General features: G+C 47.9%; 2 long non-coding RNA genes and 1 pseudogene across 37 annotated transcripts; 2 read left to right on the top strand and 1 right to left on the bottom strand.

Moving 5' to 3' along the window:
• The first annotated feature begins 22,053 nt into the window (after window positions 1–22,053).
• Window positions 22,054–59,744, top strand: LOC127922777 (probable E3 ubiquitin-protein ligase makorin-1; annotated as a pseudogene).
• Window positions 51,201–52,592, bottom strand: LOC127922779 (uncharacterized). 34 transcript variants are annotated; one of them, XR_008112339.1, is made up of 8 exons: window positions 52,306–52,592; window positions 52,161–52,268; window positions 52,047–52,122; window positions 51,927–51,970; window positions 51,851–51,888; window positions 51,585–51,812; window positions 51,357–51,546; window positions 51,235–51,320 (listed from the first exon to the last, which is right to left on the bottom strand). It is a non-coding gene; the product is annotated as an uncharacterized LOC127922779 (long non-coding RNA). The 34 variants fall into 34 exon arrangements; XR_008112340.1 differs by having other exon boundaries at window positions 51,927–51,964; window positions 52,041–52,122; XR_008112344.1 differs by lacking the exon at window positions 51,851–51,888 and having other exon boundaries at window positions 51,585–51,774; window positions 51,889–52,002; window positions 52,079–52,116; window positions 52,193–52,268.
• On the top strand, window positions 54,885–56,530 carry LOC127922778 (uncharacterized). 3 transcript variants are annotated; one of them, XR_008112314.1, is made up of 5 exons: window positions 54,885–54,946; window positions 55,219–55,666; window positions 55,966–56,133; window positions 56,190–56,301; window positions 56,414–56,530. It is a non-coding gene; the product is annotated as an uncharacterized LOC127922778 (long non-coding RNA). The 3 variants fall into 3 exon arrangements; XR_008112313.1 differs by lacking the exons at window positions 55,966–56,133; window positions 56,414–56,530 and having other exon boundaries at window positions 54,888–54,946; window positions 55,219–55,610; window positions 56,190–56,407; XR_008112312.1 differs by lacking the exons at window positions 55,966–56,133; window positions 56,414–56,530 and having other exon boundaries at window positions 54,889–54,946; window positions 55,219–55,638; window positions 56,190–56,407.
• Window positions 59,745–69,760: the final 10,016 nt, after the last annotated feature.

The following is a 69,760-nucleotide window of genomic DNA, read 5'->3' on the forward strand; positions in this document are numbered from 1 at the left end:
TCTCTCTCTCTCTCTCTCTCTCTCTCTCTCTCTCTCTCTCTCTCTCCTCTCTCTCTCTCTGTCTCTCTCTCTCTCTCTCTCTCTCTCTCTCTCTCTCTCTCTCTCTCTCTCTCTCTCTCTCTCTCTGTCCTCTCTCTGTCTCTCTGTCTCTGGATCTCCTCTGTCTCTCTCTCTCTAATCTCCCCTCTCTCTCTCTCTCTCTCTCTCTCTCTCTCTCTGTAGGGAGATCTCCCTCTCTCTCTGCACTCTCCTCAATCCTCTCTCTCTCACTGTCTCAGGAACAGGCCCTCTACTCTCTCTCTGGATTCTCTTTAGAAAATCTATCTCTCTCTCTCTTTCTGTAGCTCTCTAGTTATTCAACGATGGAGCTTTTGTTTCCACCAGCCTTATTAGCCTTTTAAACTGTAATTACGTATGAGAATACATGACATATATCATAAGGTCTTTCTTTGAGGGTCTCATTATACCCTAACACAATGGTGTATGGAAACTCCTGGTTTCAGGCACATCAGGCCCAAGTCACATTATTCTGGCTTGCAAAGGATGCTTAATCACTATTGGAATCTAGTCAGAGTTAGGATATCCAATAAGTGGAACCCTTCACCTGCATTCAGAATAACTGCCAGCGTAGGGGGAGATTGAATACTGAGACTACCTCGATCCTTTAAACTGGAACAACCGTCTCAGGAACAGGCCCAACTACTAACAGATTGATTAGTTTAGAAAAATGTATGCTATTTATCTTTGTGTAGCATTAAAATAATGAATGAATCAATGTACATTCAAAAACACAGATATAAAAAAAAATTAAAATCATAAAATCACCATGCAACACAGCATGCTGGGAAATATGATATATGGTTCAATGTAGAACCCTTTCTTGTATTCCAATGAACCTTTCTTGTATTCCAATGAACCTTTCTTGCATTCCAATGAACCCTTCTTGCATTCCAATGAACCTTTTCATTCTAATATTGAACCCTTCTTGGCATTACACCTGAATTCTTCCAGTTTCCAAGGGTGGCAGTGTGTGTTTGGTCTCCAAGCAATTCTTCTTGCATTCTAATGAACCCTTCTTGCCATTCTTGTATTGAGGTGGTGACAGGTGACGGGCAGGGAGTGCCAAGGGATCAATGTTGCATTCAATTCTGTTCTCATTCAGTCAACTTATTTTGACATTATAAAATGAAGTCATGCAGGATTCTCATTCCTTTATGATGCAGGATTCTCATTCCTTTATGATGCAGGATTCTCATTCCTTTACAATGCAGGATTCTCATTCCTTTATGATTCAATTCCTTTATGAATTCTCATTCCTTTACGATGAGGATTCTCATTCCTTTTAATGCAGGATTCTTTATGATGCATTCCTTTATGATGCAGGATTCTCATTCCTTTACGATGCAGGATTCTCATTCCTTTACGATGCAGGATTCTCATTCCTTTATGATGCAGGATTCTCATTCCACGATGCACGATTCTCATTCCTTTACAATGAAGGATTCTCATTCCTTCTTGCACGATGAAGGATTCTCATTCCTTTATGATGCAGGATTCTCATTCCTTTACGATGCAGGATTCTCATTCCTTTACAATGCAGGATTCTCATTCCTTTAGGATGCAGGATTCTCATTCCTTTACGATGCAGGATTCTCATTCCTTTACGATGCAGGATTCTCATTCCTTTATTTGCAAGGATTCTCATTCCTTTATGATGCAGGATTCTCATTCCTTTACGATGCAGGATTCTCATTCCTTTAATGCAGGATTCTCATTCCTTTAATGCAGGATTCTCATTCCTTTACGATGCAGGATTCTCATTCCTTTACGATGCAGGATTCTCATTCCTTTCCATTCCTTTAGGATTCTCATTCCGATGCAGGATTCTCATTCCGATGCAGGATTCTCATTCCTTTATCATGCAGGATTCTCATTCCTTTTACAATGCAGGATTCTCATTCTCTTTTTCGATGCAGGATTCTCATTCCTTTTACGATGCAGGATTCTCATTCCTTTACGATGCAGGATTCTCATTCCTTTACGATGCAGGATTCTCATCCTCAGTGATAGCAAGTTGTTTGCTTCTCCAACATGGTCCTGTTGGTGTTTAAAATGGGGCTTGTTTATAGACCTCTTTCTGAAACACTACAGGTGAGAGAGGGAATATTTTCCTTCTCTCTCTCTGTGTCTTTTAGGGGTGTTCTCTGTTCTGATCTGCGCTGAGACCTCATAATGAAGACAAATCAACCATCCATTTAAACCTAATGAACCACTCCTGTCCCTGGCAGGATAAAGGTGTTTATAAAACATATTTGGGTTGCTGTCTGCTGCACTGCACAGGCTGCGTCTCCACCAACACGCCTCTTCTTCTGTCCTTGTTTGCTGCTCAAAAGCAGTACAACATATTTCATTCATTCATTAACTTCACCTTTATTTAACCAGGTAGGCTAGTTGAGAACAAGTTCTCATTTACAACTGCGTACCTGGCCAAGATAAAGACAAAGCAGTTAGACACAAACAACGTTTACACATGGAATAAACAAACATACAGTCAATAATACTAGTAGGAAAATCTATATACAGCATGTGCAAATGAGGTACGATGCAGGATTCTCATTCCTTTATGATGTAGGATTCTCATTCCTTTATGATGCCGGATTCTCATTCCTTTATGATGCAGTATTCTCATTCCTTTATGATGCAGGATTCTCATTCCTTTATGATGTAAGATTCTCATTCCTTTATGATGCAGGATTCTCATTCCTTTATGATGTAGGATTCTCATTCCTTTACGATGCAGGATTCTCATTCCTTTACGATGCAGGATTCTCATTCCTTTACGATGCAGGATTCTCATTCCTTTACGATGCAGGATTCTCATTCCTTCATGATGCAGGATTCTCATTCCTTACGATGCAGGATTCTCATTCCTTTAGGGATGCAGGATTCTCATTCCTTTATGATGCAGGATTCTCATTCCTTTACGATGCAGGATTCTCATTCCTTTATGATGCAGGATTCTCATTCCTTTACGATGCAGGATTCTCAGGATTCTCATTCCTTTACGATGCAGGATTCCCATTCCTTTATGATGCAGGATTCCATTCCTTTATGATGCAGGATTCTCATTCCTTTATGATGCAGGATTCTCTTTCCTTTATGATGCAGGATTCTCAGATACATGGTCTCCACATTTCCTTTGTTTCAGGTGCAGGATTTTAACATGGTCTTCGCGTCTTCCTTTGTTTCAGACAGCATCAGATAACATGGTCTCCATTCCTTTGTTTCAGACAGCATCAGATAACATATGCCCCACGTTTCCTTTGTTTCAGACATGCATCAGATAACATGGTCTCTCACGTTTCCTTTACGCATCAGATAAGGATTCTCATTCCTTTGTTTCACAGCATCAGGTCTGCGTTTCTCATTCCTTCACTTTGTTTCAGACAGCATGCATGGTCTCCTCATTCCTTTGTTTCAGACAGCATTCTCATGGATTCCTTTATGATTCAGGACAGCATTCTTTATAACATGGTTCCACATTCCTTTTTTGATGACAGGATAACATGGTCTCCACGTCTTCCTTTTTTTCAGACAGGATTCTCATTCCTTTGTGATGCAGGATTCTCAGATAAAGATAAATGGTCTCCTCATTCCTTTGTTTTAGACAGCATCCAGATAACATTATCCACGTTTCCTTTGTTTGATCAGATTTGGTCTCTTTGTACAGCATCAATGGTCTCCACGTTTCCTTTGTTTCAGACAGCATCAGATATTCTTTCCCTTGTTTCAGACAGCATCAGATAACATTCTTTTACGTGCTTTGTTTTAGACAGCATCAGATAACATGGGCTCCACGTTTCCTTTATCAGATGCAGTTTCCTTTGTTTCAGACAGCATCAGATACATGGTCTCTACGTTTCCTTTGTTTCAGACAGCATCAGTTTACATGGGCTACAAGTTCTCATTTGTTTCAGACAGCATCAGATAACATTCTCAAGTTTCCTTTGTTTCAGACAGCATCAGATCATGGTCTCCACGTTTCCTTTGTTTCAGACAGCATCAGATAACATGGATTCTCAAGTTTCCTTTGTTTCAGATTCAGCATCAGATAACAGGATTCTCCACGTTTCCTTTGTTGCAGGACAGCATCAGATGCATGGTCTCACGTTTCCTTTGTTTCAGACAGCATCAGATAACATGGTCTCCAGGATTCTCTTTGTTTCAGACAGCATCAGATAACATGGTCTCCACGTTTCCTTTGTTTTAGACAGCATCAGATACATGGATTCCACGTTTCCTTTGTTTTAGACAGCATCAGATAACATGGGGATTTTCCTTCGCTACGTGAGGATTTCTCTGGTGAGATTCAGCCACTTGCGAATGATCTCCTAAATGATGAAATTCACAGAGAGACTAAAGAGAACATATTTAATAATTGTTATTTTTTTATTGATCAAATTTTTTTTGGGGGAAGCTTGGCTTCCCTTTAGCATCCACAGGCTTGCTGTTCCAAGACCTCTTCCATCAATAACACTGATTCGTAAGTCTACACAGTTACCTCTGACTGTCTGATTACGTTCATTCTTCCCCTAGAGAACAATAAATACAGAAATAGGGCTGAATAGTGAAGCAATTAAAGGCTTTACATGCAGAGCAAAGAGGAAAGAAACGGTTGCCTCTTGTGATCTTCACAAGTATTTTCCCTACCGAATATAACCATCTCTATATCTCCTCCGGTGAGATCATATCAAGGAGGGTTTGTTTGAAAGCTTCAACACGTTTTCCATTTTTTGTTAAAAAAAATTAGCCTGTTGTTTTTGTTTTTGTTTGGTTGGGTGACATCATTCATTGTGTGTGGTATTCTCACCTTTATCATGCCCTTCTCAACACTTTTTGCTGTCAATTCTCGTGTTCCAGCCTGGTATTCATTCATGACTTCATTCCTTTATAGAGGAGTTAACCAGGTAGGCTACACACACACACACATTCTCATACAACACACACTGACCACACACACAGATAAAGACAAAGCTACACACACACACACAGATTTACACACACACATAACACACAACACACACACACACATGAACATGGAAACACACGGTTTACAGTATAGAATGTCTCTCCAAGGTGACTGAGCCTCGGGATCAGTGGTCTTGATGAGGGTGACTTTGTGTTGACAGACACGTTAATGTCCTGAGGTCTGTGAGAATTTCTCCAAGCTGTATAAAGCCTTACAGAATCATGGTGCCACCACCTTTTATCAAAGGACTGTTAAAGGGGATGTGCGGCTGATTTGGGGATTTATAAAGACTTTCCTTCAGATACTGATTCTCATTCGTCTCCAGGTCTGCTTATGTCGCTATTCAACAACATCCATGATCGACACCTGTCGTCGCTCTTCGTTTGAGTTCAGGAAGTGCAGATCCTGGAAAATGGCGAGACAATTCCCTGCACCCCAGCAGAAAGCATGGATTCTCATTCCTTTATGATGATCTCCTTTGTTTCTACCTCCTAGATACCTAACCTCTCACCTGTTTCCTTTGTTTTGACAGCAACCAGATAACAAAGTGGGACCTGAAGTTTCCTTTGTTTCAAAGGCATTCAGATAACATTCCCTAACCACGTTTCCTTTGTTCCCCTAACCTATTCCAGATAACCTATTCTCCACCTAACCTTTGTTTCAACAGCATTCAGATAACCATTCTCCTAACACGTTTCCTATTCCCCTAACCTATTCAGATAACCTATTCCCCTAACCTATTCCCCCCCGTTTCTCAACCATTCAGATAACATTCTTAACGTTTCCTTTGTTAACCCCCAACAGCATTCAGATAACTTATTCTCCACGTTTCCTTTGTTTCCCTAACTAATTTGAACCTATTCTCCCTAATTTCCAGACTATTCAGATAACATGGTCTATTCCCCTTTGTATTCTCCTAATTTATCCCTCCTTTATTCCCCTAACTTATTCTCCCTAACTTATTCTTTTAATTTATCCCCCTAACTTATCTTCCTAATTGTTATTATTCCCCCTAACTTATTTTTTAACTTATTCTCCCTAATTTATCTCCGTTTCCTTTATTCCCTAACTTATTCCCCTAACCTATTGTCTCCTAACGTATTCCTAACTTATTCATCTAACTAACATTCTCCCTAACCTATTAATTGTTTCTGTCATGAGAACAGATAAATACTACCATTGTTTCTGGGGCCATTATTTATTAAACCTTTCCCCTTTGTTTTAGAGGCTCAGATAACCTATTTAACCGTCTGACCTATTGTTTCCAGACAGCATATTTGCATCAACGTTTCCTTTGTTTCCGGAAACCATGGAAACCCCTCTGTTTGATGTATCGAGATAACATATTCCACTTTGTTTCCAGCTCTTAACACGTTTCCCCATCCTAAACCCACCTGAGATAACCTATTTTCATAACATATAACAATTAAACAAAATGGTGAACCCATTGACCGCTTTCTCCCCTTTTCCTTTGTTTCTGCTCACAACAACTGTGTTCCTGTTCAGCCAATCATGATAACAGCTCAACCTTTCTCCACCTAATATATCTCCTACCTAGTTCAGCATAAATTCTGATGTTAAAGACTCTGCCTAAAACTGGACCCAGAATACATTTCTGCCATACTCTTGCTGTTCTCCACCCATTTCCATCAATAACACTTCTGCCTAATCCTGACATCCCAGAATACAGTTCTGAACATATGCTAAATTCTCCTAACCTATTCTCCCTAATTCCCTGAACCCAATGAGGAAGTTCTGCGGTTTACTCCTACCTATCCCTAAGTTCCCCAACCCCTAACCTATGAGACAAGACCAAACTGACCTATTCCCCCTAACCTGTTTGACAGCCTGTTGTTTTTGTTTTGTTTGGTCTTTGACTATCTGCTGTTTGAGGCCAAAATTAGGTTAGAACAAAATGTTGACCTGGTTCTCGGTGACAAACCTGTTAACTAACCTAGTTCGCTAAATGTACCTAAATTCAGTGGCATTCCCACCAGACTTTAGTAAGATAACTGTAGGAGACACAGGGCTGGCTACATGATTAGGAGAGACAGGGCTGGCTCTATGTGTAGAGGAGAAGGGCTGGCCCTGGACAGTGGGAGACAATTCCCCTAGAGCTGTGGAGACAGGACACGTATTCCTGAGGTCTGGCTCTCCCTATTATAACCTACAGAACATGTTGCCACCACCTGTCTAAAGGACTGTTAAAGGGGATGAGCTATTTGGGGATTTAGACAGGGCTTTCCTTCAGCTAGACAGGTCTGGCTGTATGAGCTAGGAGAGACCTCAATCTAACCTGGCTGTGCTCTGAGGGAGAGACCTATGGCCCTAACCTATTCCCCTAACTATTCTCCCTAACCTATTCCCAGAAAGCATAACCTGATTCTCCTAACGTAGGAACCTATTCCCCTAACCTCTATGAGTAGGAGAGACCTATTATGTAACCTATTCCCAGGGCTGGCTGTGTGACTAGGACCTATTCCCCTAACCTGGCTTCCCCTAACCTATTCCCCTAACTATTCCTATTCCCTAACCTATTCCCCTAACCTATTCCCCTAAGACTAACCTATTCCCCTAACCTATTCAGAGGAGACAGGGCTGGCTCCCTAATATTCCCCTAACCTATTCCCTAACCTATTCCCCTAATGATTAGGAACCAGGGCCCCTAACCTATTAACCTATTCCCTAACTAGATTCTCCTAACCTATTCCCTAAGGAGACTACCTATTGCCCTAACCTATTCCCTAACATTCCCTGGCCTATTCCCCCTAACCTAGGCTGGCTAATTCTAACCTATTCTCCCTAACTTATTCTCCTAACCTATTCCCCTAACCTATTCTCCCTAACTATTCCCCTAACCTAGGGCTGGCCTATTCCCTAACCTATTCCCCTAACCTGGCTAACCTATTAGAGGAGACCTATTCCCCTAACCTATTCCCCCTAACATATTCCCCTAACTCATTCTCCTAACCTATTCTTCTGTCAACCTATTCCCCTAGAGGATTCAGGGCTAACCTATTGTAGAGGAGACAATTCTGGCTAACCTATGGTAGAGGAGACAGGGCTGGCTTATAAGTAGGATTCCCCAGGGCTGGCTGTAAACTAGAGTATTCCCCAGGGCTGGATTATGTGTACCTAACCTAGGAGACTAACCTATTCTCCCTAACCTATTCTAGAGGAGACTAGGGCCCCCTGTACCTGTGTCCCTACCTAGACAGGGCTGGCTGTATGGTAGAGGAACCTGTTCCTGTGTACCTAACCTAGACCAGGTAACAGCTGGCTATTGTAGATTCTCCCTAACCTCAGGGCTGTTCTCCCCAACCTGTATCTCCTAACCTAGAACCCAGGGCTGGCTATTCCCTGCTATTCCCTAACCTGGACCCAGGGCTAACCTATTCTGTATGGTATTCTCCCTAACCAGTTCCCCTGTACTGTTCTACCAGGAGACCAGTTCCCCTACTCCTACTATTCCCAGAGGAGACAGTTCTCCCTACCCCTATTCAACAATTCTCCCAACCTATTCTAACCTAACCTATTCCCTAACATTCTTTGCTAACCTATTCTGTATGTATTCCCCTAACTAACAGGGACTGGCTATTGTCCCTACCTGTTCTCCTAAGACTATTCTCCTAAACTAACCTCTCCCTAACACTATTCTGGCCCTAACTAGAGGATTCAGGGCTGGCCTATTCTCCTAGACAGGGCTGGCTGTATGTGTAAGGAGACCCCTAACCTATTCCTAGAGGAGACAGGGCTGGCTATTCCCCTAACAGGGCTGGCTGTCCCCTAACCTATTCCCCTCTAACCAGGAGACAGGGCCTGTTCCCCTAACCTAGACAGGGCTGGCCTATTAGAGGAGACAGGGCTCCTGTACCTATTCCCCTAGACAGGGCTATTCTCCCTAACCTATTCCCTAGGAGATTCTCCCTAACCTATTCCCCCCTAACCTGGCTTACCCCTAACCTATTCCCCTAACCTATTCTCCCTAAGACTAGGGCTGGCTAACCTATTCTCCTAACTAATTATCCCTAAGAGACAGGGCTAACCTATGTTCCCCCTAACCTGGCTGTCTCCCCTAAGACTGATTCTGGCTATTATCCTAACCTATTCCCCTAACACAGGGCTGGCCTATTGTAAGGAGAGATTCTCTAACCTAACCTAATGTCTGTAACCTATTCCCTAACCTAATTCTCCCTAACTAGGGCTGGCTGTAACCTAGACCCCTAACCTATTCTAAGGAGACAGGGCTGGCCTATTCCTAGAGGAGACCCTGGCCTATTGTAGAGGAGACCTATTATCCCTAACCTAGACAGGGCTGGCCTATTCCCCTAACCTATTCTCCTAAGGAGACAGGGCTAACCTGTATCCCCTAAGATTCTCCCTAATCTATTCAGGGCTGGCCTATTCCCCTACCTAGGAGACAGGGCTGGCTGTATGTAGATTCTCCCTAAGGGCTAATTCTCTCTAACCTATTCCCTAAGGAGACTAAATTCTCCCTAAGACTATTCTGGCTAATAATTCTCTCTAGACCTGGCTTCCCTAGGGCTGCTGAGGGGAGACAGGGCTGGCTGTATTGTGGGGAGACAGGGCTGGCTGTATGAACTAAGACAGGGCTGGCTAATTCTCCCTAACAGGGCTGGCTATTCCCCTAGACTAACAGGGCTGGCTGTATGAGTCCCTAGACATTCCCCTAACTTCCCAGAATACAGTTCTGAGACCCTAACTGCCATAGACTACAGGGCTGGCTGTATTGAGTAGGAGGAGACAGGGCTGTCTGTATGAGTAGGAGACACAGGAATTCAGGGCTGGCTGTATTCCAGTTCCCTACTCCTGACCTATTCAGGGCTGTCTGTATGAGTAGGAAGACTAATTCTCCCTAACTAATTAGAATACAGTTCTGCCTATTCTGACTCCCAGAATACACCTGGCTCCTGTGACCCCTAACCTATTCTCCTAGACATTCTCTGTATGCTGTTTGAGGTAGGAGATAGACAGGGCTGGCTGTATGAGTAGGAGAGACAGGGCTGGCTGTATGAGTAGGAGAGACAGGGCTGGCTGTATGAGTAGGAGAGACAGGGCTGGCTGTATGAGTAGGAGAGACAGGGCTGGCTGTATGAGTAGGAGAGACAGGGCTGGCTGTATGAGTAGAGGAGACAGGGCTGGCTGTATGAGTAGGAGAGACAGGGCTGGCTGTATGACAGGGCTGTAGGTGAGACAGGGCTGGCTGTATGTGTAGGAGAGACAGGGCTGGCTGTATGAGTAGGAGAGACAGGGCTGGCTGTATGACCTAGGAGAGACAGGGCTGGCTGTATGAGTAGGAGAGACAGGGCTGGCTGTATGAGTAGGAGAGACAGGGCTGGCTGTATGTCTGTATGGAGGAGACAGGGCTGGCTGTATGACTAGGAGAGACAGGGCTGGCTGTATGACTAGGAGAGACAGGGCTGGCTGTATGACTAGGAGAGACAGGGCTGGCTGTATGACTAGGAGAGACAGGGCTGGCTGTATGAGTAGGAGAGACAGGGCTGGCTGTATGAGTAGGAGAGACAGGGCTGGCTGTAGGAAGAGTAGGAGAGACAGGGCTGGCTGTATGAGTAGGAGAGACAGGGCTGGCTGTATGTGTAGGAGAGACAGGGCTGGCTGTATGAGTAGGAGAGACAGGGCTGGCTGTATGAGTAGGAGAGACAGGGCTGGCTGTATGAGTAGGGCTGGTGGGAGAGACAGGGCTGGCTGTATGAGTAGGAGAGACAGGGCTGGGTGTATGAGTAGGAGAGACAGGGCTGGCTGTATGAGTAGGAGAGACAGGGCTGGCTGTATGAGTAGGAGAGACAGGGCTGGCTGTATGTGTAGGGAGAGACAGGGCTGGCTGTATGAGTAGGAGAGACAGGGCTGGCTGTATGAGTAGGAGAGACAGGGCTGGCTGTATGAGTAGGAGAGACAGGGCTGGCTGTATGAGTAGGAGACAGGGCTGGCTGTATGAGTAGGAGAGACAGGGCTGGCTGTATGGTGTAGGAGGAGACAGGGCTGGCTGTAGGTGTAGAGGAGACAGGGCTGGCTGTATGTGTAGGAGGAGACAGGGCTGGCTGTAGGTGTAGGAGAGAAAGGGCTGGCTGTATGAGAGAGAGACAGGGCTGGCTGTAGGTGTAGGAGAGACAGGGCTGGCTGTATTCTAGGAGAGACAGGGCTGGCTGTATGAGTAGGGGAGAGACAGGGCTGGCTGTATGAGTAGGAGAGACAGGGCTGGCTGTATGAGTAGGAGAGACAGGGCTGGCTGTATGAGTAGGAGAGACAGGGCTGGCTGTATGACTAGGAGAGACAGGGCTGGCTGTATGAGTAGGAGAGACAGGGCTGGCTGTATGAGTAGGAGAGACAGGGCTGGCTGTATGAGTAGGAGAGACAGGGCTGGCTGTATGAGTAGGAGAGACAGGGCTGGCTAGGTGAGTAGGAGAGACAGGGCTGGCTGTAGGTGTAGAGGAGACAGGGCTGGCTGTATGCTGTAGGAGAGACAGGGCTGGCTGTATGAGTAGGAGAGACAGGGCTGGCTGTATGAGTAGGAGAGACAGGGCTGGCTGTATGAGTAGGAGAGACAGGGGCTGGCTGTATGAGTAGGAGAGACAGGGCTGGCTGTATGAGTAGGAGTTGACAGGGCTGGGTGTATGAGTAGGAGAGACAGGGCTGGCTGTCTGAGTAGGAGAGACAGGGCTGGCTGTATGAGTAGGGAGAGACAGGGCTGGCTGTATGAGTAGGAGAGACAGGGCTGGCTGTATGGTAGGAGAGACAGGGCTGGCTGTATGTATGTGTAGGAGAGACAGGGCTGGCTGTATGAGTAGGAGCAGAGGAGACAGGGCTGGCTGTATGCTGTAGGAGAGACAGGGCTGGCTGTATGAGTAGGAGAGACAGGGCTGGCTGTATGAGTAAGAGAGACAGGGCTGGCTGTATGAGTAGAAGAGACAGGGCTGGCTGTATGTGTAGGAGAGACAGGGCTGGCTGTATGAGTAGGGAGAGAGACAGGGCTGGCTGTATGATGAGTAGAGGAGGCAGGGCAGGGCTATACAGGAGAGACAGGGCTGGCTGTATGAGTAGGAGAGACAGGGCTGGCTGTATGAGTAGGAGAGACAGGGCTGGCTGTATGAGTAGGAGAGACAGGGCTGGGTGTATGAGTAGGAGAGAGACAGGGCTGGCTGTATGAGTAGAGGAGAGACAGGGCTGGCTGTATGAGTAGAGGAGAGACAGGGCTGGGTGTATGAGTAGGAGAGACAGGGCTGGCTGTATGAGTAGGAGAGACAGGGCTGGCTGTATGAGTAGGAGAGACAGGGCTGGCTGTATGAGTAGGAGAGACAGGGCTGGCTGTATGAGTAGGAGAGACAGGGCTGGCTGTATGAGTAGGAGAGACAGGGCTGGCTGTATGAGTAGGAGAGACAGGGCTGGCTGTATGAGTAGGAGAGACAGGGCTGGCTGTATGAGTAGGAGAGACAGGGCTGGCTGTATGAGTAGGAGAGACAGGGCTGGCTGTATGAGTAGGAGAGACAGGGCTGGCTGTATGAGTAGAGGAGACAGGGCTGGGTGTATGAGTAGAGGAGACAGGGCTCTCTGTATGAGTGTAGGAGAGACAGGGCTGGCTGTATGAGTAGGAGAGACAGGGCTGGCTGTATGAGTAGGAGAGACAGGGCTGGCTAAAGAGAGACAGGGCTGTCTGTATGAGTAGGAGAGACAGGGCTGGGTGTATGAGTAGGAGAGACAGGGCTGGCTGTATGAGTAGGAGAGACAGGGCTGGCTGTATGAGTAGGAGAGACAGGGCTGGCTGTATGAGTAGGAGAGACAGGGCTGGGTGTATGAGTAGGAGAGACAGGGCTGGCTGTATGAGTAGGAGAGACAGGGCTGGCTGTATGAGTAGGAGGGACAGGGCTGGCTGTCAATAGGCAGACAGGGCTGGCTGCCTGCCTTGAGAGACAGTGTTTGTGTTTGTGCGTGTGTCAGTGTTTGTGTTTGTGCGTGTGTGTGCGTGTGTGCGTGCTGGTTGGTGGCTCAGGCTCAGCTTGAAATCATGCTAATCATAGCTAATCATAGCTAATCAAGGAAGACAGTGATAGCCTCTCTAGGAGGGACAGGGCTGTTCTGTATCTGGTAGGACTAACGAGGTGTCTGTGTCAGAACGGGCATCTGTAAGTGGCACAGACAGAGCTGTCTGTACATACAGGCACAGGGTAGGCATGAGTGGGAGACAGGGATGTGGGTGCAGACACAGGGACACACACACATTCACCTATAAAGGGCTGTCTAAATAAAAACACAGGGTTTTAGTGCCCTCTAGTGGTGTAAGTTTACTCCCACCCACACAACAGGTGTTCTGTCTCACTGAATATGCATGTTGTTCTGTCTCTCTCACTGAATATGCTCTCTCTCTCTCTCTCTCTCTCTCTCTCTGAATATGCATGTTGTTCTGTCTCTGTCCCTCCAGGAGAGACTCTCTCTCACTGAATATGCATGTTGTTCTCTCTCTCTCTCACTGAATATGCATGTTGTTCTGTCTCTCTCACTGAATATGCATCCCTCTCTCTCCACTGAATATACATGTTGTTCTGTCTCTCTCTGGCTGAATATGCATGTTGTTCTGTCTCTCTCTCTCTGGTTCTCTCTCACTGAATATGCAGGGCTGGCTCTGTCCTCTCACTGAATATGCATGTTGTTCTGTCTCTCTCACTGAATATGCATGTTGTTCTGTCTCTCTCTCACTGAATACATGTTGTTCTGTCTCAGACTGAGACAGGGCTGTTGTTGAATATGCATGTTGTTTCTGTCTCTCTCACTGAATAGCATGTTGTTCTGTCTCTCTCACTGAATATGCATGCTGTTCTGTCTCTCTCACTGAATATGCAGGGCTGGTTGAATATGCATGTTTTCTGTCTCTCTCTCACTGAATAGAGGAGACAGGGCTGGTGTTATGTCTCTCTCACTGAATATGCAGGTTCTCTCTCTCTCACTGAATATGCAGGGCTGGCTGTTCTGTCTCTCTCACTGAGATATGCATGTTTTGTCTCTCTCTCTCTACTGAATATGCAGGAGACAGTTCTGTCTCTCTCACTGAATATGCATGTTGTTCTGTCTCTCTCACTGAATATGCATGTTGTTCTGTTCTCTCTCTCTCACTGAATATGCATGTTGTTCTCTCTCTCTCTCTCACTGAATATGCATGTTGTTCTGTCTCTCTCACTGAATATGCATGTTGTTCTGTCTCTCTGACTGAATATGCATGTTGCATGTTGTCTGTCTGTCCCTCTCTGAATATGCATGTTGTTCTCTCTCTGCTCTCTCACTGAATATGCATGTTGTTCTGTCTCTCTCACTGAATATGCATGTTGTTCTGTCCTCTGAATATGCATGTTGTTTCTGTCTCTCTCTCTCTCACTGAATATGCATGTTGTTCTGTCTCTCTCACTGCATGTTGTTCTGTTCTCTCTCTCACTGAATATGCATGTTGTTATGTCTCTCTCACTGAATATGCATGTTGTTCTGTCTCTCTCACTGAATATGCTGTCTGTATCTGTCTCTCTCACTGAATATGGACATGTTGTTCTGTCTCACTGAATATGCATGTTGTTCAAAGTCTTCTCACTGAATATGCATGTTGTTCTGTCTCTCTCACTGAATATGCATGTTGTTCTGTCTCTCTCACTGAATATGCATGTTGTTCTGTCTCTCTCACTGAATATGCATGCTTGTTCTGTAATCTAGCTCATGAATATGCATGTTGTTCTGCCTCTCTCAGGGCTGTTCTAATTATCTCACTGAATATGCATGTTGTTCTGTCTCTCTCACTGAATATGCATGTTGTTCTGTCTCTCTCACTGAATATGCATGTTGTGCAGACACACACACACACACACACACATTCTGTCTCTCTCTCACTGAATATGCATGTTGTTCTGTCTCTCTCACTGAATATGCATGTTGTTCTGTCTCTCTCACTGAATATATGTTGTTCTGTCCACTCACTGAATATGCATGTTGTTCTGTCTCTCTCACTGAATATGCATGTTGTTCTGTTGTTCTGTCTCTCTCACTGAATATGCATGTTGTTCTGTCTCTCTCTCTCTCTCTCACTGAATATGCATGTTGTTCTGTCTCTCTCACTGAATATGCATGTTGTTATGTCTCTCTCACTGAATATGCATGTTGTTCTGTCCCTCTCACTGAATATGCATGTTGTTCTGTCTCTCTCACTGAATATGCATGTTGTTCTGTCCTCTCTCACTGAATACATGTTGAATATGCATGTTGTTCTGTCTCTCTCACTGAATATGCATGTTGTTCTGTCTCTCTCACTGAATATGCATGTTGTTATGTCTCTCTCACTGAATATGCATGTTGTTCTGTCTCTCTCTGAATATGCATGTTGTTCTGTCTCTCTCACTGAATATGCATGTTGTTCTGTCTCTCTCACTGAATATGCATGTCTCTCTCACTGAATTCTGTTCTCTCTCACTGAATATGCATGTTGTTCTGTCTCTCTCACTGAATATGCATGTTGTTCTGTCTCTCTCTCTCTCACTGAATATGCATGTTGTTCTGTCTCTCTCACTGAATATGCATGTTGTTATGTTTTCTCTCTCACTGAATATGCATGTTGTTCTGTCTCTCTCACTGAATATGCATGTTGTTCTGTCTCTCTCACTGAATATGCATGTTGTTCTGTCTCTCTCTCACTGAATATGCATGTTGTTCTGTCTCTCTCACTGAATATGCATGTTGTTCTGTCTCTCTCTCACTGAATATGCATGTTGTTCTGTCTCTCTCACTGAATATGCATGTTGTTCTGTCTCTCTCACTGAATATGCATGTTGTTCTGTCTCTCTCACTGAATATGCATGTTGTTATGTCTCTCTCACTGAATATGCATGTTGTTCTGTCTCTCTCACTGAATATGCATGTTGTTATGTCTCTCTCACTGAATATGCATGTTGTTCTCTCTCTCACTGAATATGCATGTTGTTCTGTCTCTCTCACTGAATATGCATGTTGTTCTGTCTCTCTCACTGAATATGCATGTTGTTCTGTCTCTCTCACTGAATATGCATGTTGTTCTGTCTCTCTCACTGAATATGCATGTTGTTCTGTCTCTCTCACTGAATATGCATGTTGTTCTGTCTCTCTCTCTCACTGAATATGCATGTTGTTCTGTCTCTCTCACTGAATATGCATGTTGTTCTGTCTCTCTCACTGAATATGCATGTTGTTCTGTCTCTCTCACTGAATATGCATGTTGTTCTGTCTCTCTCACTGAATATGCATGTTGTTCTGTCTCTCTCACTGAATATGCATGTTGTTATGTCTCTCTCACTGAATATGCATGTTGTTCTGTCTCTCTCACTGAATATGCATGTTGTTCTGTCCTCTCTCACTGAATATGCATGTTGTTCTGTCTCTCTCTCACTGAATATGCATGTTGTTCTGTCTCTCTCACTGAATATGCATGTTGTTCTGTCTCTCTCACTGAATATGCATGTTGTTCTGTCTGAATATGCATGTTGTTCTCTCACTGAATATGCATGTTGTTCTGTCTCATGTTGTTCTCTCTCACTGAATATGCATGTTGTTCTGTCTCTCTCACTGAATATGCATGTTGTTCTCTCTCTCACTGAATATGCATGTTGTTCTGTCTCTCTCACTGAATATGCATGTTGTTCTGTCTCTCTCACTGAATATGCATGTTCTATTCTAAAATAGATTAAATCATTTTTTCCCCTCAGCAATCTACACACACTCTACCATAATGACATCACTCAGCAATTTACACACATTCTACCATAATGACATCACAATACCCCATAATGACATCACAATACCCCATGATGACATCACAATACCCCATAATGACAAAGCAAATATTCTAGCAAATTTCTAACAAAGAAAACGGAAATATTAGATTTACATAAGTATTCAGACCCTTTACTCAGTACTTTGTTGAAGCACCTTTGGCAGCGATTACAGCCTCCAGTCTTCTTGGGTATGACACTTACAAGCCTGACACACCTGTATTCTGGAAGTTTCTCCCATTGTTCTCTGCAGATCCTCTCAAGCTCGGTGTCAGGTTGGATGGGGAACGTCGCTGCACAGCTATTTTCAGGTTTCTCCAGAGATGTTCGGCCGGGTTCAAGTCCGGGCTCTGGCTGGGCCACTCGAGGACATTCAGAGACTTGTCCTGAAGCCACTCCTGCATTGTCTTGGCTGTGTGCTTAGGGTCATTGTCCTGTTGGAAGGTGAACCTTTTCCCCAGTCTGAGGTCCTGAGCACTCTGGAGCATGTTTTCATCATGGAGCTCTCTGTACTTTGCTCCGTTGATCTTTCCCTCGATCCTGACTAGTCTCCCAGTCTTTGCCGCTGAAAAACATCCTAACAGTATAATTCTGCCACCCCCATGCTTCACAGTAGGGATGGTGCCAGGTTTCTCCCAGGCGTGAAGCTTGGCATTCAGGCCAAAGAGTTTAATTGTGGTTTAATCAGACCAGAGAATCTTGTTTCTCATGGTCTGAGAGTCCTATAGCTTCCTTTTGGCAAACTCCAAGCCGGCTGTCATGTGCCTTTTTACTGAGGAGTGGCTTTCGTCTGTCGACTCTACCATAAATGCCTGATTAGTGGAGTGCTGCAGAGGTGGTTGTCCTTCTAGAAGGTTCTCCCATCTCCACAGAGGAACTCTGGAGCTCTGTCAGAGTGACCATCGGGTTCTTGCTCACCTCCCTGGCCCAAGGCCCTTCTCCCCTGATTGCTCAGTTTGGCCAGGCGGCCACAGCTCTAGGAAGAGCCTTGGTGGTTCCAAACTTCTTGCATTTAAGAATGATGGAGGGCACTTTGTTTTTGGGGACCTTCAATGCTGCAAACATTTTTTGGGTACCCTTCCCCAAATCTGTGCCTCGACACAATCCTGTCTCGGAGCTCTACGAACAATTCCTTTAACCTCATTGCTTGGTTTTTGCTCTGACATGCACTGTCAACTATAGGACCTTATATAGACAGGTGTGTGCCTTTCCAAATCATATCCAATCAATTTCATTTTTCACAGGTGGAGAAACAGGATGCACATCAATGGGAACACGATGCACCTGAGTTCAATTTCGGGTCTCATAGCAAAGGTTCTGAATACTTATGTAAATAAGGTAGATATTTTTTTGTATCCTACCCCCTTTTTCTCCCCAATTTTTTCGATCTTGTTTCATCGCTGCAAATCCCTAACGGGCTTGGGAGAGGCGAAGGTCGGGTCACGCGTCCTCGAAACATGACCCGGCAAGCCGCGCTTCTTAACACCCGCCAGTGTCAGAAGTCTGACGACCGAAGTCAGCTTGCAGGTGCCCGGACAAACCCTCCCCTAAACCGGACGACACTGGGCCACATACCCCAGGCTGTAGTGCCTTAGACCGCTGTGCCACTCGGGATCAAACCCCAGGCTGTAGTGCCTTAGACCGCTGTGCCACTCGGGATCAAACCCCAGGCTGTAGTGCCTTATGATGACCGCTGTGCCATTCCAGTTTCAACTGGCCTGGGGGATCAAACCCCAGGCTGTAGTGCCTTGCTCCAGACCGCTGCTGGGTCATTTATGAACACATCTTGGGATCAAACCCCAGGCTGTAGTGCCTTAGACCGCTCGGAGGACCTGCCCTAGGACAGGAGGACCACTGTTTTAATTTTTCCTTAACTTGCAAAAATGTCTAAAAACATTATCATGGGGTATTGTGATGTCAGGTTTCTTTATGCCTTTCTAGGGAGTTTTTCCTAGCCACCGTGCTTTTACACCTGCATTGTTTGCTGTTTGGGGTTTTAGGCTGGGTTTCTGTACAGCACTTTGAGATATGTGATGTCATTATGATTTGGGTATTGTGATGTCATTATGGGGTATTGTGATGTCATTATGGGGTATTGTGAGGTCATTATGGGGTATTGTGATGTCATTATGGGGTATTGTGATGTCATTATGGGGTATTGTGAGGTCATTATGGGGTATTGTGTGTAGATTGATGAGGAACCTGCTTTATTTCATCCATTTTAGAATAAGGCTGTAATTGAACAAAATGTGGAACAAGGGAAGGGGTCTGAATACTTTCCGAATGTCGTGTCCATATATATTTATATCCAGGACTCTTGACAGCTCATTAACTTTTGGATGGATGTGTGTATTGTTATCGTGTTGCTAGATATTACTGCACTGCTGCATTTCACCTGCGATAACATCTGCAAATCAGCGTACGAGAAACTTCGATTGAGATTTGATTTACTACATACTATGAAGTTCACAGGGGTTGAAGTATTGATGTAGCAGAGGATTGGAAAGTGATGGTAATGGAATGATTTGTCCCCCCAGCAGCGCCACACACAGACCTGTGAAAACCAATAACTCCTTTATGAGTAAGTCAATAGCATTTCCTGTTCAGGGTGTCCAGACCGACCCAGTGGGAATTCTATCTACACACTGTAACACCAGGTAAAAATGTGAGTTAGCAAATAAAAAAGGTGTTGGTAAAAAAATGTATACAGGAGTCTGTTATCATGGCATGTGACACTTTGGGGTGGAACCCCTCCCGTCTCAACCAATGAGAAGACTTGAAATAGACAAGATGACGTCCACATTGTTCCATTACTTCATGGAGCAAAGTGAATATTTATTTTAATTGACTGAGCTTTTTTCTCTCCAGAATTCAAACGTACCCCCCTGCAACTGGACGTGAACATTTTATGAGACTCTTGTTTCCACAAATCAGAGATGAAGACGGTATCGCTGAAGTTGGTTGGCAACTCTCTGTGCTACACCAAACAGTACCTACCCTATAACTCACAGTATAACCAGGTAGCCTAGTGGTGGGTAGCCTAGTGTAGCCTAGTGGTGGGTAGCCTAGTGTAGCCTAGTGGTGGGTAGCCTAGTGTAGCCTAGTGGTGGGTAGCCTAGTGTAGCCTAGTGGTGGGTAGCCTAGTGTAGCCTAGTGGTGGGTAGCCTAGTGTAGCCTAGTGGTGGGTAGCCTAGTGTAGCCTAGTGGTTAGAGTGTTGTGCCAGTAACTGAAAGGTTGCGAGGTCGAATCCCTGAGCTGACAAGGTAAACATCTGTCATTCTGCCCTTGAACAAGGCAGTTAACCCCACTGTTCCTAGGCAGTTAACCCCACTGTTCCTAGGCAGTTAACCCACTGTTCCTAGGCAGTTAACCCCACTGTTCCTAGGCAGTTAACCCACTGTTCCTAGGCAGTTAACCCCACTGTTCCTAGGCAGTTAACCCACTGTTCCTAGATCAGTTAACCCCACTGTTCCTAGGCAGTTGACCCCACTGTTCCTAGGCAGTTAACCCCACTGTTCCTAGACAGTTAACCCACTGTTCCTAGGCAGTTAACCCACTGTTCCTAAGCAGTTAACCCACTGTTCCTAGGCAGTTACCCCACTGTTCCTAGGCAGTTTACCCACTGTTCCTAAGCAGTTAACCCACTGTTCCTAGGCAGTTAACCCCACTGCAGTTAACCCACTGTTCCTAGGCAGTTAACCCACTGTTCCTAGGCAGTTAACCCACTGTTCCTAGGCAGTTAACCCACTGTTCCTAGACTAGTTAACCCACTGTTCCTAGGCAGTTAACCCCACTGTTCCTAGAGCAGTTAACCCCACTGTTCCTAGGCAGTTAACCCACTGTTCCTAGGCAGTCATTGTGAATAAGTATTTGTTCTTAACTGCCTAGTTAAATAAAGGTAAAATAATAATGGATTCCAAAGAAATGTGTTTGACTCACATTATCTGGTGCTAGAATCTGTAGTTAAGAGAATCTATGCATTTGTTCCTGTTCTTTCATTCAGTTGAGTTGAGCTCCATTTTGTTCTGTGAACACATAGATAGTGTTACAACTACATCATCATTAATTGTCTACTTCTTAGATGACTTTTGTGTAAATTCTGATATGAAAGGGTGATTACGCAATCAATGTAAACATTTATTTTTTATTTAACTAGACAAGTCGTTTAAGAACAAATTCTTATTTACAATAACAGCCTACCCCGGCCAAACCCTCCACTTACCCGGACGACGCTAGGCCAATTGGCGTCACCCTATGGGACGATCACAGCCGGTTGTACTACAGTACTACAGGATCGAACCAAGGTCTGTAGTGACGCCTCCAGCACTGGCGATGCAGTGCCTTTAGACCGCTGCACACCTCAAGATGTGATGTTGCATTTGCATAACAGCATATCTGTTCTGTCAGTTTTATTATGACCTCATAATGTGAATCAAAGATTTTTTACAACTGACCCAAGATATGCCAGCCTGTCGTTTCCGATGGGAACAAATTAGTCATAGTGGGCGGAACAAGCAAGCAGGGAGCAGATCCTATTGGTGCGTTCATTATTTGCATATTTCCGTTAGGGGACGCCTACGTTCCTAAACAACAAAACATTTTACAACTTTGGCAAAGGGTAAAACCAACAAAAATGTGTCCACTCTGTTTGTAACAAATTCTAGTTTGGGGAACAGAAGACTGTATTGAGATCAAATTATTCATAGATGAGAATTTGCATAATCTCGGCCAAAATTAATCGCCCTCGATTTTCTCCACTGCCGTCCTCTCGGCTTCCTCTCATCACCATATTTGACCCAACCGGATGCTTCACATTTATACATCCGGTAAAATATCTGGCTCATTTGTTCTATCTGTGTTCAGATGATTTGATTGATTTGCCTGAAATGTCCTGCTGCTCTGGCGTTCCCTCTGGCGGTAGGTCGGTTCATGGGCTTCATTACAGGTCACATGCAGAGAAACAGCAGCAGCGTCGATTTTCCGAAGATTCCCGATTCCGAGTTCGACTTTCCGGGAAGATCCGGGTACTCGGCTTCATTACATTACAGGTCACATGAAGAGAAACAGCAGCAGCGTCGATTTTCCGAAGATCCCCGATTCCCCGATTCGAAGAGCTCGGACTTTGAAGAGAAACAGCAGCAGCGTCGGAAGATCCCCGATTCGGAGTCGACGGGAAGATGGGCTTCAACCTCAACATAACAGCAATGGCGGAGGCAGCAGCTACAGCGGCTCCAGCAATACCAGGAGCCTGGACCAAACACGTCACCTGCAGGTAACGACAAGACCCGGGGATCAATTTAGCACCACTATGTTGATGTTGTCCATGGTTTGTAACCAAAACGCCGGGGGTTTTGGCCGTTTTGTAGGTTAAGCGACTTTACAACGCCGTCTTTTGTGCTCGGGTAGCAAGCCCAGCTGTGTTTTGTTGTGATACAGGCAGCCGATTGTAAAACTGGTTCGTTCTGCAGTTGAGACATTATTAACTAGAGATATATTCCCCCCATACGATTCAAAGTGATACACGGTAACATCCGCAATGGCAACACAAACGGAAAACGCACGGAGACCCAGCGGCAAATAGACGCCGAATTCAATATAATTAACAGCATAAAATGGTTTAAAATGATATTTATCAGCCAAACACTGAAATGATTCCGGGGGGGTGTAAATATGGTTGGATATTTCGCAGAGCTCTCATTCCTCGACCAAAGCTGAAATGCGGTAGAGACAACCAGCTAACTCGCTATAATTATATAAGTCAGTGTTTACTTATGTTATCTAATGTTTAATTACACTCTGAACGTGGTCATCAACGTCAATGCCAGTTCTGTAATAGTGCTACTGTGTTTACTAGCTATCCACTGGTCTTTGAATTCCCGCTGGATATTAGTTGTAGTTACACCAATGGAGTATTGAGTCCGGAAGCTCCTGAAATATTGGTATCATTTAGGCCTTTTATTTTTGTCGCAAGTGATTAAAAAAAAATAATAATAATATTGATAACAGGAAGAATTGTTTCTAGTCTTCATATTCCCACTGTGACGTTTTACAACGAGCATCATCGTTTGGTTCATCATCTACATTCAGGCTGTTTGTTTGAACACCTCTGTTGTAATCGATGTGTGAACTTTTTAGCAGACATTTTTCAATTTTTGTCTTTCCATTTCGCGGGTATTTCAACAGAGCAGATTTCAAATCATTTGTGTGACTTTTTTTTTTTTGGTCTTTGGTTTATTCACAGGTATTTCATGCACGGGCTTTGCAAAGAAGGCATCAACTGTCGATATTCCCATGATCTCAACACCAGTCAACCAGCTGCAGCTATGATTTGCAAGTTCTTTCAGAAAGGAAACTGTGTGTTCGGCGACCGGTGCAGGTAAACCTTATTTAAAGTTTAATATGTTCCTTGTAGGTGGTGGGCGGTAGCAAGCTGCCTTGTGGGTAGTGGGCCGTAGCAAGCTGCCTTGTAGGTAGTGGGCCGTAGCAAGCTGCCTTGTGGGTAGTGGGCCGTAGCAAGCTGCCAAGCTGCCTTGTTGGTGTGGGTAGCAAGCTGGGTGGGTAGTGGGCCGTAGCAAGCTGCCTTGTGGGTAGTGGGCCGTAGCAAGCTGCCTTGTGGGTGGTGGGCCGTAGCAAGCTGCCCTAGCAAGCTGCCTTGTAGGTGGTGGGCCGTAGCAAGCTGCCTTGTGGGTAGTGGGCCGTAGCAAGCTGCCTTGTAGGTGGTGTAGCAAGCTGGTGGGTAGTGGGCCGTAGCAAGCTGCCTTGGTGGGCCGTAGCAAGCTGCCTTGTGGGTGGTGGGCCTGCCTTGTGGGTGGTGGGGTAGCAAGCTGCCTTGTGGGTGGTGGGCCGTAGCAAGCTGCCTTGGTGGGTAGGTGGTGGGCCGTAGCAAGCGTGCTGCCTTGTAGGTAGTGGGCCGTAGCAAGCTGCCTTGTGGTGGGCCGTAGCAAGCTGCCTTGCTGCCTTGGGTGGTGGGCCGTAGCAAGCTTCCTTGTAGGTGGTGGGCCGTAGCAAGCTTCCTTGTGTGGGTAGTGGGCGTAGCAAGCTGCCTTGTAGGTGGTGGGCCGTAGCAAGCTGCCTTGTAGGTAGTGGGCCGTAGCAAGCTGCCTTGTAGGTAGTGGGCCGTAGCAAGCTGCCTTGTGGGGTGGGCCGTAGCAAGCTGCCTTGTGGGTGTGGGCCGTAGCAAGCTGCCTTGTGGGCGAGCAAGCTGCCTTGTGGGCCGTAGCAAGCTGCCTTGTTAGCAAGCTGCCTTGTGGGTGGTGGGCCGTAGCAAGCTATCTGCTTTAGTTTTTGAGATTATCGAACTCTGCCAAGTCGTGCTGAGAGATTTGGTGCTGAGAGATTTGGTGCTGAGAGATTTGGTGCTGAGAGATTTGGTGCTGAGAGATTTGGTGCTGAGAGATTTGGTGCTGAGAGATTTGGTGCTGAGAGATTTGGTGCTGAGAGATTTGGTGCTGAGAGATTTGGTGCTGAGAGATTTGGTGCTGAGAGATTTGGTGCTGAGAGATTTGGTGCTGAGAGATTTGGTGCTGAGAGATTTGGTGCTGAGAGATTTGGTGCTGAGAGATTTGGTGCTGAGAGATTTGGTGCTGAGAGATTTGGTGCTGAGAGATTTGGTGCTGAGAGATTTGGTGCTGAGAGATTTGGTGCTTGTTGACGGCAGGTCAGATATTTACATGAAATACATTATAAAATAATGGCGTTACAATTTACTTTAGAGCTTTTTAATGGAAATTCCAAAGCCCAAAAATAGTGAACATTCAAATGCCAAAACATTACAAATATTCCATTGTCTCTGAGTTCCACATTGGGTAGACATCAATGAAATGATAAATATTTCAGTTTTGTATATTACTTAGGTTTCTTTTAATGACTTATTTTTCATTCCTTAAAGTAGCCTGATCACCTCATCTCTGTTCAGGCAGTAGCAGCCAGCCAGGCCGTCTGTCCTGCCCACACTGTACTGTCTGTAGTCTGTACTCATTCTACTTAGCTAGCCTGCCCACACTGTCTGTAGTTTGTACTCATTCTACTTAGCTAGCCTGCCCACACTGTACTGTCTGTACTCATTCTACTTAGCTAGCCTGCCCACACTGTACTGTCTGTACTCATTCTACTTAGCTAGCCTGCCCACACTGTACTGTCTGTAGTCTGTACTCATTCTACTTAGCTAGCCTGCCCACACTGTACTGTCTGTATTCATTCTACTTAGCTAGCCTGCCCACACTGTACTGTCTGTACTCATTCTACTTAGCTAGCCTGCCCACACTGTACTGTCTGTACTCATTCTACTTAGCTAGCCTGCCCACACTGTACTGTCTGTATTCATTCTACTTAGCTAGCCTGCCCACACTGTACTGTCTGTACTCATTCTAATTAGCTAGCCTGCCCACACTGTACTGTCTGTAGTCTGTATTCATTCTACTTAGCTAGCCTGCCCACACTGTACTGTCTGTAGTCTGTACTCATTCTACTTAGCTAGCCTGCCCACACTGTACTGTCTGTAGTCTGTACTCATTCTACTTAGCTAGCCTGCCCAAGTATGGCTGCAGTGCTGTCTGAAAATCATTTTACTAGTTCTTCATAGTAGATCAGTTATACTTTCACAAACTGTCCCTGTCCCTGTTGTCTATCTACCCAACGTAGCAGGCGCCATAGCAGAAAGTGTATCCGTAGAAAGATCTCTAAATAATGATGAGATGCTCATGTCCCCCGGCCCTAACAATGGCAGTCATTGTCCCAAAGGCAGGAAGGCAAGCTGACGAGCTTAGATCCAAAATAAGCCCAGAGAAAGTCATTGTACTTATTTTTGCTAAGAGTAAAACCTCTCGCTTCTCCTCTTTCTCTCTGATCACTCTCTTGAGTCGAAAAAAAAAATGGCGCAATGAATTATGGTCATTGTAGGTAATTACCACATTTCTGCGCTGAACTAAGTTTGAATATTTGCGAAAATGAAAACTACCACTTCCTACATCGTTCCTAACTTGATTTCCCAGATTTCTCTCAAATTATTTGATTTTCTCTCTAGAGAAACTGCGTGTTGGGCTCACAAACACCAGAATGAAATGGAATTCAAGTAATTGAATCCATGTCCATGTTTTACATTTTGTGTATATTTATTTATTCTGAACACCTTTCTGTTTGGCAAAGTCAATTTTTGCAAATTAGTTCGCTATCTGGACAGGCAAGCCTGAGTACTAAACTGTAAACTGTCTGAACTTGTGTACTATCCATGGTACTAGCCTGCCCAATCACGGAAGGTGGTATGAGGTCCTGGTATAGAGGTCCTGGATGGCAGGGAGCTCTGCCCAGTGATGTACTGGGCCGTGTACACTACACTCTGACACCGCCTCATAGAGGTCCTGGATGGCAGGGAGCTCTGCCCCAGTGATGTACTGGGCTGTGTACACTACACTCTGACACCACCTGGTATTAGGTCCTGGAGCAGGGAGCTCTGCCCCAGTGACACTGGGCTGTCTACACTCTGACACCGCCTGGTATAGAGGTCCTGGATGGCAGGGAGCTCTGCCCCAGTGATGTACTGGGTCTGTACTACACTCTGACACCGCCTGGTATAGAGGTCCTGGATGGCAGGGAGCTCTGCCCCAGTGATGTACTGGGCTGTGTACTCATCTGACACCGCCTGGTATAGAGGTCCTGGATGGCAGGGAGCTCTGCCCCAGTGATGTACTGGGCTGTGTACACTACACTCTGACACCGCCTGGTATAGAGGTCCTGGATGGCAGGGAGCTCTGCCCCAGTGATGTACTGGGTCTGTACGCACTACCCTCTGTAGTGCCTTGCCTGATGCCAAGAATGATATAGACCGTTCGTATTGCATTCTGCATATTTCAAGTGCACTCAAACAGATATCTTATTTCAGTCTTTGGGAGCTAACTTCAGTTACACTGACAGCTGATCAAAGGCTGTGTTTACATCTTAGACGGATGCCATTGGCTGCAGGATACATAATGTTTAGTATTGAAGGAGACCATTGGCTGCAGGATACAGAATGTTTAGTATTGAAGGAGGCCCATTGGCTGTAGGATACAGAATGTTTAGTATTGAAGGAGGCCCATTGGCTGCAGGATACAGAATGTTTAGTATTGAAGGAGGCCCATTGGCTGTAGGATACAGAATGTTTAGTATTGAAGGAGGCCCATTGGCTGTAGGATACAGAATGTTTAGTATTGAAGGAGGCCCATTGGCTGCAGGATACAGAATGTTTAGTATTGAAGGAGGCCCATTGGCTGCAGGATACAGAATGTTTAGTATTGAAGGAGACCATTGGCTGCAGGATACAGAATGTTTAGTATTGAAGGAGGCCATTGGCTGCAGGATACAGAATGTTTAGTATTGACGGAGGCCCATTGGCTGCAGGATACAGAATGTTTAGTATTGACGGAGGCCCATTGGCTGCAGGATACAGAATGTTTAGTATTGACGGAGGCCCATTGGCTGCAGGATACAGTATGTTTTATTGACGGAGGCCTGCTGCAGGATACAGAATGTTTAGTATTGAAGGAGGCCATTGGCTGCAGGATACAGAATGTTTAGTATTGCGGAGGCCATTGGCTGCAGGATACAGAATGTTTAGTATTGAAGGAGGCCATTGGCTGCAGGATACAGAATGTTTAGTATTGAAGGAGGCCCATTGGCTGCAGGATACAGAATGTTTAGTATTGAAGGAGGCCATTGGCTGCAGGATACAGAATGTTTAGTATTGACGGAGGCCCATTGGCTGTAGGATACAGAATGTTTAGTATTGAAGGAGGCCCATTGGCTGTAGGATACAGAATGTTTAGTATTGAAGGAGGCCCATTGGCTGCAGGATACAGAATGTTTAGTATTGAAGGAGGCCCATTGGCTGCAGGATACAGAATGTTTAGTATTGAAGGAGACCATTGGCTGCAGGATACAGAATGTTTAGTATTGAAGGAGGCCATTGGCTGCAGGATACAGAATGTTTAGTATTGACGGAGGCCCATTGGCTGCAGGATACAGAATGTTTAGTATTGACGGAGGCCCATTGGCTGCAGGATACAGAATGTTTAGTATTGACGGAGGCCCATTGGCTGCAGGATACAGTATGTTTTAGTATTGACGGAGGCCCATTGGCTGCAGGATACAGAATGTTTAGTATTGAAGGAGGCCATTGGCTGCAGGATACAGAATGTTTAGTATTGACGGAGGCCCATTGGCTGCAGGATACAGAATGTTTAGTATTGAAGGAGGCCATTGGCTGCAGGATACAGAATGTTTAGTATTGAAGGAGGCCCATTGGCTGCAGGATACAGAATGTTTAGTATTGAAGGAGGCCATTGGCTGCAGGATACAGTATGTTTAGTATTGACGGAGGCCCATTGGCTGCAGGATACAGAATGTTTAGTATTGAAGGAGGCCATTGGCTGCAGGATACAGAATGTTTAGTATTGACGGAGGCCCATTGGCTGCAGGATACAGAATGTTTAGTATTGAAGGAGGCCATTGGCTGCAGGATACAGAATGTTTAGTATTGAAGGAAGCCCATTGGCTGCAGGATACAGAATGTTTAGTATTGACGGAGGCCCATTGGCTGCAGGATACAGAATGTTTAGTATTGAAGGAGGCCATTGGCTGCAGGATACAGAATGTTTAGTATTGAAGGAGGCCATTGGCTGCAGGATACAGAATGTTTAGTATTGACGGAGGCCCATTGGCTGCAGGATACAGAATGTTTAGTATTGAAGGAGGCCATTGGCTGCAGGATACAGAATGTTTAGTATTGAAGGAGGCCATTGGCTGCAGGATACAGAACGTTTAGTATTGACGGAGGCCCATTGGCTGCAGGATACAGAATGTTTAGTATTGAAGGAGGCCATTGGCTGCAGGATACAGAATGTTTAGTATTGAAGGAGGCCATTGGCTGCAGGATACAGAATGTTTAGTATTGACGGAGGCCCATTGGCTGCAGGATACAGAATGTTTAGTATTGAAGGAGGCCATTGGCTGCAGGATACAGAATGTTTAGTATTGAAGGAGGCCCATTGGCTGCAGGATACAGAATGTTTAGTATTGACGGAGGCCCATTGGCTGCAGGATACAGAATGTTTAGTATTGAAGGAGGCCATTGGCTGCAGGATACAGAATGTTTAGTATTGACGGAGGCCCATTGGCTGCAGGATACAGAATGTTTAGTATTGAAGGAGGCCATTGGCTGCAGGATACAGAATGTTTAGTATTGACGGAGGCCCATTGGCTGCAGGATACAGAATGTTTAGTATTGACGGAGGCCCATTGGCTGCAGGATACAGAATGTTTAGTATTGACGGAGGCCCATTGGCTGCAGGATACAGAATGTTTAGTATTGAAGGAGGCCATTGGCTGCAGGATACAGAATGTTTAGTATTGAAGGAGGCCATTGGCTGCAGGATACAGAATGTTTAGTATTGACGGAGGCCCATTGGCTGCAGGATACAGAATGTTTAGTATTGACGGAGGCCCATTGGCTGCAGGATACAGAATGTTTAGTATTGAAGGAGGCCATTGGCTGCAGGATACAGAATGTTTAGTATTGAAGGAGGCCCATTGGCTGCAGGATACAGAATGTTTAGTATTGACGGAGGCCCATTGGCTGCAGGATACAGTATGTTTTAGTATTGACGGAGGCCCATTGGCTGCAGGATACAGAATGTTTAGTATTGAAGGAGACCATTGGCTGCAGGATACAGAATGTTTAGTATTGACGGAGGCCCATTGGCTGCAGGATACAGAATGTTTAGTATTGACGGAGGCCATTGGCTGCAGGATACAGAATGTTTAGTATTGAAGGAGGCCATTGGCTGCAGGATACAGAATGTTTAGTATTGAAGGAGGCCATTGGCTGCAGGATACAGAATGTTTAGTATTGAAGGAGGCCATTGGCTGCAGGATACAGAATGTTTAGTATTGACGGAGGCCCATTGGCTGCAGGATACAGAATGTTTAGTATTGAAGGAGGCCATTGGCTGCAGGATACAGAATGTTTAGTATTGACGGAGGCCCATTGGCTGCAGGATACAGAATGTTTAGTATTGAAGGAGGCCATTGGCTGCAGGATACAGAATGTTTGGTATTGACGGAGGCCCATTGGCTGCAGGATACAGAATGTTTAGTATTGAAGGAGGCCATTGGCTGCAGGATACAGAATGTTTAGTATTGAAGGAGGCCCATTGGCTGCAGGATACAGAATGTTTAGTATTGACGGAGGCCCATTGGCTGCAGGATACAGAATGTTTAGTATTGACGGAGGCCCATTGGCTGCAGGATACAGTATGTTTTAGTATTGACGGAGGCCCATTGGCTGCAGGATACAGAATGTTTAGTATTGAAGGAGACCATTGGCTGCAGGATACAGAATGTTTAGTATTGACGGAGGCCCATTGGCTGCAGGATACAGAATGTTTAGTATTGACGGAGGCCCATTGGCTGCAGGATACAGAATGTTTAGTATTGAAGGAGACCATTGGCTGCAGGATACAGAATGTTTAGTATTGAAGGAGGCCATTGGCTGCAGGATACAGAATGTTTAGTATTGACTGAGACCATTGGCTGCAGGATACAGAATGTTTAGTATTGACGGAGGCCCATTGGCTGCAGGATACAGAATGTTTAGTATTGACGGAGGCCCATTGGCTGCAGGATACAGAATGTTTAGTATTGAAGGAGGCCCATTGGCTGTAGGATACAGAATGTTTTAGTATTGACGGAGGCGGCAGTAGGATACAGAATGTTTTAGTATTGACGGAGACGGCAGTAGGATACAGTATGTTTAGTATTGACGGCAGTAGGATACAGTATGTTTAGTATTGACGGCAGTAGGATACAGTATGTTTAGTATTGACGGCAGTAGGATACAGTATGTTTAGTATTGACGGCAGTAGGATACAGTATGTTTAGTATTGACGGCAGTAGGATACAGTATGTTTAGTATTGACGGCAGTAGGATACAGTATGTTTAGTATTGACGGCAGTAGGATACAGTATGTTTAGTATTGCTGCAGTAGGATACAGTATGTTTAGTATTGACGGCAGTAGGATACAGTATGTTTAGTATTGACGGCAGTAGGATACAGTATGTTTAGTATTGGCAGTAGGATACAGTATGTTTAGTATTGACTGCAGTAGGATACAGTATGTTTAGTATTGACTGCAGTAGGATACAGTATGTTTAGTATTGACGGCACGAGGATACAGTATGTTTAGTATTGACGGCAGTAGGATACAGTATGTTTAGTATTGACGGCAGTAGGATACAGTATGTTTAGTATTGACGGCAGTAGGATACAGTATGTTTAGTATTGACGGCAGTAGGATACAGTATGTTTAGTATTGACGGCAGTAGGATACAGTATGTTTAGTATTGACGGCAGTAGGATACAGTATGTTTAGTATTGACGGCAGTAGGATACAGTATGTTTAGTATTGACGGCAGTAGGATACAGTATGTTTAGTATTGACGGCAGTAGGATACAGTATGTTTAGTATTGACAGTAGGATACAGTATGTTTAGTATTGACGGCAGTAGGATATAGTATGTTTAGTATTGACGGCAGTAGGATACAGTATGTTTAGTATTGACGGCAGTAGGATACAGTATGTTTTAGTATTGATGGAGACGGCAGTAGGATACAGTATCTTTTAGTATTGACGGCAGTAGGATACAGTATGTTTAGTATTGACGGCAGTAGGATACAGTATGTTTAGTATTGACGGCAGTAGGATACAGTATGTTTAGTATTGACGGCAGTAGGATACAGTATGTTTAGTATTGACGGCAGTAGGATATAGTATGTTTAGTATTGACGGCAGTAGGATATAGTATGTTTAGTATTGACGGCAGTAGGATATAGTATGTTTAGTATTGACGGCAGTAGGATATAGTATGTTTAGTGTTGACGGAGACGGCAGTAGGATACAGTATGTTTTAGTATTGACCGAGACGGCAGTAGGATACAGTATGTTTTAGTATTGACCGAGACGGCAGTAGGATACAGTATGTTTTAGTATTGACCGAGACGGCAGTAGGATACAGTATGTTTTAGTATTGACCGAGACGGCAGTAGGATACAGTATGTTTTAGTATTGACCGAGACGGCAGTAGGATACAGTATGTTTTAGTATTGATGGAGACGGCAGTAGGATACAGTATCTTTTAGTATTGACGGCAGTAGGATACAGTATGTTTTAGTATTGACTGAGACGGCAGTAGGATACAGTATGTTTTAGTATTGACTGAGACGGCAGTAGGATACAGTATGTTTTAGTATTGACTGAGACGGCAGTAGGATACAGTATGTTTTAGTATTGACGGAGACGGCAGTAGGATACAGTATGTTTTAGTATTGACGGAGACGGCAGTAGGATACAGTGTTTTAGTATTGACTGAGACTGGTCAGTCAGCTTTTCTTCTGAGAACAGTTAGCAGGCTATATAGTGGAATTCTCTTCCGGGGAATCATCTGACACCTAAGAACGCAACGCCACGAAAACGCCACAGCGGTTTCCTCATGTCAACATGCTGTTCATGTTGTTTGCACGCACACGCCCATACCGGGGATCAACCAGGCTAGAGATCATTAAGGGCCCTAGTAATGGGACAACATCTGCCGTCATATCAGCCTCCTGATGGAGACATGGATTACCCAGAGCACACTGCGCCTCCAGCTGCTGTTTCTTCATCTGACTGTGTTTTCTCTCATCGTCCGAGAGCATCTGGGTCGTGGTGGTTTTGGGCACAGGGCTACTCGTTTCTCCCAAGTTGGAGATTCTCTCACCTGTCCATCTCCTCATTTTAAAATGCCACGCCGTCACTGTCACTTGTCCTCTGAAGCGTAACATTATCTATCGCCCACCTGAGGGGTATCCCAGGAAGCCATGTAGAGCTACTTAGAAAACCTTCCCAGCTTCAGTGACCTTCACATTCCAGGTCAGGCTCCATCTGTACTACGACAGTTACCTTCACATACCAGGTCAGGCTCCATCTGTACTACGACAGTGACCTTCACATTCCAGGTCAGGCTCCATCTGTACTACGACAGTGAACTTCACATTCCAGGTCAGGCTCCATCTGTACTACGACAGTGACCTTCACATACCAGGTCAGGCTCCATCTGTACTACGACAGTGATCTTCACATACCAGGTCAGGCTCCATCCGTACTACGACAGTGACCTTCACATACCAGGTCAGGCTCCATCCGTACTACGACAGTGACCTTCACATTCCAGGTCAGGCTCCATCTGTACTACGACAGTGAACTTCACATACCAGGTCAGGCTCCATCTGTACTATGACAGTGACCTTCACATACCAGGTCAGGCTCCATCTGTACTACGACAGTGAACTTCACATACCAGGTCAGGCTCCATCTGTACTATGACAGTGACCTTCACATACCAGGTCAGGCTCCATCTGTACTACGACAGTGACCTTCACATACCAGGTCAGGCTCCATCCGTACTCACGACAGTGACCTTCACATACCAGGTCAGGCTCCATCCGTACACGACAGTGACCTTCACATACCAGGTCAGGCTCCATCCGTACTCACGACAGTGACCTTCACATTCCAGGTCAGGCTCCATCCGTACTACGACAGTGACCTTCACATTCCAGGTCAGGCTCCATCCGTACTACGACAGTGACCTTCACATACCAGGTCAGGCTCCATCTGTACTACGACAGTGACCTTCACGTTCCAGGTCAGGCTCCATCTGTACTACGACAGTGACCTTCACATACCAGGTCAGGCTCCATCCGTACTACGACAGTGACCTTCACATTCCAGGTCAGGCTCCATCCGTACTACGACAGTGACCTTCACATTCCAGGTCAGGCTCCAGCTGTACTACGACAGTTACCTTCACATACCATGTCAGGCTCCATCTGTACTACGACAGTGACCTTCACATTCCAGGTCAGGCTCCATACGTACTACGACAGTGACCTTCACATACCAGGTCAGGCTCCATCTGTACTACGACAGTGACCTTCACATTCCAGGTCAGGCACCATCTGTACTACGACAGTGACCTTCACATACCAGGTCAGGCTCCATCCGTACTACGACAGTGACCTTCACATACCAGGTCAGGCTCCATCTGTACTACGACAGTGACCTTCACATTCCAGGTCAGGCACCATCTGTACTACGACAGTGACCTTCACATACCAGGTCAGGCTCCATCTGTACTACGACAGTTACCTTCACATACCAGGTCAGGCTCCATCCGTACTACGACAGTGACCTTCACATACCAGGTCAGGCTCCATCCGTACTACGACAGTGACCTTCACATACCAGGTCAGGCTCCATCCGTACTACGACAGTGACCTTCACATACCAGGTCAGGCTCCATCCGTACTACGACAGTTACCTTCACATACCAGGTCAGGCTCCATCCGTACTACGACAGTGACCTTCACATACCAGGTCAGGCTCCATCTGTACTACGACAGTGACCTTCACATACCAGGTCAGGCTCCATCTGTACTACGACAATGACCTTCACATACCAGGTCAGGCTCCATCCGTACTACGACAGTGACCTTCACATACCAGGTCAGGCTCCATCTGTACTACGACAGTGACCTTCACATACCAGGTCAGGCTCCATCTGTACTACGACAGTGACCTTCACATACCAGGTCAGGCTCCATCCGTACTACGACAGTGACCTTCACATTCCAGGTCAGGCTCCATCTGTACTACGACAGTGATCTTCACATACCAGGTCAGGCTCCATCTGTACTACGACAGTAACCTTCACATTCCAGGTCAGGCTCCATCTGTACTACGACAGTGACCTTCACATACCAGGTCAGGCTCCATCTGTACTACGACAGTGACCTTCACATACCAGGTCAGGCTCCATCTGTACTACGACAGTGACCTTCACATTCCAGGTCAGGCTCCATCTGTACTACGACAGTGACCTTCACATTCCAGGTCAGGCTCCATCTGTACTACGACAGTAACCTTCACATACCAGGTCAGGCTCCATCCGTACTACGACAGTGAAGGTCGTAGTACTGACTATGACTGGTCCACCTAGCTATCTGAAGGTGAATGTACTGGCTATGGCTGTGATATGTGGTTGTCCCACCTAGCTATCTGGAGGTGAATGTACTGGCTATGGCTGTGATATGTGGTTGTCCCACCTAGCTATCTGAAGGTGAATGTACTGGCTATGGCTGTGATATGTGGTTGTCCCACCTAGCTATCTGGAGGTGAATGTACTGGCTATGGCTGTGATATGTGGTTGTCCCACCTAGCTATCTGAAGATGAATGTACTGACTATGACTGGTCCACCTAGCTATCTGGAGATTAATGCACTAACTGTAAGTCTCTCTCGATAAGAGCAATGTCTCTTACTGTGTAAAATAATATTGGTGTTGTAATTCTATGCGGTGTTGTTGTGTTACTCCTAGGAATGTTTGCCCAAGCAAGGCCTTTCCTGGTGTTATCTGTTTTTAAAAACAAAATGGCAGTCTGGGAAATGGCAGTGAGACTGAAATGGCGCCGAGTAAACATTTTTTAAATTGTGCCGAGTTGAAATACTTACTCGAGTAATCCGTATGTATTATGTGAAGTGAGAGTTTTGTAATGTTCACTCGTACCTGCTAGCCCATGTTTAATTGTGCTGATTTGAGATACTCATTTGAGTAATCCGTATGTATTATGTGAAGTGAGAGTTTTGTAATGGGCTAGCAGGTACGAGTAAACATTTTTTTAAATTGTGCCGAGTTGAGATACAAAACTCTCACTTCACATACTCCCTCGAGTAATCGTATATGTATTAATGGGCTAGCAGGTACGAGTGAACATTTTTAAATGGACTACTATTTGCGTTTTTTGTTTTTAATAAACAATAGGCTAAACCAATGATATCCAGGAGCCACGAAGCCGTGAAATGTCACATCCTAAGAAAGTCCCACCACAGTTGTTTGTAGACTTGTCATTGAGTCTTTAAACCACAACACGAGTTCAACCAGTTCATTCAGACAGCGTCTCTCTCCTATCGGTCTGCTTTTAGCAGCATACCCATAGTTACCATCCCATAGTTACCGCTGCTACCATGCTCCCAGGTCAACTGTCTGTTTAGGAATTTGTCCGTGTCCCCCAAAAAGGCTCCTTTCCCTAGTTAGTGCACTACTTTTGACCCAGGGCCCTTATCAAATGTAGTGCACTATATCGGGATACGGTTGCTATTTGGGATGCACTCGATGTGCTTTTGTTAGCCGTCTAGCCTAGATGGTAATGACAAGGATTTACATAGTCCATACATGGGCTGCTGACTCTGTGAGCATTTGCCTTCCAGCCTTCCCACTGAGACGGCTTAGACCAGAACCGGTGTAGCATTGACCTGATGTTGGTATGTAACTAGACCTAAAGGAGGACTTGAACATGTGTAGCATTGTGTTGCTGCTGTTGGTATGTAAAGGACCATTCCTCAGTCAGTCGGTCCATATGATGGGGATGTATCAGTCCTCATTATTCCACAGGGGGCTAGAGGGAGGAAGAGGAGGGCAGGGGGCTCGGAGGGAGGAAGAGGAGGGGAGGGGGCTCGGAGGGAGGAAGAGGAGGGGGAGGGGGTGCTAGAGGAGGGAGGAAGAGGGGGGTGACGGGGGGCAAGAGGAGGGAGGGGGGCTAGAGGAGGGAGGAAGAGGAGGGAGGGGGCTAGAGGAGGGAGGAAGAGGAGGGAGGGGGCTAGAGGAGGGAGGAGGAGGAAGGAGGAAGAAGAGGGGGAGGAGGAAGAAGAGGGAAGGAGGAAGGGGGGTGGTAGTGGGAGGAAGAAGAGGGGTAGTGGAAGGAGGAAGAAGAGGGGTAGTGGGGGGTGGAGGAGAGAGGAAGAGGGGTAGTGGGAGGAAGAGGGGTAATGAAGGGTCTGTACAGTGGTCACACTCTCTGTTTTTAATGTTGACATCTTGACACTTCCTTCATAGCAGTGGTCTGTACTCTCTCTGTTTTTAATGTTGACATCTTGACACTTCCTTCATAGCAGTGGTCTGTACTCTCTGTTTTTAATGTTGCCAGCTGAAAAGAAACACGCTAACAATAATCAATGCAGCTTCTCAAGGGCATCGCATTCCACTATATTGTAGCTCTAACAGAGAATACCCATGTTTACTGTGTGGAAAAGGCGATCCCCTCGAGTTACTGCCTTTATAATCCTGGTGGGGCTTTCCTTCAGCATGATATGCCGGCATAGAGGTGGAGGGGGCAACAGCATGCAGGATCTAAAAGACAAGGGCTTTCCTTCAGCGTGATATACTGGCATAGAGGTGGAGGGGCAACAGCGTGCAGGATCTAAAAGACAAGGGCTTTCCTTCAGCGTGATATACCGGCATAGAGGTGGAGGGGCAACAGCATGCAGGATCTAAAAGACAAGGGCTTTCCTTCAGCGTGATATACTGGCATAGAGGTGGAGGGGCAACAGCATGCAGGATCTAAAAGACAAGGGCTTTCCTTCAGCGTGATATACCGGCATAGAGGTGGAGGGGGCAACACCATACAGGATCTAAAAGACAAGGGCTTTCCTTCAGTGTGATATACCGGCATAGAGGTGGAGGGGCAACACCATACAGGATCTTAAAGAGGCTTTCATCTAATCTACATACTGCTTATTAAAGCTATCCAGACATAAATCAATTATGTTTGTAAATGTTATGACAATAGTGGTAACTGTTTTTGGTTTGTGATCAAAAATCTGAAGTGTTTTGTTTTTGTAGAGTGATTCAATTGGTTTCTGCTTGTGACCAGCATGTTAGAACATCACAGCAGGCCTCCAGAGGAAGGAGAGGGGTAGTGGAGGAAGGAGAGGGGTAGTGGAGGAGGAGAGGGGTAGTGGAGGGAGGAGGGGTAGTGGAGGGAGGAGAGGGGTAGTGGAGGGAGGAGAGGGGTAGTGGAGGAAGGAGAGGGGTAGTGGAGGGAGGGAGGGAAGGAGAGGGGTAGTGGAGGGAGGGAGGGAAGGAGAGGGGTAGTGGAGGGAGGGAGGGAAGGAGAGGGGTAGTGGAGGGAGGGAGGGAAGGAGAGGTGTAGTGGAGGGAGGGAGGAAGGAGAGGGGTAGTGGAGGGAGGGAGGAAGGAGAGTGGTAGTGGAGGGAGGGAGGAAGGAGAGGGGTAGTGGAGGGAGGGAGGATGGAGAGGGGTAGTGGAGGGAGGGAGGAAGGAGAGGGGTAGTGGAGGGAGGGAGGGAGGAAGGAGAGGGGTAGTGGAGGGAGGGAGGAAGGAGAGGGGTAGTGGAGGGAGGGAGGGAGGGAGGGAGGAAGGAGAGGGGTAGTGGAGGGAGGGAGGGAGGAAGGAGAGGGGTAGTGGAGGGAGGGAGGGAGGAAGGAGAGGGGTAGTGGAGGGAGGGAGGGAGGGAAGGAGAGGGGTAGTGGAGGGAGGGAAGGAGAGGGGTAGTGGAGGGAGGGAGGGAAGGAGTGGGGTAGTGGAGGGAGGGAGGAGAGGGGTAGTGGAGGGAGGGAGGAGAGGGTAGTGGAGGGAGGGGAGGGAGGAAGGGAGGGGTAGTGGAGGGAGTAAGGAAGGAGAGGGGTAGTGGAGAGGGAGGAGGAAGGAGAGGGGTAGTGGAGGGAGGGAGGAAGGAGAGGGGTAGTGGAGGGGGAGGAAGGAGAGGGGTAGTGGAGGGAGGAAGGAGAGGGAGGAAGGAGAGGGGGTAGTGGAGGGAGGGAGGAAGGAGGAGGGAGGGAGGGAGGAAGGAGAGGGGTAGTGGAGGGAGGGAGGGAGGAAGGAGAGGGGTAGTGGAGGAAGGGAGGGAGGAAGGAGAGGGGTAGTGGAGGAAGGGAGGGAGGAAGGAGAGGGGTAGTGGAGGGAGGGAGGGAGGGAGGAAGGAGAGGGGTAGTGGAGGGAGGAAGGAGAGGGGTAGTGGAGGGAGGGAGGGAGGGAGGAAGGAGAGGGGTAGTGGAGGGAGGAAGGAGAGGGGTAGTGGAGGGAGGAAGGAGAGGGGTAGTGGAGGGAGGGAGGGAGGAAGGAGAGGGGTAGTGGAGGAAGGAGAGGGAGGAAGGAGAGGGGTAGTGGAGGGAGGGAGGGAGGGAGGGAGGAAGGAGAGGGGTAGTGGAGGGAGGGAGGGAGGAAGGAGAGGGGTAGTGGAGGAAGGGAGGAGGAAGGAGAGGGGTAGTGGAGGGAGGGAGGAAGGAGAGGGGTAGTGGAGGGGAGGAAGGAGAGGGGTAGTGGAGGGAGGAAGGAGAGGGGTAGTGGAAGGAGAGGGGTAGTGGAGGGAGAGGGGTAGTGGAGGGAGGGAGGGAGGGAGGAAGGAGAGGGGTAGTGGAGGGAGGGAGGAAGGGTAGTGGAGGGAGGGAGGGAGGGAGGAAGGAGAGGGGTAGTGGAGGGAGGAAGGAGAGGGGTAGTGGAGGGAGGAAGGAGAGGGGTAGTGGAGGGAGAGGGGTAGTGGAGGGAGGGAGGGAGGAAGGAGAGGGGTAGTGGAGGGAGGAAGGAGAGGGGTAGTGGAGGGAGAGGGGTAGTGGAGGGAGAGGGGTAGTGGAGGGAGGAAGGAGAGGGGTAGTGGAGGGAGGAAGGAAAGGGGTAGTGGAGAGGGGTAGTGGAGGGAGGGAGGGAGGAAGGAGAGGGGTGGAGGGAGGGAGGGAGGAAGGAGAGGGGTAGTGGAGGGAGAAAGGAAGGAGAGGGGTAGTGGAGGGAGGGAGGGAGGAAGGGGAGGGGTAGTGGAGGGAGGGAGGAAGGAAGGAGAGGTGGAGGGAGGGAGGGAGGGAGGGAGGAAGGAGAGGTGGAGGGAGGGAGGGAGGGAGGAGAGGGAGGGAGGGAGGAAGGAAGGAGAGGGGTAGTGGAGGGAGGGAGGAAGGAGAGGGGTAGTGGAGGGAGGGAGGAAGGGAGGAAGGAGGGGGAGGGAGCGAGTAAGGAGAGGGGTAGTAAAACCTAAAGTTGTATAATCAAAACGTAACCGTGTTGACCACCACCTTCTGCACATGTTTCTTACATCTCAAGTCGGAGTCCAAAATGACTGAGAGAAGTTAGACTTTCAGATTCTCCCCATTTCAACCAGAACGTCTGGTTGGGAACAATCAATGGATTTCTTAGAGAAGTCCGGTCTTGTTTCTAAAAAATAAATAAATACAAAATCGACATGTACCATAGCTTTAGTTAACTTGTTAACAACTAGTCTTCTTTTTGTGTGTGTGTACACACAGAACTGTATCGTCGCATGTTAAGAACAAATTCTTATTTACAATGACGGCCTACCAGGGGCAGAACGACAGATGTTTACCTTGTCAGCTCGGGGATTCGATCTAGCAACCTTTTGTTTACTAGACCAACCTGCCACCCCTATATACCGTTATGTAGGCTACTACTACATTGATGGTAGTCATTTTGCAGAGGCTCTTATCCAATTTACAGTAGAGGGATCACATTATCATACTGCCCCCCCGTGGGAATCGAACCCACAATCCTGGCATTGCAAGCGCTATGCTCTACCAACTGAGCTACACGGGACCGCCTCTTTTGGGATTCTATATAGCTGTGTGTAGACTAGTACTCAGTTGGGATTCTACACACGGGTGTATAGACTACTTCTGAGCAGTAGTAGCAGTCTACACAGGTATATAGAATCCCAACGTAGTAGAAGTTATAACATTGGGGTCCCACAAGGGTCAATATTAGGCCCCCTTCTGTTTACCATCTATATAAAATGATCTCCAACAAGATATTTTTATTTATTTAAAATGTATGTCAATAGTGAAAGGTTCTGAGGAGCTACGGTGAAGCTTTTTCTTCAATTAAAAGTTGTTTGTAAAGATGAGTTCAGTTCCCTGCAAGAGAACCTTAACATTGAATCATTTAAATTATTATTTTCACTTCTTTCTCTGTCTCTGACCTGTCTCATTTGCTCTCTCTCCCCCTTCCCCCCTTCTCCCCCTCTCTCTCCCCTTCTCCCCCTCTCTCCCCCTTCTCCCCCCTTCTCCCCCTTCTCCCCCTTCTCCCCTCTCTCTCCCCTTCTCCCCCTTCTCCCCCTCTCTCCCCTCTCTCCCCCTTCTCCCCTCTCTCCCCCTTCTCCCCTCTCTCCTTCCCTCCCTCCCCCTTCTCCCCCTCTCTCCCCCCTTCTCCCCCTTCTCCCCCTCTCTCCCCCTCTCTCCCCCTCTCTCCCCTCTCTCCCCCTCTCTCCCCCTTCTCTCCCCCTTCTCTCCCCCTTCTCTCCCCCTTCTCTCCCCCTTCTCTCCCCCTTCTCCCCCCTTCTCTCCCCCCTCTCTCCCCCTCCCTCCCCTTCTCCCCCTCTCTCCTTCCCTCCCTCCCCCTTCTCCCCTCTCTCCTTCCCTCCCTCCCCCTTCTCCCTCCCTCCCCCCTTCTCCCCTCTCTCTCCTTCCCTCCCTTCTCCCTCCCCTCTTCTCCTCTCTCCCCCTTCTCCCTCTCTCTCCCCTCTCCCCCTCTCTCCTCCCCTTCTCTCCCTCCCTCCCCCTTCTCCCCTCTCTCCTCCCCCTTCTCCCCTCTCTCCTCCCCCTTCTCCCCTCTCTCCTTCCCTCCCTCCCCCTCTCTCCTTCCCTCCCTCCCCCTTCTCCCTCTCTCTCCTTCCCTCCCTTCTCCCTTCTCCCCCTCTCTCCTTCCCTCCCCCCTTCTCCCTCTCTCTCCCTCCCCTTCTCCCCCCTCTCTCCTTCCCTCCCCTCCCCCTTCTCCCTCTCCCTCCCTCCCCTCCCTCCCCTCTTCTCCCTCTCTCTCTCCCTCCCTTCTTCTCTCTCTCTCTCCCTCTCTCTCCCTCCAGGTTTGAACACTCTAAAGAAGACGTGCCTGGGCCCAAGCCGTCGCTGCCACCCCCTGCCTCCGCCTGCGCCCTTCTCACTCCTCCGTCCCTGGCCGCCAGCGCTCCAGCCCCCGTTCCCAGTGGATCGGCGGGTGGTGAGTCGGCAGACGGCCCAGAGAACCCTCATGGATCAGGCGCAGGGGACTGGGTTATGGCGGCAGAGTTTGTACCAGGCCAGCCGTACTATTGTGGAAGGGGTGAGTGTGTCTAGGAAGCTTGTGACAGAGCCTACTTGTACATAATTACATATTATTATTATCATTATTATTATTTTTATTATTATTATTATTATTATTATTAGTATTATTATTATTATTATTATTATTATATTTATTATTATTATTATTATTATTATTATTATTATTATTGAAATTATTACGTTAAAGTGCCTTAACATGCAACACGTACCGATAGCAAGGTGCAGCCGGTCTGGTCCAGTCATTCAACGTGGTGGTCTTTACCACGTCGTGATTGTTGTCACACTGGTTGGTTCTCATTCAGGACCCAGGTGACTACATCTTCTCTTAACCCTGTCACACTGGTTGGTTCTCATTCAGGACCCAGGTGACTACATCTTCTCTTAACCCTGTCACACTGGCTGGTTCTCATTCAGGACCCAGGTGACTACATCTTCTCTTAACCCTGTCACACTGGTTGGTTCTCATTCAGGACCCAGGTGACTACATCTTCTCTTAACCCTGTCACACTGGTTGGTTCTCATTCAGGACCCAGGTGACTACATCTTCTCTTAACCCTGTCACACTGGTTGGTCCTCATTCAGGACCCAGGTGACTACATCTTCTCTTAACCCTGTCACACTGGTTGGTTCTCATTCAGGACCCAGGTGACTACATCTTCTCTTAACCCTGTCACACTGGTTGGTTCTCATTCAGGACCCAGGTGACTACATCTTCTCTTAACCCTGTCACACTGGTTGGTTCTCATTCAGGACCCAGGTGACTACATCTTCTCTTAACCCTGTCACACTGGTTGGTTCTCATTCAGGACCCAGGTGACTACATCTTCTCTTAACCCTGTCACACTGGTTGGTCCTCATTCAGGACCCAGGTGACTACATCTTCTCTTAACCCTGTCACACTGGTTGGTCCTCATTCAGGACCCAGGTGACTACATCTTCTCTTAACCCTGTCACACTGGTTGGTCCTCATTCAGGACCCAGGTGAAGACATCTTCTCTTAACCCTGTCACACTGGTTGGTCCTCATTCAGGACCCAGGTGACGACATCTTCTCTTAACCCTGTCACACTGGCTGGTCCTCATTCAGGACCCAGCTGACTACATCTTCTCTTAACCCTGTCACACTGGTTGGTCCTCATTCAGGACCCAGGTGAAGACATCTTCTCTTAACCCTGTCACACTGGTTGGTCCTCATTCAGGACCCAGGTGACGACATCTTCTCTTAACCCTGTCACACTGGTTGGTCCTCATTCAGGACCCAGGTGACTACATCTTCTCTTAACCCTGTCACACTGGTTGGTTCTCATTCAGGACCCAGGTGACTACATCTTCTCTTAACCCTGTCACACTGGCTGGTCCTCATTCAGGACCCAGGTGACTACATCTTCTCTTAACCCTGTCACACTGGTTGGTCCTCATTCAGGACCCAGGTGACTACATCTTCTCTTAACCCTGTCACACTGGTTGGTCCTCATTCAGGACCCAGGTGACTACATCTTCTCTTAACCCTGTCACACTGGTTGGTCCTCATTCAGGACCCAGGTGACTACATCTTCTCTTAACCCTGTCACACTGGTTGGTCCTCACTCAGGACCCAGGCTGCTAAAGCTTCTCTTAACCCCAGAGCCATGTTGTCTCAATGTGATCAATTAATCGTGCAGCCCTACTGGCTTCTACAAGGTGTCGAAAGCGTTCCACAGGGATGCTGGTCCCATGTTGACTCCAATGCTTCCACAGGGATGCTGGTCCCATGTTGACTCCAATGCTTCCACAGGGATGCTGGTCCCATGTTGACTCCAATGCTTCCACAGGGATGCTGGTCCCATGTTGACTCCAATGCTTCCACAGGGATGCTGGTCCCATGTTGACTCCAATGCTTCCACAGGGATGCTGGTCCCATGTTGACTCCAATGCTTCCACAGGGATGCTGGTCCCATGTTGACTCCAATGCTTCCACAGGGATGCTGGTCCCATGTTGACTCCAATGCTTCCACAGGGATGCTGGTCCCATGTTGACTCCAATGCTTCCACAGGGATGCTGGTCCCATGTTGACTCCAATGCTTCCACAGGGATGCTGGTCCCATGTTGACTCCAATGCTTCCACAGGGATGCTGGTCCCATGTTGACTCCAATGCTTCCACAGGGATGCTGGTCCCATGTTGACTCCAATGCTTCCACAGGGATGCTGGTCCCATGTTGACTCCAATGCTTCCACAGGGATGCTGGTCCCATGTTGACTCCAATGCTTCCACAGGGATGCTGGTCCCATGTTGACTCCAATGCTTCCACAGGGATGCTGGTCCCATGTTGACTCCAATGCTTCCACAGGGATGCTGGTCCCATGTTGACTCCAATGCTTCCACAGGGATGCTGGTCCCATGTTGACTCCAATGCTTCCCACAGGGATGCTGGTCCCATGTTGACTCCAATGCTTCCACAGGGATGCTGGTCCCATGTTGACTCCAATGCTTCCACAGGGATGCTGGTCCCATGTTGACTCCAATGCTTCCCACAGGGATGCTGGTCCCATGTTGACTCCAATGCTTCCACAGGGATGCTGGTCCCATGTTGACTCCAATGCTTCCACAGGGATGCTGGTCCCATGTTGACTCCAATGCTTCCACAGGGATGCTGGTCCCATGTTGACTCCAATGCTCCACAGGGATGCTGGTCCCATGTTGACTCCAATGCTCCCACAGGGATGCTGGTCCCATGTTGACTCCAATGCTCCCACAGGGATGCTGGTCCCATGTTGACTCCAATGCTTCCACAGGGATGCTGGTCCCATGTTGACTCCAATGCTTCCACAGGGATGCTGGTCCCATGTTGACTCCAATGCTTCCACAGGGATGCTGGTCCCGTGTTGACTCCAATGCTTCCACAGGGATGCTGGTCCCGTGTTGACTCCAATGCTTCCACAGGGATGCTGGTCCCGTGTTGACTCCAATGCTTCCACAGGGATGCTGGTCCCGTGTTGACTCCAATGCTTCCACAGGGATGCTGGTCCCGTGTTGACTCCAATGCTTCCACAGGGATGCTGGTCCCGTGTTGACTCCAATGCTTCCACAGGGATGCTGGTCCCATGTTGACTCCAATGCTTCCACAGGGATGCTGGTCCCATGTTGACTCCAATGCTTCCACAGGGATGCTGGTCCCGTGTTGACTCCAATGCTTCCACAGGGATGCTGGTCCCATGTTGACTCCAATGCTTCCACAGTTGTGTCCAGTTGTCTGGATGTCCTTTTGGGTGGTGGATCATTCTTGATCCACACAGGAAACTGTTTAGCTCGGAAAAACCCAGCAGCGTTGCAGTTCTTGACTCTAACCGGTGCCCCTGGCACCTACTACGTTACCCGTTCAAAGGCACATAAATATTTTGTCTTGTCCATTTCCCCTCTGAATGGCACACATACACAATCCATGTCTCAATTGTCTCAAGGCTTTAAAAAAAAATAACCTTTAACCTGGTCTCCTCCCCTTCATCCACACTGATTTAAATTGGATTTAACAAGTGACATCAATAAGGGATCATAACCTTCACCTGGATTCACCTGGCCAGTCGACGTCATGGAAAGAGCAGGTGTTCCTAATGTTTTGTACACAGTGTGTATAGGGAATAGGGTGCTGTTTGGGACTGGTATCCTTAGCTAGCTCAACCGTGGAAGTGGAGGAGGAGAGCAAAGCTACGGTCAAAATGACACCCTGTTACTATGGTCAAAATGACACCATAGTTACTATGGTCAAAACGACACCATAGTTACTATGGTCAAAATGACACCCTGTTACTATGGTCAAAATGACACCCTGTTACTACGGTCAAAATGACACCCTGTTACTACGGTCAAAATGACACCATAGTTACTATGGTCAAAATGACACCCTGTTACTATGGTCAAAATGACACCATAGTTACTATGGTCAAAATGACACCCTGTTACTATGGTCAAAATGACACCCTGTTACTACGGTCAAAATGACACCCTGTTACTACGGTCAAAATGACACCATAGTTACTATGGTCAAAACGACACCATAGTTACTATGGTCAAAATGACACCCTGTTACTACGGTCAAAATGACACCCTGTTACTACGGTCAAAATGACACCATAGTTACTATGGTCAAAATGACACCCTGTTACTATGGTCAAAATGACACCCTGTTACTACGGTCAAAATGACACCCTGTTACTATGGTCAAAATGACACCCTGTTACTATGTTCAAAATGACACCATAGTTACTACGGTCAAAATGACACCCTAGTTACTACGGTCAAAATGACACCCTGTTACTGCGGTCAAAGTGACACCATAGTTACTGCGGTCAAAATGACACCATAGTTACTACGGTCAAAATGATACCCTGTTACTATGGTCAAAATGACACCATAGTTACTATGGTCAAAATGACACCCTGTTACTACGGTCAAAATGACACCCTGTTACTATGGTCAAAATGACACCCTGTTACTATGTTCAAAATGACACCATAGTTACTACGGTCAAAATGACACCCTGTTACTACGGTCAAAATGACACCCTGTTACTACGGTCAAAATGACACCCTGTTACTACGGTCAAAATGACACCCTGTTACTATGGTCAAAATGACACCCTGTTACTACGGTCAAAATGACACCCTGTTACTACGGTCAAAATGACACCCTGTTACTACGGTCAAAATGACACCCTGTTACTACGGTCAAAATGACACCCTGTTACTACGGTCAAAATGACACCCTGTTACTACGGTCAAAATGACACCATAGTTACTACGGTCAAAATGACACCCTAGTTACTACGGTCAAAATGACACCCTAGTTACTACGGTCAAAATGACACCCTAGTTACTACGGTCAAAATGACACCCTAGTTACTCCGGTCAAAATGACACCCTGTTACTACGGTCAAAATGACACCCTGTTACTACGGTCAAAATGACACCATAGTTACTACGGTCAAAATGACACCATAGTTACAATGACACCATAGTTACTACGGTCTTAATCCGTGCACTCTGTACAGAATAGAGTTCCATTTGAGAGGCAGATGGTGTCCTTAGCTAGCCCAACTGCTGACAGGGTGAGTTTGTGCCAGTCTGTCAGGGTGTCCTCAGCTTGAGCCACTGATATGCCAACATATGTAGCGATCTTTCAGTCTGTCCCTCCTGTCTCCCTGTAGGATGGACATGATGTACTGTCAGTGAGTCAATAAGACACTTTCAGTCTGTCCCTCCTGTCTCCCTGTAGGATGGACATGATGTACTGTCAGTGAGTCAATAAGACACTTTCAGTCTGTCCCTCCTGTCTCCCTGTAGGATGGACATGATGTACTGTCTGTCAGTGAGTCAATAAGACACGTTCAGTTTGTCCCTCCTGTCTCCCTGTAGGATGGACATGATGTACTGTCAGTGAGTCAATAAGACACGTTCAGTCTGTCCCTCCTGTCTCCCTGTAGGATGGACATGATGTACTGTCTGTCAGTGAGTCAATAAGACACGTTCAGTCTGTCCCTCCTGTCTCCCTGTAGGATGGACATGATGTACTGTCTGTCAGTGAGTCAATAAGACACTTTCAGTTTGTCCCTCCTGTCTCCCTGTAGGATGGACATGATGTACTGTCAGTGAGTCAATAAGACACTTTCAGTCTGTCCCTCCTGTCTCCCTGTAGGATGGACATGATGTACTGTCAGTGAGTCAATAAGACACTTTCAGTCTGTCCCTCCTGTCTCCCTGTAGGATGGACATGATGTACTGTCTGTCAGTGAGTCAATAAGACACGTTCAGTCTGTCCCTCCTGTCTCCCTGTAGGATGGACATGATGTACTGTCAGTGAGTCAATAAGACACGTTCAGTTTGTCCCTCCTGTCTCCCTGTAGGATGGACATGATGTACTGTCAGTGAGTCAATAAGACACGTTCAGTCTGTCCCTCCTGTCTCCCTGTAGGATGGACATGATGTACTGTCAGTGAGTCAATAAGACACTTTCAGTTTGTCCCTCCTGTCTCCCTGTATGATGGACATGATGTACTGTCAGTGAGTCAATAAGACACTTTCAGTTTGTCCCTCCTGTCTCTCTGTAGGATGGACATGATGTACTGTCAGTGAGTCAATAAGACACTTTCAGTCTGTCCCTCCTGTCTCCCTGTAGGATGGACATGATGTACTGTCAGTGAGTCAATAAGACACTTTCAGTCTGTCCCTCCTGTCTCCCTGTAGGATGGACATGATGTACTGTCTGTCAGTGAGTCAATAAGACACGTTCAGTCTGTCCCTCCTGTCTCCCTGTAGGATGGACATGATGTACTGTCAGTGAGTCAATAAGACACTTTCAGTTTGTCCCTCCTGTCTCCCTGTATGATGGACATGATGTACTGTCAGTGAGTCAATAAGACACGTTCAGTCTGTCCCTCCTGTCTCCCTGTAGGATGGACATGATGTACTGTCTGTCAGTGAGTCAATAAGACACGTTCAGTTTGTCCCTCCTGTCTCCCTGTAGGATGGACATGATGTACTGTCTGTCAGTGAGTCAATAAGACACGTTCAGTTTGTCCCTCCTGTCTCCCTGTAGGATGGACATGATGTACTGTCTGTCAGTGAGTCAATAAGACACGTTCAGTTTGTCCCTCCTGTCTCCCTGTAGGATGGACATGATGTACTGTCAGTCAGCTACTAAGTCAGTACTTTTGGCCCCTGGGGGCACCGGTCAGAAGGATGGCTCTATATAGGAAATGGGGGGCCATCTTGGAATACACAGCATCCCCTTTCTGTTTGGTCTGCTGCCAAATGCTCCCCAATCCAGTCTCCCACTAAACAGGTGTATTTTTATCAGAGAGAGAGAGGGGAGGGGCGACTTCTGGTTGATTTTTGTTTCCTTTCGGGGGCATTTTAGCATCTTTTATTTACAAGTTGGTTTATAGACCACCAGACTCACGAGGTAAATAAATGACACCAAAGACAAGTCGATGACTGTTTCCATGTGTCTTAATAAGGCTGTGTGTCTGGCTCGCTCACCTCTCTCTCTCCTTTTTGCTCACCTCTCCCCTCTCGCCCTCTCCTCTTCCCTCTCTCCTCTCGCCCTCTCCTCTTCCCTCTCTCCTCTCGCCCTCTCCTCTTCCCTCTCTCCTCTCGCCCTCTCCTCTTCCCTCTCTCCTCTCGCCCTCTCCTCTTCCCTCTCTCCTCTCGCCCTCTCCTCTTCCCTCTCTCCTCTCGCCCTCTCCTCTTCCCTCTCTCCTCTCGCCCTCTCCTCTTCCCTCTCTCCTCTCGCCCTCTCCTCTTCCCTCTCTCCTCTTCCCTCTCTCCTCTCGCCCTCTCCTCTTCCCTCTCTCCTCTCGCCCTCTCCTCTTCCCTCTCTCCTCTCGCCCTCTCCTCTTCCCTCTCTCCTCTCGCCCTCTCCTCTTCCCTCTCTCCTCTCGCCCTCTCCTCTTCCCTCTCTCCTCTCGCCCTCTCCTCTTCCCTCTCTCCTCTTCCCCCTCTCCTCTCGCCCTCTCCTCTCGCCCTCTCCTCTTCCCTCTCTCCTCTCGCCCTCTCCTCTTCCCTCTCTCCTCTTCCCTCTCTCCTCTTCCCTCTCTCCTCTTCCCTCTCTCCTCTTCCCTCTCTCCTCTTCCCTCTCTCCCCTTCCCTCTCTCCTCTCGCCCTCTCCTCTTCCCCCCCTCCCCTCTCGCCCTCTCCTCTTCCCTCTCTCCTCTCGCCCTCTCCTCTTCCCTCTCTCCTCTCGCCCTCTCCTCTTCCCTCTCTCCTCTCGCCCTCTCCTCTTCCCTCTCTCCTCTCGCCCTCTCCTCTTCCCTCTCTCCTCTCGCCCTCTCCTCTTCCCCCTCCCCTCTCGCCCTCTCCTCTCGCCCTCTCCTCTTCCCTCCTCTCTCCTCTCGCCCTCTCCTCTTCCCTCCCTCTCTCCTCTCGCCCTCTCCTCTTCCCTCCTCTCTCCTCTCGCCCTCTCCTCTTCCCTCCTCTCTCCTCTCGCCCTCTCCTCTTCCCTCCTCTCTCCTCTCGCCCTCTCCTCTTCCCTCCTCTCTCCTCTCGCCCTCTCCTCTTCCCTCCTCTCTCCTCTCGCCCTCTCCTCTTCCCTCCTCTCTCCTCTCGCCCTCTCCTCTTCCCTCCTCTCTCCTCTCGCCCTCTCCTCTTCCCTCCTCTCTCCTCTCGCCCTCTCCTCTTCCCTCCTCTCTCCTCTCGCCCTCTCCTCTTCCCTCCTCTCTCCTCTCGCCCTCTCCTCTTCCCTCCTCTCTCCTCTCGCCCTCTCCTCTTCCCTCCTCTCTCCTCTCGCCCTCTCCTCTTCCCTCCTCTCTCCTCTCGCCCTCTCCTCTTCCCTCTCGCCCTCTCCTCTTCCCTCTCGCCCTCTCCTCTTCCCTCTCGCCCTCTCCTCTTCCCTCTCGCCCTCTCCTCTTCCCTCTCGCCCTCTCCTCTTCCCTCTCGCCCTCTCCTCTTCCCTCTCTCCTCTTCCCTCTCTCCTCTCGCCCTCTCCTCTTCCCCCTCTCCTCTTCCCCCTCTCCTCTTGCCCCTCTCCTCTTGCCCCTCTCCTCTTGCCCCTCTCCTCTTGCCCCTCTCCTCTTGCCCCTCTCCTCTTGCCCCTCTCCTCTTCCCCTCTCCTCTTCCCCCTCTCCTCTTCCCCCTCTCCTCTTCCCCCTCTCCTCTTCCCCCTCTCCTCTTCCCCCTCTCCTCTTCCCCCTCTCCTCTTCCCCCTCTCCTCTTCCCCCTCTCCTCTTCCCCCTCTCCTCTTGCCCCTCTCCTCTTCCCCCTCTCCTCTTCCCCCTCTCGCCCTCTCCTCTTCCCCCTCTCGCCCTCTCCTCTTCCCCCTCTCGCCCTCTCCTCTTCCCCCTCTCGCCCTCTCCTCTTCCCCCTCTCGCCCTCTCCTCTTCCCCCTCTCGCCCTCTCCTCTTCCCCCTCTCGCCCTCTCCTCTTCCCCCTCTCGCCCTCTCCTCTTCCCCCTCTCGCCCTCTCCTCTTCCCCCTCTCGCCCTCTCCTCTTCCCCCTCTCGCCCTCTCCTCTTCCCCCTCTCCTCTTTCCTCTTCCCCCTCTCCTCTTCCCCCTCTCCTCTTCCCCCTCCCCTCTCGCCCTCTCCTCTTCCCCCTCCCCTCTCGCCCTCTCCTCTTCCCCTCCCCTCTCGCCCTCTCCTCTTCCCCCTCCCCTCTCGCCCTCTCCTCTTCCCCCTCCCCTCTCCCCTCTCCTCTTCCCCCCTCCCTCGTCAGACCCGGTGAAGTCTGAAGGGTGGGGGATGAGTCCTCTGATGGAGCGAGAGAAAGACGTGGCGGGAGACGATAGGAGTTGAGGAAGACTCTGTGTCCCCTACGCCGCCATGGGGGGAGTGTCGCTACGGACTTAACTGTGCCTATCTCACGGCGACGTGTGTGACATGTGCGGTCTGCAGGTGCTCCACCCCTCCAACGACGCACAGCGATCAGAACACACCAAGGTAACGGTCCTGTCAACACGCACCCCTCCATCAGAACACACCTGTACCTGTCAACACACGCCCCTCCATCAGAACACACCTGTACCTGTCAACACACACCCCTCCATCAGAACACACCTGTACCTGTCAACACACCCCTCCATCAGAACACACCTGTACCTGTCAACACACACCCCTCCATCAGAACACACCTGTACCTGTCAACACACACCCCTCCATCAGAACACACCTGTACCTGTCAACACACACCCCTCCATCAGAACACACCTGTACCTGTCAACACACACCCCTCCATCAGAACACACCTGTACCTGTCAACACACACCCCTCCATCAGAACACACCTGTACCTGTCAACACACGCCCCTCCATCAGAACACACCTGTACCTGTCAACACACACCCCTCCATCAGAACACACCTGTACCTGTCAACACACACCCCTCCATCAGAACACACCTGTACCTGTCAACACACACCCCTCCATCAGAACACACCTGTACCTGTCAACACACACCCCTCCATCAGAACACACCTGTACCTGTCAACACACACCCCTCCATCAGAACACACCTGTACCTGTCAACACACGCCCCTCCATCAGAACATACCTGTACCTGTCAACACACAGCCCTCCATCAGAACACACCTGTACCTGTCAACACACGCCCCTCCATCAGAACACACCTGTACCTGTCAACACACACCCCTCCATCAGAACACACCTGTACCTGTCAACACACGCCCCTCCATCAGAACACACCTGTACCTGTCAACACACACCCCTCCATCAGAACACACCTGTACCTGTCAACACACACCCCTCCATCAGAACACACCTATACCTGTCAACACACGCCCCTCCATCAGAACACACCTGTACCTGTCAACACACGCCCCTCCATCAGAACACACCTGTACCTGTCAACACACACCCCTCCATCAGAACACACCTATACCTGTCAACACACACCCCTCCATCAGAACACACCTGTACCTGTCAACACACACCCCTCCATCAGAACACACCTGTACCTGTCAACACACACCCCTCCATCAGAACACACCTGTACCTGTCAACACACACCCTCCATCAGAACACACCTGTACCTGTCAACACACACCCCTCCATCAGAACACACCTGTACCTGTCAACACACACCCCTCCATCAGAACACACCTGTACCTGTCAACACACACCCCTCCATCAGAACACACCAAGGTCAAATGCATTTGTGAGGCGTTAGGATTAATGTAACTCAGCTGTGTGGTACTTAGTTTCCTTGTTTTACTGTCAGATACTGTGTTTATATACTACAAAGTATCCGTGTTCTAGAATTGAGACACTTAATCATTGTTATCTGCCCCGTGATGGTTTCTGGTGGTTAACTTGTTTTGGCTTCCCCTCAGGCTTCATAATGCATTATAGTGGTTAGCTATACCTTTAGTACCCCCAGGCTTCATAATGCATTATAGTGGTTAGCTATACCTTTAGCACTCCCCCCTCAGGCTTCATAATGCATTATTGTGGTTGGCTATACCTTTATCCTCCCCCTCAGGCTTCATAATGCTCTATAGTGGTTAGCTATACCTTCAGTCATTTCCCCCAGGCTTCATAATGCATTATAGTGGTTAGCTATACCTTTAGTACCCCCAGGCTTCATAATGCATTATAGTGGTTAGCTATACCTTTAGTACCCCCCTCAGGCTTCATAATGCATTATAGTGGTTAGCTATACCTTTAGTCCTCCACCCCCAGGCTTCATAATGCATTATAGTGGTTAGCTATACCTTTACTCCCCCCAGGCTTCATAATGCATTATAGTGGTTAGCTATACCTTTAGTACCCCCAGGCTTCATAATGCATTATAGTGGTTAGCTATACCTTTAGTATACCCCCCAGGCTTCATAATGCATTATAGTGGTTAGCTATACCTTTAGTACACCCCCCCCCCAGGCTTCATAATGCATTATAGTGGTTAGCTATACCTTTGTTATTCCTCTTCAGGCTTGCATCGAGGCCCATGAGAAGGACATGGAGCTGTCGTTTGCCATCCAGCGCAGTAAGGACATGCAGTGTGGCGTGTGTATGGAGGTGGTGTTTGACAAGGCCAACCCCAGTGAGAGACGCTTCGGCATCCTGTCCAACTGCTGCCACTGCTACTGCCTCAAGTGCATCCGCAAGTGGAGGAGCGCCAAGACGTTCGAGAGCAAGATCATCAAGTAAGGAAGTAGTTTTTATTATCTCGAGGGACAAGATCATCAAGTAAGGAAGTAGTTTTTATTATCTCGAGGGTCAAGATCATCAAGTAAGGAAGTAGTTTTTATTATCTCGAGGGACAAGACCATCAAGTAAGGAAGTAGTTTTTATTATCTCGAGGGTCAAGATCATCAAGTAAGGAAGTAGTTTTTATTATCTCGAGGGACAAGACCATCAAGTAAGGAAGTAGTTTTTATTATCTCGAGGGTCAAGATCATCAAGTAAGGAAGTAGTTTTTATTATCTCGAGGACAAGACCATCAAGTAAGGAAGTAGTTTTTATTATCTCGAGGGTCAAGATCATCAAGTAAGGAAGTAGTTTTTATTATCTCGAGGGACAAGATCATCAAGTAAGGAAGTAGTTTTTATTATCTTGAGGGTCAAGATCATCAAGTAAGGAAGTAGTTTTTATTATCTCGAGGGACAAGATCATCAAGTAAGGAAGTAGTGTTTATTATCTCGAGGGTCAAGATCATCAAGTAAGGAAGTAGTTTTTATTATCTCGAGGGACAAGATCATCAAGTAAGGAAGTAGTGTTTATTATCTCGAGGGTCAAGATCATCAAGTAAGGAAGTAGTTTTTATTATCTCGAGGGACAAGATCATCAAGTAAGGAAGTAGTTTTTATTATCTCGAGGGACAAGACCATCAAGTAAGGAAGTAGTTTTTATTATCTCGAGGGACAAGACCATCAAGTAAGGAAGTAGTTTTTATTATCTCGAGGGACAATTAATTTTGCAGCATGTAGTAAAAAATATACAATGACAATAAATGACAATGACAATGACAATAAATATTTTTTTTTTTTTTTTTTTTTCATTTGACATTTATTTAACCAGGCAAGTCAGTTAAGAGTCAGTTAACAAATTCTTATTTTTAATGACGGCCCTAGGAACAGTGGGTTGACTGCCTGTTCAGGGGCAGAACGACAGCTCGGGGTTTGAACTCGCAACCTTCCGGTTACTAGTCCAACGCTCTAACCACTAGGCTACGCTGCCGCCCCAATATGTAGATGAGACTACTACAGCTTGTTGAGGGAGATGAGACTACTACAGCTTGTTGAGGGAGATGGGACTACTACAGCTTGTAGTAGGTAGATGGGACTACTACAGCTTGTAGTAGGTAGATGGGACTACTACAGCTTGTAGTAGGTAGTTGGGACTACTACAGCTTGTTGAGGTAGATGGGACTACTACAGCTTGTTGAGGTAGATGGGACTACTACAGCTTGTTGAGGTAGATGGGACTACTACAGCTTGTTGAGGTAGTTGGGACTACTACAGCTTGTTGAGGTAGATGGGACTACTACAGCTTGTTGAGGTAGTTGGGACTACTACAGCTTGTTGAGGTAGATGGGACTACTACAGCTTGTTGAGGTAGATGGGACTACTACAGCTTGTTGAGGTAGATGGGACTACTACAGCTTATTGAGGTAGATGAGACTACTACAGCTTGTTGAGGGAGATGGGACTACTACAGCTTGTTGAGGTAGATGGGACTACTACAGCTTGAGGTAGATGGGACTACTACAGCTTGTTGAGGTAGATGGGACTACTACAGCTTGTTGAGGGAGATGAGACTACTACAGCTTGTTGAGGGAGATGAGACTACAGCTTGTTGAGGGAGATGAGACTACTACAGCTTGTTGAGGTAGATGGGACTACTACAGCTTGTTGAGGGAGATGAGACTACTACAGCTTGTTGAGGAGATGAGACTACTACAGCTTGTTGAGGAGATGAGACTACTACAGCTTGTTGAGGGAGATGAGACTACTACAGCTTGTTGAGGGAGATGAGACTACTACAGCTTGTTGAGGGAGATGAGACTACTACAGCTTGTTGAGGGAGATGAGACTACTACAGCTTGTTGAGGTAGATGGGACTACTACAGCTTGTTGAGGTAGATGGGACTACTACAGCTTGTTGAGGTAGATGGGACTACTACAGCTTGTTGAGGTAGATGGGACTACTACAGCTTGTTGAGGTAGATGGGACTACTACAGCTTGTTGAGGTAGATGGGACTACTACAGCTTGTTGAGGGAGATGAGACTACTACAGCTTGTTGAGGTAGATGGGACTACTACAGCTTGTTGAGGTAGATGGGACTACTACAGCTTGTTGAGGTAGATGGGACTACTACAGCTTGTTGAGGTAGATGGGACTACTACAGCTTGTTGAGGTAGATGGGACTACTACAGCTTGTTGAGGTAGATGAGACTACAGCTTGTTGAGGTAGATGGGACTACTACAGCTTGTTGAGGTAGATTGGACTACTACAGCTTGTTGAGGTAGATGAGACTACTACAGCTTGTTGAGGGAGATGAGACTACTACAGCTTGTTGAGGGAGATGAGACTACTACAGCTTGTTGAGGGAGATGAGACTACAGCTTGTTGAGGGAGATGAGACTACTACAGCTTGTTGAGGTAGATGGGACTACTACAGCTTGTTGAGGTAGATGAGACTACTACAGCTTGTTGAGGGAGATGAGACTACAGCTTGTTGAGGTAGATGGGACTACTACAGCTTGTTGAGGTAGATTGGACTACTACAGCTTGTTGAGGTAGATGGGACTACTACAGCTTGTTGAGGGAGATGAGACTACTACAGCTTGTTGAGGTAGATGAGACTACTACAGCTTGTTGAGGTAGATGAGACTACTACAGCTTGTTGAGGTAGATGGGACTACTACAGCTTGTTGAGGTAGATGGGACTACTACAGCTTATTGAGGTAGATGGGACTACTACAGCTTGTTGAGGTAGATGGGACTACTACAGCTTGTTGAGGTAGATGGGACTACTACAGCTTGTTGAGGTAGATGGGACTACTACAGCTTGTTGAGGTAGATGGGACTACTACAGCTTGTTGAGGGAGATGGGACTACTACAGCTTGTTGAGGGAGATGAGACTACTACAGCTTGTTGAGGGAGATGAGACTACTACAGCTTGTTGAGGGAGATGAGACTACTACAGCTTGTTGAGGGAGATGGGACTACTACAGCTTGTTGAGGTAGATGGGACTACTACAGCTTGTTGAGGGAGATGAGACTACTACAGCTTGTTGAGGTAGATGGGACTACTACAGCTTGTTGAGGGAGATGAGACTACTACAGCTTGTTGAGGAGATGAGACTACTACAGCTTGTTGAGGGAGATGAGACTACTACAGCTTGTTGAGGGAGATGAGACTACTACAGCTTGTTGAGGGAGATGAGACTACTACAGCTTGTTGAGGGAGATGAGACTACTACAGCTTGTTGAGGGAGATGAGACTACTACAGCTTGTTGAGGGAGATGAGACTACTACAGCTTGTGGAGGTAGATGAGACTACTACAGCTTGTTGAGGGAGATGAGACTACAGCTTGTTGAGGTAGATGGGACTACTACAGCTTGTTGAGGTAGATTGGACTACTACAGCTTGTTGAGGTAGATGGGACTACTACAGCTTGTTGAGGGAGATGAGACTACTACAGCTTGTTGAGGTAGATGAGACTACTACAGCTTGTTGAGGTAGATGAGACTACTACAGCTTGTTGAGGTAGATGGGACTACTACAGCTTGTTGAGGTAGATGAGACTACTACAGCTGTTTAGAGTGTTGGGTCACGTCCAACTAAACCTCTCTCTCTCTCCCCAGGTCCTGTCCAGAGTGTCGGATAACGTCCAACTTCGTCATCCCCAGTGAGTACTGGGTGGAGGACAAGGAAGACAAGCAGAAACTGATACAGAAATACAAGGATGGCATGGGGTAAGATATGTACTGTTGATAGGAGGAGGGGGTAAGATATGTACTGTTGATAGGAGGAGGGGGTAAGATATGTACTGACGATAGGAGGGTAAGATATGTACTGACGATAGGGGGGGGTAAGATATGTACTGACGATAGGAGGGGGGTAAGATATGTACTGTTGATAGGAGGGGTAAGATGTACTGTTGATAGGAGGGGGTAAGATATGTACTGTTGATAGGAGGGGTAAGATATGTACTGATGATAGGAGGAGGGGGTAAGATATGTACTGACGATAGGAGGGGGGTAAGATATGTACTGTTGATAGGAGGGGGGGTAAGATATGTACTGTTGATAGGAGGGGGTAAGATGTACTGTTGATAGGGGGATAAGATATGTACTGTTGATAGGAGGAGGGGGTAAGATATGTACTGACGATAGGAGGGGGTAAGATATGTACTGTTGATAGGAGGGGGTAAGATATGTACTGTTGATAGGAGGGGTAAGATGTACTGTTGATAGGAGGGGGTTAAGATGTACTGTTGATAGGAGGGGGGTAAGATGTACTGTTGATAGGGGGGGTAAGATGTACTGTTGATAGGAGGGGGGGTAAGATGTACTGTTGATAGGAGGGGGGGTAAGATGTACTGTTGATAGGAGGGGGGTAAGATATGTACTGTTGATAGGAGGGGGGTAAGATATGTACTGTTGATAGGAGGGGGGTAAGATATGTACTGTTGATAGGAGGAGGGTAAGATATGTACTGTTGATAGGAGGAGGGTAAGATATGTACTGTTGATAGGAGGAGGGGGTAAGATATGTACTGTTGATAGGAGGAGGGGGTAAGATATGTACTGTTGATAGGAGGAGGGGGTAAGATATGTACTGTTGATAGGAGGAGGGGGTAAGATATGTACTGTTGATAGGAGGAGGGGGTAAGATATGTACTGTTGATAGGAGGAGGGGGTAAGATATGTACTGATAGGAAGGGGGTAAGATATGTACTGATAGGAAGGGGGGTAAGATATGTACTGATAGGAAGGGGGGGGGTAAGCTATGTACTGACGGTAGGAGGGGGGTAAGATATGTACTGACGGTAGGAGGGGGGTAAGATATGTACTGACGGTAGGAGGGGGTAAGCTGTGTACTGACGGTAGGGGGGTAAGCTGTGTACTGACGGTAGGAGGGGGGTAAGCTGTGTACTGACGGTAGGAGGGGGTAAGCTATGTACTGACGGTAGGAGGGGGGTAAGATATGTACTGACGGTAGGAGGGGTGGGTAAGTTATGTACTGACGGTAGGAGGGGTGGGTAAGTTATGTACTGACGGTAGGAGGGGGTGGGTAAGTTATGTACTGACGGTAGGAGGGGGTGGGTAAGTTATGTACTGACGGTAGGAGGGGGGTAAGATATGTACTGACGGTAGGAGGGGGTGGGTAAGTTATGTACTGATGGTAGGAGGGGGGTAATATATGTACTGACGGTAGGAGGGGGTGGGTAAGATATGTACTGATGGTAGGAGGGGTGGTGTCTGTCTCTCTGTTCCTCATCTCTGTAATAATCACTGTCCTCTGCTGCCGGTCCCGTTCGTCTCTGTTCCTCAGGACTAAAGCCTGTCGTTACTTCGACCAGGGTCGGGGCACCTGCCCGTTTGGCTCCAACTGCTTCTACAAACACGCCTTCCCTGATGGGCGGCTGGAGGAGCCCCAGAGGAGATCAGCAGGGTGCAATGGCAGGAACAGGGTAAGACGCTGCTCTGACAAATGTCCTTTCTGGCAGAAATAGATCGAGACCATTTTTGGTTTTTCCTATGTGGGTTCATACGTTTCACTGATCTGGCATTTGGACATTTTGTGTTTACGGTCCAGAAGTTCTCAGCCCTACTGTAAACGCTTCCTGTTCTGCTTTCGTAATACCCAAACGAATTCCTGTTTTTATTTTTAATATTCCTGTTCTCCCCTCCAGAACTCGAGGAGGACACCCCTGTGGGACCTGTTTGAAGAGCGGGAGAACAGCAGCGACTCTTTGGACAACGAGGACGAGGAGATGGTGACCTTTGAACTGAGCGAGATGCTCCTCATGCTCCTCGCCGCGGGAACCGACGACGACGTCACGGACTCGGAGGACGAATGGGACTTGTTTCACGAAGAGCTGGACGATATCTACGAGATTTACCTATAGCACCCACACCCTAATAACGTTAACGTTTAAAACCCTTTATCGTTTTTGACTACCCCTCTTCACCTTTACCGCGCTGTAGAATGGACTGTCTTGTGTGTTCGGACAGTAGCTTCTCCTCTGTGTTGTGGCAGTGCCTTTGGGGCAGGCCTTTCATTCAGACATCAACTACATGAAGAAGAATTAACAGATGAAAAAAAAACAAATGTAAATGAGAAACGGGTGGGTGTAAAACCATTTTTCTAGAAACATCCTGTCCTTGTGAATTTATCTATCCGTGTCAGGTTCATGTAAATGACAAATAACAACAACAACAAAAACAAGGGGGAAAAAATTAGAAACATTTTTGAAAATATCGCTAATAAACAGTGTTTATTTGTGGACGTGGGTTTGACTTACCGTTGTTACCCAGGTGATGTTTTTAAGACTAGTTTTTTTTGTTTTGTTTTTGTTTTGAGGATGATGCACCAAAACCAACTCTACTTCCTGGTGATGATGTCATGTCTGTGGTGGTCATGGGTATTGTAGTCCTCTGGTCACGCACTGAGTATATTGGGTGGAGGGAGACGGCAGTCCTGTCGACTTCGTATATTCACCTGTACCCTCTTGATTCACTCTTTTACCCTCCTCCCTCTCCTGAGGGTGGTGGGAACTCCCTCTGTCAAGGGGAGGGGGCTTCTCTCAAGGAGGGGGAGGAGGACGACGACTCTGTCAAGGGGAGGGGGCTTCTCTCAAGGAGGGGGATGAGGACGACGACTCTGTCAAGGGGAGGGGGCTTCTCTCAAGGAGGGGGATGAGGACGACTCCTCTGTCAAGGGGAGGGGGCTTCTCTCAAGGAGGGGTTGAGGACGACTCCTCTGTCAAGGGGAGGGGGCTTCTCTCAAGGAGGGGATGAGGACGACTCCTCTGTCAAGGGGAGGGGGCTTCTCTCAAGGAGGTGGATGAGGACGACTCCTCTGTCAAGGGGGGCTTCGGGGAACAACTTACAATATCTAGAGTTGTTTGTTTTAAATGGGCCCAAGTCCACTTTCATTTTATCCCCCGGTCCCAATCGAATCGCAGCTATTTTTCAGGACCACCTGTGGTACCTAATGACAAGTCTCTCCTCAGAACCGAGCTGATAGTGACACTCGATGACTCTGTGTCCCTAGTGGCGCCATATTGTGACGATACACTGAGTGGACGAAACATTAGGAACACCTTCACAATATTATTGCCCCCCCTCTCTCATTTCTTCGGGGGGCATGAACTCTACCAGGTCTGATCCTTATACCGTAGGGCTCTAGTGAACTACCGGTGGTCTAGAGAGGGTGCCATTTGGAACACAGTCCGGTCTGGTCATTACGACTTCTCTTTGAACTCCCATTAGAATGCACTATATATATATATTATGTTTCTCGTATATTGTTTTTCATATGGTCCACAACCATCCATCATGACTTGAAAATTAAAAGTTTATTATCAAAGTTACCAGGGTTGCTTGACTGAGTGGAATTCATTATTGATCATTAAACTTGTGCTCTGATATTATGGCTCGTAGTACACGTGTGTCATATATATATATATATATATATATATATATATACGTTTTGGAATTTCATTTACATTTCTACATTTTTAAGTGGGGGCTCTGACATGGTGGTTCTATTTGATCTGTTGTGTTACCCAGAATGCATTACTGGGTGACTGGGGAAACAGTCGTTCAATGTTTAGCATTCTCTGCCGTGTTTTGTCCTCCTCACTCTGAAGGTCTGTTGCCGTCCCAGCCAATCAACCTCGGCATGTTTAATGACATGTCTGTGTCTGGTGCGGGAATTGATGTGACTTCGGGGGGGGCGTTGGTCCATATTACTGTCTTCTCTCTGCTGTCACTCTGAATGTATTGTGTCCCAGAATCCACCTCTGTTCCATATAGTGAACTATCTGTTACCTGGGTCCTGTGGATCATAGTTAAAAGTAGTGTGGTTCACGACAGGGATCAGGGTGGGATGAAGCCTGGGTAACAGGTTCTGGAGACAGGGTGGGATGAAGCCTGGGTAACAGGTTCTGGTAGTCCATTTAACAGGGTGGGATGAAGCCTGGGGTTCTGGTAGTCCATTTAACAGGGTGGAATGAAGCCTGGGTAACAGGTTCTGGTAGTCCATTTAACAGGGTGGGATGAAGCCTGGGGTTCTGGTAGTCCATTTAACAGGGTGGGATGAAGCCTGGGTAACAGGTTCTGGTAGTCCATTTAACAGGGTGGGATGAAGCCTGGGGTTCTGGTAGTCCATTTAACAGGGTGGGATGAAGCCTGGGTAACAGGTTCTGGTAGTCCATTTAACAGGGTGGGATGAAGCCTGGGTAACAGGTTCTGGTAGTCCATTTAACAGGGTGGGATGAAGCCTGGGTAACAGGTTCTGGTAGTCCATTTAACAGGGTGGGATGAAGCCTGGGTAACAGGTTCTGGTAGTCCATTTAACAGGGTGGGATGAAGCCTGGGGTTCTGGTAGTCCATTTAACAGGGTGGGATGAAGCCTGGGGTTCTGGTAGTCCATTTAACAGGGTGGGATGAAGCCTGGGTAACAGGTTCTGGTAGTCCATTTAACAGAGTGGGATGAAGCCTGGTTAACAGGTTCTGGTAGTCCATTTAACAGAGTGGGATGAAGCCTGGGGTTCTGGTAGTCCATTTAACAGAGTGGGATGAAGCCTGGGTAACAGGTTCTGGTAGTCCATTTAACAGGGTGGGATGAAGCATGGGGTTCTGGTAGTCCATTTAACAGGGTGGAATGAAGCCTGGGTAACAGGTTCTGGTAGTCCATTTAACAGGGTGGGATGAAGCCTGGGGTTCTGGTAGTCCATTTAACAGGGTGGGATGAAGCCTGGGTAACAGGTTCTGGTAGTCCATTTAACAGGGTGGGATGAAGCCTGGGTAACAGGTTCTGGTAGTCCATTTAACAGGGTGGGATGAAGCCTGGGTAACAGGTTCTGGTAGTCCATTTAACAGGGTGGGATGAAGCCTGGGGTTCTGGTAGTCCATTTAACAGGGTGGGATGAAGCCTGGGTAACAGGTTCTGGTAGTCCATTTAACAGGGTGGGATGAAGCCTGGGTAACAGGTTCTGGTAGTCCATTTAACAGGGTGGGATGAAGCCTGGGTAACAGGTTCTGGTAGTCCATTTAACAGGGTGGATGAAGCCTGGGTAACAGGTTCTGGTAGTCCATTTAACAGGGTGGGATGAAGCCTGGGGGGTAGTCCATTTAACAGGGTGGGATGAAGCCTGGGTAACAGGTTCTGGTAGTCCATTTAACAGGGTGGGATGAAGCCTGGGGTTCTGGTAGTCCATTTAACAGGGTGGGATGAAGCCTGGGTAACAGGTTCTGGTAGTCCATTTAACAGGGTGGGATGAAGCCTGGGGTTCTGGTAGTCCATTTAACAGGGTGGGATGAAGCCTGGGGTTCTGGTAGTCCATTTAACAGGGTGGGATGAAGCCTGGGGTTCTGGTAGTCCATTTAACAGGGTGGGATGAAGCCTGGGTAACAGGTTCTGGTAGTCCATTTAACAGGGTGGGATGAAGCCTGGGGTTCTGGTAGTCCATTTAACAGGGTGGGATGAAGCCTGGGGTTCTGGTAGTCCATTTAACAGGGTGGGATGAAGCCTGGGGTTCTGGTAGTCCATTTAACAGGGTGGGATGAAGCCTGGGGTTCTGGTAGTCCATTTAACAGGGTGGGATGAAGCCTGGGGGTTCTGGTAGTCCATTTAACAGGGTGGGATGAAGCCTGAGGTTCTGGTAGTCCATTTAACAGGTTGAAGCCTGGGGTTCTGGTAGTCCATTTAACAGGGTGGGATGAAGCCTGGGTAACAGGTTCTGGTAGTCCATTTAACAGGGTGGGATGAAGCCTGGGGTTCTGGTAGTCCATTTAACAGGGTGGGATGAAGCCTGTAACAGGTTCTGGTAGTCCATTTAACAGGGTGGGATGAAGCCTGGGTAACAGGTTCTGGTAGTCCATTTAACAGGTGGGATGAAGCCTGGGGTTCTGGTAGTCCATTTAACAGGGTGGGATGAAGCCTGGGTAACAGGTTCTGGTAGTCCATTTAACAGGGTGGGATGAAGCCTGGGTAACAGGTTCTGGTAGTCCATTTAACAGGGTGGGATGAAGCCTGGGTAACAGGTTCTGGTAGTCCATTTAACAGGGTGGGATGAAGCCTGGGTAACAGGTTCTGGTAGTCCATTTAACAGGGTGGGATGAAGCCTGGGGTTCTGGTAGTCCATTTAACAGGGTGGGATGAAGCCTGGGTAACAGGTTCTGGTAGTCCATTTAACAGGGTGGGATGAAGCCTGGGTAACAGGTTCTGGTAGTCCATTTAACAGGGTGGGATGAAGCCTGGGTAACAGGTTCTGGTAGTCCATTTAACAGGGTGGGATGAAGCCTGGGTAACAGGTTCTGGTAGTCCATTTAACAGGGTGGGATGAAGCCTGGGGTTCTGGTAGTCCATTTAACAGGGTGGGATGAAGCCTGGGTAACAGGTTCTGGTAGTCCATTTAACAGGGTGGGATGAAGCCTGGGTAACAGGTTCTGGTAGTCCATTTAACAGGGTGGGATGAAGCCTGGGTAACAGGTTCTGGTAGTCCATTTAACAGGGTGGGATGAAGCCTGGGGTTCTGGTAGTCCATTTAACAGGGTGGGATGAAGCCTGGGGTTCTGGTAGTCCATTTAACAGGGTGGGATGAAGCCTGGGTAACAGGTTCTGGTAGTCCATTTAACAGGGTGGGATGAAGCCTGGGTAACAGGTTCTGGTAGTCCATTTAACAGGGTGGGATGAAGCCTGGGTTGCAGGTTCTGGTAGTCCATTTAACAGGGTGGGATGAAGCCTGGGGTTCTGGTAGTCCATTTAACAGGGTGGGATGAAGCCTGGGTAACAGGTTCTGGTAGTCCATTTAACAGGGTGGGATGAAGCCTGGGGTTCTGGTAGTCCATTTAACAGGGTGGGATGAAGCCTGGGTAACAGGTTCTGGTAGTCCATTTAACAGGGTGGGATGAAGCCTGGGTAACAGGTTCTGGTAGTCCATTTAACAGGGTGGGATGAAGCCTGGGGTTCTGGTAGTCCATTTAACAGGGTGGGATGAAGCCTGGGTAACAGGTTCTGGTAGTCCATTTAACAGGGTGGGATGAAGCCTGGGGTTCTGGTAGTCCATTTAACAGGGTGGGATGAAGCCTGGGTAACAGGTTCTGGTAGTCCATTTAACAGGGTGGGATGAAGCCTGGGGTTCTGGTAGTCCATTTAACAGGGTGGGATGAAGCCTGGGTAACAGGTTCTGGTAGTCCATTTAACAGGGTGGGATGAAGCCTGGGGGTTCTGGTAGTCCATTTAACAGGGTGGGATGAAGCCTGGGTAACAGGTTCTGGTAGTCCATTTAACAGGGTGGGATGAAGCCTGGGGTTCTGGTAGTCCATTTAACAGGTGGGATGAAGCCTGGGTAACAGGTTCTGGTAGTCCATTTAACAGGGTGGGATGAAGCCTGGGTAACAGGTTCTGGTAGTCCATTTAACAGGGTGGGATGAAGCCTGGGTAACAGGTTCTGGTAGTCCATTTAACAGGGTGGGATGAAGCCTGGGGTTCTGGTAGTCCATTTAACAGGGTGGGATGAAGCCTGGGGTTCTGGTAGTCCATTTAACAGGTGGGATGAAGCCTGGGGTTCTGGTAGTCCATTTAACAGGGTGGGATGAAGCCTGGGTAACAGGTTCTGGTAGTCCATTTAACAGGGTGGATGAAGCCTGGGGTTCTGGTAGTCCATTTAACAGGGTGGGATGAAGCCTGGGGGTTCTGGTAGTCCATTTAACAGGGTGGGATGAAGCCTGGGGTTCTGGTAGTCCATTTAACAGGGTGGGATGAAGCCTGGGTTCAGGTTCTGGTAGTCCATTTAACAGGGTGGGATGAAGCCTGGGGTTCTGGGTAGTCCATTTAACAGGGTGGGATGAAGGATGAAGTCCATTTAACAGGGTGGGATGAAGCCTGGGGGTTCTGGTAGTCCATTTAACAGGAGTGGGATGAAGCCTGGGGTTCTGGTAGTCCATTTAACAGAGTGGGATGAAGCCTGGTTAACAGGTTCTGGTAGTCCATTTAACAGGGTGGGATGAAGCCTGGGGTTCTGGTAGTCCATTTAACAGGGTGGGATGAAGCCTGGGGTTCTGGTAGTCCATTTAACAGGGTGGGATGAAGCCTGGGGTTCTGGTAGTCCATTTAACAGGGTTGGATGAAGCCTGGGTAACAGGTTCTGGTAGTCCATTTAACAGGGTTGGATGAAGCCTGGGGTTCTGGTAGTCCATTTAACAGGGTGGGATGAAGCCTGGGTAACAGGTTCTGGTAGTCCATTTAACAGGGTGGGATGAAGCCTGGGTAACAGGTTCTGGTAGTCCATTTAACAGGGTGGGATGAAGCCTGGGGTTCTGGTAGTCCATTTAACAGGGTGGGATGAAGCCTGGGGTTCTGGTAGTCCATTTAACAGGGTGGGATGAAGCCTGGTTAACAGGTTCTGGTAGTCCATTTAACAGGGTGGGATGAAGCCTGGGGTTCTGGTAGTCCATTTAACAGGGTGGGATAAAGCCTGGGGGTTCTGGTAGTCCATTTAACAGGGTTGGATGAAGCCTGGGGTTCTGGTAGTCCATTTAACAGGGTGGGATGAAGCCTGGGTAACAGGTTCTGGTAGTCCATTTAACAGGGTGGGATGAAGCCTGGGTAACAGGTTCTGGTAGTCCATTTAACAGGGTGGGATGAAGCCTGGGTAACAGGTTCTGGTAGTCCATTTAACAGGGTGGGATGAAGCCTGGGGTTCTGGTAGTCCATTTAACAGGGTGGGATGAAGCCTGGGGTTCTGGTAGTCCATTTAACAGGGTGGGATGAAGCCTGGGGTTCTGGTAGTCCATTTAACAGGGTGGGATGAAGCCTGGGGTTCTGGTAGTCCATTTAACAGGGTGGGATGAAGCCTGGGGTTCTGGTAGTCCATTTAACAGGGTGGGATGAAGCCTGGGGTTCTGGTAGTCCATTTAACAGGGTGGGATGAAGCCTGGGGTTCTGGTAGTCCATTTAACAGGGTGGGATGAAGCCTGGGGTTCTGGTAGTCCATTTAACAGGGTGGGATGAAGCCTGGGTAACAGGTTCTGGTAGTCCATTTAACAGGGTGGGATGAAGCCTGGGGTTCTGGTAGTCCATTTAACAGGGTTGGATGAAGCCTGGGTAACAGGTTCTGGTAGTCCATTTAACAGGTGGGATGAAGCCTGGGGGTTCTGGTAGTCCATTTAACAGGGTTGGCCTGAAGCCTGGCCTGGGTAACAGGTTCTGGTAGTCCATTTAACAGGGTGGGATGAAGCCTGGGTAACAGGTTCTGGTAGTCCATTTAACAGGGTGGGATGAAGCCTGGGTAACAGGTTCTGGTAGTCCATTTAACAGGGTGGGATGAAGCCTGGGTAACAGGTTCTGGTAGTCCATTTAACAGGGTGGGATGAAGCCTGGGTAACAGGTTCTGGTAGTCCATTTAACAGGGTGGGATGAAGCTTGGGGTTCTGGTAGTCCATTTAACAGGGTGGGATGAAGCCTGGGGTTCTGGTAGTCCATTTAACAGAGTGGGATGAAGCCTGGGTAACAGGTTCTGGTAGTCCATTTAACAGGGTTGGATGAAGCCTGGGGGTTCTGGTAGTCCATTTAACAGGGTGGGATGAAGCCTGGGTAACAGGTTCTGGTAGTCCATTTAACAGGGTGGGATGAAGCCTGGGTAACAGGTTCTGGTAGTCCATTTAACAGGGTGGGATGAAGCCTGAGTAACAGGTTCTGGTAGTCCATTTAACAGGGTGGGATGAAGCCTGGGTAACAGGTTCTGGTAGTCCATTTAACAGGGTGGGATGAAGCCTGGGTAACAGGTTCTGGTAGTCCATTTAACAGGGTGGGATGAAGCCTGGGGGTTCTGGTAGTCCATTTAACAGGGTGGGATGAAGCCTGGGGTTCTGGTAGTCCATTTAACAGGGTGGGATGAAGCCTGGGGTTCTGGTAGTCCATTTAACAGGGTGGGATGAAGCCTGGGGGTTCTGGTAGTCCATTTAACAGGGTGGGATGAAGCCTGGGGTTCTGGTAGTCCATTTAACAGGGTGGGATGAAGCCTGGGTCCATTTAACAGGGTGGGATGAAGCCTGGGGGTTCTGGTAGTCCATTTAACAGGGTGGGATGAAGCCTGGGTAACAGGTTCTGGTAGTCCATTTAACAGGGTGGGATGAAGCCTGGGGTTCTGGTAGTCCATTTAACAGGGTGGGATGAAGCCTGGGTAACAGGTTCTGGTAGTCCATTTAACAGGGTGGGATGAAGCCTGGGTAACAGTTCTGGTAGTCCATTTAACAGGGTGGGATGAAGCCTGGGTAACAGGGTGGGATGAAGCCTGGGGTTCTGGTAGTCCATTTAACAGGGTGGGATGAAGCCTGGGGTTCTGGTAGTCCATTTAACAGGGTGGGATGAAGCCTGGTAACAGGTTCTGGTAGTCCATTTAACAGGGTGGGATGAAGCCTGGGGTTCTGGTAGTCCATTTAACAGGGTGGGATGAAGCCTGGGTAACAGGTTCTGGTAGTCCATTTAACAGGGTGGGATGAAGCCTGGGTAACAGGTTCTGGTAGTCCATTTAACAGGGTGGGATGAAGCCTGGGTAACAGGTTCTGGTAGTCCATTTAACAGGGTGGGATGACCTGGGGTTCTGGTAGTCCCTGGGATGAAGCCTGGGGTTCTGGTAGTCCATTTAACAGGGTAGGATGAAGCCTGGGTAACAGGTTCTGGTTGTCCATTTAACAGGGTGGGATGAAGCCTGGGGTTCTGGTAGTCCATTTAACAGGGTGGGATGAAGCCTGGGGTTCTGGTAGTCCCATTTAACAGGGTGGGATGAAGCCTGGGGTTCTGGTAGTCCATTTAACAGGGTGGGATGAAGCCTGGGTAACAGGTTCTGGTAGTCCATTTAACAGGGTGGGATGAAGCCTGGGTAACAGGTTCTGGTAGTCCATTTAACAGGGTGGGATGAAGCCTGGGTAACAGGTTCTGGTAGTCCATTTAACAGGGTGGGATGAAGCCTGGGGTTCTGGTAGTCCATTTAACAGGGTGGGATGAAGCCTGGGTAACAGGTTCTGGTAGTCCATTTAACAGGGTGGGATGAAGCCTGGGGTTCTGGTAGTCCATTTAACAGGGTGGGATGAAGCCTGGGTAACAGGTTCTGGTAGTCCATTTAACAGGGTGGGATGAAGCCTGGGGTTCTGGTAGTCCATTTAACAGAGGTGGGATGAAGCCTGGTTAACAGGTTCTGGTAGTCCATTTAACAGGGTGGGATGAAGCCTGGTAACAGGTTCTGGTAGTCCATTTAACAGGGTGGGATGAAGCCTGGGGTTCTGGTAGTCCATTTAACAGGGTGGGATGAAGCCTGGGGTTCTGGTAGTCCATTTAACAGGGTGGGATGAAGCCTGGGTAACAGGTTCTGGTAGTCCATTTAACAGGGTGGGATGAAGCCTGGGGTTCTGGTAGTCCATTTAACAGGGTGGGATGAAGCCTGGGTCCATTTAACAGGGTGGGATGAAGCCTGGGGTTCTGGTAGTCCATTTAACAGGTGGGATGAAGCCTGGGGTTCTGGTAGTCCAGGGTGGGATGAAGCCTGGGTAACAGGTTCTGGTAGTCCATTTAACAGGGTGGGATGAAGCCTGGGTAACAGGTTCTGGTAGTCCATTTAACAGGGTGGGATGAAGCCTGGGTAACAGGTTCTGGTAGTCCATTTAACAGGGTGGGATGAAGCCTGGGGTTCTGGTAGTCCATTTAACAGGGTGGGATGAAGCCTGGGGTTCTGGTAGTCCCATTTAACAGGGTGGGATGACACAGGTAACAGGTTCTGGTAGTCCATTTAACAGAGGGTGGGATGAAGCCTGGGTAACAGGTTCTGGTAGTCCATTTAACAGGGTGGGATGAAGCCTGAGGTTCTGGTAGTCCATTTAACAGGGTGGGATGAAGCCTGGGTTCTGGTAGTCATTTAACAGGGTGGGATGAAGCCTGGGTAACAGTTCTGGTAGTCATTTAACAGGGTGAGATGAAGCCTGGGTAACAGGTTCTGGTAGTCCATTTAACAGGGTGGGATGAAGCCTGGGTAACAGGTTCTGGTAGTCCATTTTTAACAGGGTGGGATGAAGCCTGGGTAACAGGTTCTGGTAGTCCATTAACAGGGTAGGATGAAGCCTGGGTAACAGGTTCTGGTAGTCATTTAACAGGGTAAGGATGAAGCCTGAGGTTCTGGTAGTCCATTTAACAGGTGGGATGAAGCCTGGGTAACAGGTTCTGGTAGTCCATTTAACAGGGTGGGATGAAGCCTGGGTAACAGGTTCTGGTAGTCCATTTAACAGGGTGGGATGAAGCCT

This window comes from Oncorhynchus keta, unplaced genomic scaffold, assembly GCF_023373465.1.
Source record: "Oncorhynchus keta strain PuntledgeMale-10-30-2019 unplaced genomic scaffold, Oket_V2 Un_contig_27076_pilon_pilon, whole genome shotgun sequence".
NCBI classification, from domain to species: domain Eukaryota; kingdom Metazoa; phylum Chordata; class Actinopteri; order Salmoniformes; family Salmonidae; genus Oncorhynchus; species Oncorhynchus keta.